Source organism: Lissotriton helveticus, chromosome 2_1, assembly GCF_964261635.1.
Source record: "Lissotriton helveticus chromosome 2_1, aLisHel1.1, whole genome shotgun sequence".
Lineage (NCBI taxonomy): Eukaryota > Metazoa > Chordata > Amphibia > Caudata > Salamandridae > Lissotriton > Lissotriton helveticus.
The window spans coordinates 261,455,274-261,527,083 of record NC_136059.1 but is presented as its reverse complement, the minus strand read 5'-3'; the positions used below and the strand labels follow the sequence as shown (position 1 = coordinate 261,527,083).

At 46.2% G+C, this 71,810-nt stretch overlaps 1 protein-coding gene, 5 non-coding genes and 1 pseudogene across 7 annotated transcripts; all 7 read left to right on the top strand.

Moving 5' to 3' along the window:
* The first annotated feature begins 30,445 nt into the window (after positions 1-30,445).
* On the top strand, positions 30,446-30,511 carry LOC144820578 (small nucleolar RNA SNORD58). Its single transcript, XR_013607862.1, has one exon. It is a non-coding gene; the product is annotated as a small nucleolar RNA SNORD58 (small nucleolar RNA).
* Positions 30,512-32,706: 2,195 nt separating this feature from the next.
* LOC144820103 (ubiquitin-conjugating enzyme E2Q-like protein 1 pseudogene) lies at positions 32,707-33,131 on the top strand (annotated as a pseudogene).
* Positions 33,132-41,550: 8,419 nt separating this feature from the next.
* RPL17 (ribosomal protein L17) lies at positions 41,551-57,445 on the top strand. Of its 2 annotated transcripts, none has more exons than XM_078674791.1 (7): positions 41,551-41,568; positions 42,605-42,657; positions 42,875-42,915; positions 43,725-43,859; positions 49,089-49,187; positions 56,925-57,116; positions 57,352-57,445. In XM_078674791.1, exons 2-7 carry the CDS (start codon positions 42,618-42,620, stop codon positions 57,397-57,399), a joined length of 555 nt encoding a protein of 184 aa, XP_078530917.1. In that variant the 5' UTR covers positions 41,551-41,568; positions 42,605-42,617; the 3' UTR covers positions 57,400-57,445. The 2 variants fall into 2 exon arrangements, with proteins under 2 accessions (XP_078530917.1, XP_078530916.1); XM_078674790.1 differs by lacking the exon at positions 41,551-41,568 and adding an exon at positions 41,571-41,853.
* Positions 42,458-42,523, top strand: LOC144820575 (small nucleolar RNA SNORD58). The gene has a single exon (XR_013607859.1). It is a non-coding gene; the product is annotated as a small nucleolar RNA SNORD58 (small nucleolar RNA).
* LOC144820577 (small nucleolar RNA SNORD58) lies at positions 43,578-43,643 on the top strand. The gene has a single exon (XR_013607861.1). It is a non-coding gene; the product is annotated as a small nucleolar RNA SNORD58 (small nucleolar RNA).
* LOC144820574 (small nucleolar RNA SNORD58) lies at positions 48,943-49,007 on the top strand. The gene has a single exon (XR_013607858.1). It is a non-coding gene; the product is annotated as a small nucleolar RNA SNORD58 (small nucleolar RNA).
* On the top strand, positions 57,180-57,243 carry LOC144820576 (small nucleolar RNA SNORD58). The gene has a single exon (XR_013607860.1). It is a non-coding gene; the product is annotated as a small nucleolar RNA SNORD58 (small nucleolar RNA).
* Positions 57,446-71,810: the final 14,365 nt, after the last annotated feature.

Genomic DNA, 71,810 nt, shown 5'->3' with positions numbered 1-71,810 from the left:
CTTTTGTTTTTCTTTTTCTCTTGCTTTTTCTGAAATTGTATTATGGTTTTCTGTTAAATTTTTGATTGGTTACCATTTGCCAGTTGCAGGGTCACGTAGGAGTACCAACGGTTCAGTTTGTGACCTGAGTAGTGGCAATAGGTCTGCAGGACTTGCGGTGTCCCTACGACCTGCTAATAATCACAGCTGAAGTACTCTGTCAAGATTGCGTGAGCAACATTAGAAAACGAAGATTGTATTGAGGAATGACGATAAAAGGCAAGAGATGAAAAACCGATATTATAGAATGTTGTTCTCCAAGTGTGGTATAGCTTTATCTATTTTAATACTTTTATGTATTCTATTAGCTACTATATTCTGGATTGTTCCTTCTACACAATTGACGTCTGCACCATCTTCTCAACCTATGCTTTCCTTTACTACTGTTTCTTCGCACCAATTTCATACTTTGCCTGAACACGAACAGATAAGGAGATCAGAGTTTTTCAACAATTCGTTTATTCAGCTGTTGCATCAGTATCAGTTAGTAGTCAATACCACTAATTGTTGGGTGTGTGGTCTTATGCCTCATACAACAGATAGAGACATGCCATATTTGGTTTTGCCCTTTAGTTTTAATGGTTCTGCATGGTCTCTCCAGACTATGTTCATCTATGCCAATGAGGTATATCCTTTACGTTCCATGAAAGACAATCCGAGCAATAGTGCCTTGATAAAGGGAATAGCCGATATGATCAGAGATATTGATGCGTACAAGGCTATCCCTAAGGATGAGGTGCTGCCTTATATTGGTTGGAATGTGACTGGATACAGTGCTAAGTTGACAGAGAAGGAGAGACGAAAAAGGTCTCCTCCTATTTGAATTGTGCCACATCGAGGTCAATTTTGCTTACAGGGTAATGGTCGGAATCCGAGAGCTCAGTTAGGTAAAAGTGTTTGTGATCACACCTACGTTTATGCATCCAGAACTTCTCCACCGTTTGTGCCAGCTAAAGGTACATATTTTGTTTGTCACGACAGAGCCTACACTTGGTTGCCACCTGATTTTTCAGGAACGTGTTATGTGGCGTTTCTGCTTCCCCCGACATATACTGCCTCCTCAGACTATCATAGAACAAGATATTGTAGAGGTGTCTTTGATCAGGAAGATACTGCTGCACAGGAAGTAGGAGACTTCTTTAAGGGTTTCCTGCCCTTTTGGGGTCCTATGATGAATAGTAGGCATATTCAACAGCTTGTCCGCGTAGTTGAAGCTACCATTAACGAAACAGCTGGAGCGTTGAGTAATATTACAGCGGAGCTTCAAGCGGACCGCCTTATGACTTTGCAGAACCGTATGGTTTTAGATATTATACTTGCAGATTGAGGAGGAGTATGCAAATTGATCGGATCCATTTGCTGTATATACATACCAGATAATGCCCCGACAGTGTACCAGGCCATCTCTAGATTGCACAAGATCTCTGAGTCTATTCACGTAGACGATGGAGATTGGTCATTGACAGGATGGTTTTGGGGACTACTGTCCACATGGGGATGGAAGATCTTGACGTTCCTTGGTATGGCTTTGGCTATTCTCTTCTCTTGTTGCCTTTGCATCCAGTGTGGTCCCGCCATTTGTAGTCTTTGTGCTACAATCTGTGTGAGAAGACGAGTCCCGAGAGAAGTGAAGGATAATAAGATGATGTTACAGCAACACCTTGATGACCTGATGAGAATAGATATAGACCTAGATTCAGATTGACATGAGTTTAGGTTATTGCCTACGTAATGGCAAAAGGAGGGTCTGTGGTTCTGTAATTCTCAAACCTGACTCCATTTTAGTCTTGCCCTCACGTAGGCCTGCGAAGTAGGCCCAACGAACAAGTGGTCTGTCCTTCTGAGTTCGTGCATATATTAACTTGGGTTTTTCTGACTCTGAATGAACTGCAGAGAGAGTAACCCTTTTCACCTGAAACTGACCTTTTGCAAAAACCAGTTTCACTAGCTGATCGTTGTCTGAGTTTTTCAATCACTGTTCAGGACCTCGTTAACCTTTAGTTTTCTTGCACATATCTTATCCTAAACGATATCTAAATTGTTTCTTTCCTTACGACTTTCTTTTCTAAACATGGGTTTTTGCTATGTGTCGTGACTGCCATCTGGTGTTGCCTTTTACTAGGCCTCAGAAGTTAGTCTGCGAGCAAAGCAGTCTGACCTTTTTTGGGTCATATATACATTAACTAAGGTTTTGTTCGTGCACTGGAGTTAATTTCAGAAGCTGGCCTTTCACCTAGAAATTGACCCTGCCAAGCCAATTTCCCTGCAAGATCGTTATCCACTTTTCCCAAACACCATTCAAGACATTTGTTAACTTTTAAGTTTCTTTACGTTTCTGTTATCTTGCACATTATCTGAAACTACTTTTCTTTACTGTTTCTTCATTTCATGGGTTACGCTTTCAATTAAGGGTTTGTTCGGCCCTTCCAGATTATTATTTAGATATGCCTAAATATTAACTTGTGGGTTGGGACACTGTAAAATGAGCTTTACTGTATGATGATGTGTGAGGTCATGTAGTTTCTATTGGTTGAATTTTGGTGCAGGGGCGTGCATTTTAAATGTACCTTTTTGTGTATAAATAGGGATGTCTCGCCTTAGTAAAATTGAGCAGTTTCTAGAGTTTTACACCGTGTTGTATTACTGGGATTTCTGCTACTGGCTGCAGCTAATAAATTTGATCTCTGACGCCACCTAGAAGTATTCAGTGTCTCTGTATACCAAGGCAAGGGAACCCAGAGGACTTTGGGCGTGTCCCTGGCGCCGCTGGGTACTTGAAATCCCAGTTCTTCAGGCCTCAGAACACTGCCTGTCTTCAAAATGGCCCCTTGCATCCCAAGCACATGGCCAGGTCCTGCCTGTACCAGCACTCAAAATGGCCACCACCCACATGACCAGTCCCCATCAACAGTACACCCCAAAAAAAAAAAACACACAAAAATCACCACAATCGAATGCCATTCATGATGTTTACATTAGAGAGACCCCACAGACAGACTCAGTCCATGCACCACTCACTACCCCTGGGCAAGAGGCCCCAACAGCAGCCCAAAAAATCGAAATAAACCACAAAATTCAGCACAATCCCAGGCCACCCATGCCCTCAATGGTGTTTAAATTCAAGAAGACACCCCACAGAAAGACTAGGCCCATGCACCACTCACTACCCCTGGGCATAATGGATGAAAGCTAGGCAAAATGGGTGCAGGCCTCAGAACACTGCTTGTGTTCAAAATGGCCCCTGGCACTCCAAGCACATGGCCAGGGCCTGCCTGTACCAGCACTCAAAATGGCCCCACAGACAGACTCAGTCCATGCACCACTCACTACCTCTGGGTAAAAGGCCCTAACAACAGCCCAAAAAATCAAAAACAACCACAAAATTCAGCACAATCCCAGGCCATCCATGCCCTCAATGATGTTTAAATTCAACAAAACAGTTGTATCATGAAAAAGTTCCAAAATTGTAGTTGCAGCAACTGTAATGCCCCAAACAAACTTACTTGTGAAAGTTGATTTCTAATGCAAAAGTGATCCAAAGAAAGTCAAAAAGGCCTCAAATCCAAATATCCAGCAGCATCCACAAAAAGTAATCCTTCCAGGTCAAGATCCAAATGAAAGTGACCAGCACATGAAGAAAGCACTGGGAGGAGCCTGCTGGACAGGAACAGGAACTTGGAGACTGTGGGGCACTTCCTTCCTCCCACCCCCCCCCACCCCCCAAAATGGACTCCTTGCATAAAAAAGTGCAGGCTAATGTCAACCATAGGAGTTATTCTGATAAAAATCATCATTTTCAGAAGGTTTATGCTGCTTGCTGGTGGATTTCTTGTGCAGAATTGCAAATTTTGCAATTTCGCGAGTGCGAGATTGTTGCTGCCCGCCGCATCTACGTGTTCGCAATTGTTTACTCCCGCGATGCGTGATCACGAGCCTTTATGACGTACTCGCGTTGACAAACTCTCACTGTGCAAGGAGGTGGGCGCGATGACGTAATCGCGGTCGACAAACTCCCGCGGGATCACGCAGCAAGATCCAAAATGGCGCAGCACACGCAAACATGGAGAAAAACAACTCTTCAAACGCTGAATGACGGTAAGTGAACGCCGCGCTCCGCAATATTGTATTTGTCAAGTGCGACCAAGCAAAAAAAATCCGCTGCGTGCGAATTTACGAATTTTCGGCAAATTCGCGAGAGTTCGCGGATCGCGAATTTGCCGAAAATCCGCAAATTCCGCAAGCGGAACGGATTTTACGCCCATGCTTACCCGCAACTGATCCAAAAGGACAGAGGTGAGAGGAAGAGGGTATTGGTCTTTTACCGTCACCTTGTTGAGGGCTCTATAGTCCAAACAAGCCCTCAAGCCCCCTTCTTGTTTACGTATGGAAAAAGATGGGAGATGACACGGGTGATATAGAGTGTCTAATAAACTCTTTCTGTAACATGTCCTGTATATACTCCTGTAGATATTTAAGCCTCCAGTTCGGTTAGGGCAGGGGTACTCATAGTACGGCCCACGGGCCGGGTGCGGCCCGGCAAGACTTCCCTGGCGGCCCGCGGACCCCCGAGACATCATACCTGTGCTTTACGAGTTTTTTTTTTTAAGTGCCAGCAGCAGAGCGAGAGACTCTTCTGCTTTGTGGGGCTGCCGGCCGGGCGATCCTAGCAATGGCCAGAGTAAAGCTGCAGGGGCCTAAGAAGAGGGGAAATACAAAGGCCTCATTAATATGCAAATGGTCTTTTAAAGACCTTTGAAGTGCTCGGGTGCGGCTGTGAGTGTGTGTGTGCCCCAGCTGGCACACAGGCAGGGTGAGATGACAGAGGGTGACAGAGGGAGTGGGAGGGAAATGGAGGGGGAGGGGGACGGAGAGGGAGGGAGTGAGAGGGAGGGAGTAGTGAGAGGGAGTGAGAGGGAGGGAGTGAGTGAGAGGGAGGGAGGGAGTGAGAGGGAGGGAGTGAGTGAGTGGGAGTGAGAGGGAGTGAGTGAGTGAGATTGAGTGAGAGGGAGGGAGTGAGAAGGAGTGAGTGAGAGGGAGGGAGTGAGAGGGAGGGAGTGAGAGGGAGGCAGTGAGAGGAAGGGAGTGAGAGGGAGTGAGTGAGTGAGAGGGAGTGAGTGAGAGTGAGTGAGTGAGAGGGATGAGAGGGAGTGAGTCAGAGGGAGGGAGTGGGAGGGAGTGAGTGAGTGTGATTGAGTGAGAGAGAGGGATGGAGTGTGTGAGAGGGATGGAGTGAGTGAGTGGGAGGGAGTGAGAGGGAGTGAGTGAGAGTGAGAGGGAGTGACTGAGAGGGAGGGAGTGAGAGGGGGTGGGAGGGAGGGAGGGAGGGAGGGAGTGAGTGGGAGGGAGTGAGAGGGTGGGAGTAAGTGAGAGGGAGGGAGTGAGTGAGTGGGAGTGAGAGGGAGGGAGTGAGTGAGAGGGAGGGAGTGAGTGAGTGAGATTGAGTGAGAGGGAGGGAGTGAGAAGGAGTGAGTGAGAGGGAGGGAGTGAGAGGGAGGGAGTGAGAGGGAGGCAGTGAGAGGAAGGGAGTGAGAGGGAGTGAGTGAGTGAGAGGGAGTGAGTGAGAGTGAGTGAGTGAGAGGGATGAGAGGGAGTGAGTCAGAGGGAGGGAGTGGGAGGGAGTGAGTGAGTGTGATTGAGTGAGAGAGAGGGATGGAGTGTGTGAGAGGGATGGAGTGAGTGAGTGGGAGGGAGTGAGAGGGAGTGAGTGAGAGTGAGAGGGAGTGACTGAGAGGGAGGGAGTGAGTGAGAGGGTGGGATTGAGAGGGTGGGAGTGAGAGGGAGGGAGTGAGAGGGAGGGAGGGAGTGAGAGGGAGTGAGTGAGAGGGAGTGAGTGAGAAGGGGTGAGTGAGGGAGAGGGAGGGAGTGAGTGAGAGGGAGGGAATGAGAGGGAGGGAGCGAGGTGGGCGCGATGACGTAATCGCGGTCGACAAACTCCCGCGGGATCACGCAGCAAGATCCAAAATGGCGCAGCACACGCAAACATGGAGAAAAACAACTCTTCAAACGCTGAATGACGGTAAGTGAACGCCGCGCTCCGCAATATTGTATTTGTCAAGCGCGACCAAGCAAAAAAAAATCCGCTGCGTGCGAATTTACGAATTTTCGGCAAATTCGCGAGAGTTCGCGAATCGCGAATTTGCCGAAAATCCGCAAATTCCGCAAAGCGGAACGGATTTTACGCCCATGCTTACCCGCAACTGATCCAAAAGGACAGAGGTGAGAGGAAGAGGGTATTGGTCTTTTACCGTCACCTTGTTGAGGGCTCTATAGTCCAAACAAGCCCTCAAGCCCCCTTCTTGTTTACGTATGAAAAAGATGGGAGATGACACGAGTGATATAGAGTGTCTAATAAACTCTTTCTGTAACATGTCCTGTATATACTCCTGTAGATATTTAAGCCTCCAGTTCCGTTAGGGCAGGGGTACTCATAGTACGGCCCGCGGGCCGGGTGCGGCCCGGCAAGACTTCCCTGGCGGCCCGCGGACCCCCGAGACATCATACCTGTGCTTTACGAGTTTTTTTTTTTAAGTGCCAGCAGCAGAGCGAGAGACTCTTCTGCTCTGTGGGGCTGCCGGCCGGGCGATCCTAGCAATGGCCAGAGTAAAGCTGCAGGGGCCTAAGAAGAGGGGAAATACAAAGGCCTCATTAATATGCAAATGGTCTTTTAAAGACCTTTGAAGTGCTCGGGTGCGGCTGTGAGTGTGTGTGTGCCCCAGCTGGCACACAGGCAGGGTGAGATGACAGAGGGTGACAGAGGGAGTGGGAGGGAAAGGGAGGGGGAGGGGGACGGAGAGGGAGGGAGTGAGAGGGAGGGAGTAAGTGAGAGGGAGTGAGAGGGAGGGAGTGAGTGAGAGGGAGGGAGGGAGTGAGAGGGAGGGAGTGAGTGAGTGGGAGTGAGAGGGAGGGAGTGAGTGAGAGGGAGGGAGTGAGTGAGTGAGATTGAGTGAGAGGGAGGGAGTGAGAAGGAGTGAGTGAGAGGGAGGGAGTGAGAGGGAGGGAGTGAGAGGGAGGCAGTGAGAGAAAGGGAGTGAGAGGGAGTGAGTGAGTGAGAGGGAGTGAGTGAGAGTGAGTGAGTGAGAGGGATGAGAGGGAGTGAGTCAGAGGGAGGGAGTGGGAGGGAGTGAGTGAGTGTGATTGAGTGAGAGAGAGGGATGGAGTGTGTGAGAGGGATGGAGTGAGTGAGTGGGAGGGAGTGAGAGGGAGTGAGTGAGAGTGAGAGGGAGTGACTGAGAGGGAGGGAGTGAGAGGGGGTGGGAGGGAGGGAGGGAGTGAGTGGGAGGGAGTGAGAGGGTGGGAGTAAGTGAGAGGGAGGGAGTGAGTGAGTGGGAGTGAGAGGGAGGGAGTGAGTGAGAGGGAGGGAGTGAGTGAGTGAGATTGAGTGAGAGGGAGGGAGTGAGAAGGAGTGAGTGAGAGGGAGTGAGTGAGAGGGAGGGAGTGAGAGGGAGGCAGTGAGAGGAAGGGAGTGAGAGGGAGTGAGTGAGTGAGAGGGAGTGAGTGAGAGTGAGTGAGTGGGAGGGATGAGAGGGAGTGAGTCAGAGGGAGGGAGTGGGAGGGAGTGAGTGAGTGTGATTGAGTGAGAGAGAGGGATGGAGTGTGTGAGAGGGATGGAGTGAGTGAGTGGGAGGGAGTGAGAGGGAGTGAGTGAGAGTGAGAGGGAGTGACTGAGAGGGAGGGAGTGAGTGAGAGGGTGGGATTGAGAGGGTGGGAGTGAGAGGGAGGGAGTGAGAGGGAGGGAGGGAGTGAGAGGGAGTGAGTGAGTGAGAGGGAGTGAGTGAGAAGGAGTGAGTGAGGGAGAGGGAGGGAGTGAGTGAGAGGGAGGGAATGAGAGGGAGGGAGTGAGAGGGAGGGAGTGAGAGGGAGTGAGTGAGTGAGAGGGAGTGAGTGAGAGTGAGTGAGTGAGAGGGAGTGAGTGAGTGAGAGGGAGTGAGTGAGAGGGAGGGAGTGGGAGTGAGTGAGTGAGTGTGATTGAGTGAAAGAGAGGGATGGAGTGTGTGAGAGGGATGGAGTGAGTGAGAGGGATGGAGTGAGTGAGAGGGATGGAGGGAGTGAGAGGGAGGGAGGGAGGGAGTGAGAGGGAGTAAGTGAGAGGGAGAGGGAGGGACTGAGAGTGAGTGAGAGAGAGGAAGTGAGTGAGAGGGAGGGAGTGAGTGAGAGGGAGTGAGTGAGAGAGAGGGGGTGAGTGAGAGAGAGGGAGTGAGAGAGAGGGAGTGAGAGAGAGGGAGTGAGTGGGAGTGAGTGAGTGAGTGAGTGAGTGGGAGTGAAGGAGAGGGAGTGAGTGAGAGGGAGAGGGAGTGAGTGAGAGTAAGAGGGAGTGAGTGAGGGAGTGAGAGTGAGGGAGTGAGAGGGAGTGAGTGAGTGAGTGAGTGAGAGGGAGTGAGAGGGAGTAAGTGAGTGAGAGTGAGCGAGTGAGTGAGTGAGTGAGTGAGTGAGTGAGAGGGAGTGAGTGAGTGTGAGTGAATGGGAGAGGGAGTGAGTGGGAGAGGGAGGGAGAGGGAGTGAGTGAGAAGGACAGGGAGTGAGACAGACAGGGAGGGAGAGAGAGTGAGACGGAGACGGAGACAGGGAGGGAAAGGGAGGGATAGGGAGGGAGACGGAGAGGGAGGGAAAGGGAAGGAGAGGGAGGGAGAGGGAGGGAGACGGAAAGGGAGTGAGTGAGAGGGAGGGAAAGGGAGGGAAAGGGAGGGAGACTGATGGGGAGTGAGATGGAGGGAAAGGGAGGGAGACTGATGGGGAGTGAGATGGAGGGAAAGGGAGGGAGACTGATGGGGATTGAGATGGAGGGAAAGGGAGGGAAATGGAGGGAGAGGGAGGGAAAGGGAGGGAAATGGAGGGAGAGGGAGGGAAAGGGAGGGAGAGGGAGGGAAAGGGAGGGAGACGGAGAGGGAGTGAGAGGGAGGGAAAGGGAGGGAGACGGTGAGGGAGTGAAAGGGAGGAAGAGGGAGTGAGAGGGAGGGAGAGGGAGGGAGACGGAGAGGGAGTGAGAGGGAGTGAGAGGGAGGGAGACTGATAGGGAGTGAGAGGGAGGGAGACTGATAGGGAGTGAGAGGGAGGGAGAGGGAGGGAGACTGATAACAAGTGAGAGGGAGGGAGAGGGAGGGAAAGGAAGCGAAATGGAGGGAGAGGGAGGGAAAGGGAGTGAAAGGGAGTGAGGCGGAAAGTGAGTGAGAGGGAGGGAAAGCGAGGGAGATGGAGAGAGAGGGAGGGAGAGAGATAGAGAGAGGGAGTGAGAGTGAGGGAGTGAGACAGTCAGAGTGAGACAGAGGAAGACAGGAGAGAGGGAGGGAGAGAGGGAAAGAGAGCTAGAGAGAGGGGGAGAGAGCTAGAGAGAGGGAGGGAGATCGAGAGAAAAAGAGAGAGAGAGATGTGTGTATGCCGGCACGGCTCAGTGGACGAAGGTGTCCGCTGCAGGGACCTATGATCAACCTCATGGTCAGTTTTATGCTGTTGCTCTAGCCCCTCCCCCTCTCCCACTGACCCCGCCCCCCACCGATGCGGCCCTCGGACACAAACCAAACTGTAAATTTGGCCCCCCGAGAGAAAGTTTGTGAGTACCCATGGGTTAGGGCATAAATCCTACTAATCGGTAGGTCTGCTCCGGGGATTAAGTCTATCCGACAATCAAAGGTTCGATGTGGCGGCAATGCAACCACTTTCGCTTCATCAAATACTTCCAAGTATTCTATATATTCTTCGGACAATTTGAATGTGACTAACGGTTCAGATATAGCACAGCACACAGGTGTTTGCCATTGCACAGCTTCTTGATAACAATGCAACATTTAATAATGTGACCGTAATGTGACTTTTCTTGTGACCCAGTCTATATGGGGATTGTGTAGTTGTAACCAGGCAACCCCCAATATGGCTCCAAAATTGGATGTATCAATCAAATCTAATCTGATGATTTCCGAATGTCCATTGTCACAAAACATTGTGACATCCACTGTTTGATATGTAAGCAGCCCTGATGAGAGCGCCATACCGTCTACGGCTCTTACGCTCTCAGGTTGGGATTCATGGACGAATTGTACACCAAGGGATTTGGCAAATGTAATGTCCAGGAAATTTCCTGTGGCCCAAGAATCTAACAAAATTGCCAATGCCTTTCTGTGCTGCTACGGTAGTATCAAGGTAACAGACATGGTGAAATGTTTGGGTACATGAGCTATTGTGTTGACTACGTACTGAGAGATCTGAGAGAGTAGCAAACTTGAAGGATCGATCTCCATTTCCGTCAAGCCAGTAGTTTTCCGACTATGTAGCATAACCAGTCTTCACATTAGGGGAATTAAGAAAGGGTTTTGGTTTTGCTGGGCAGTCCTTAGCATAATGTTCCCCTTTACCACAATGGAGACAGAGGTTAAGCTTACTGCATTTGTCTCTATCTTCTACTGACAATGTTCCACGAATATTACCGATTTGCATGGGTTCACTAGTATCTTTCACCTCTTTCTTATCTCCTCGAAATATTACAAGACAATAGAAATCACCTCTAGATTTCTCTCCTTTTTCTCTCACTTAAACAGTGATCCAGTTTCACCACCAAGTCAATAAAAGAGAGACAATCCTCAGGAGGTCTACTATTTGCGACAATATGTCTTTTAACTCATCTTTTAACCCCCTGTAGAACAAAGAAGCCCTTTTGTCATCAGGCAATTGCCTCTCTGTGACTAAACAATTAAAGGTGGTAATATAGGTAACCAAGTCTTTAGACCCCTGCTTTAAACCTGCTGTTGAATTGTCGTGGGTGGCTGTGAAAGCCTGAAACTCTCCTTGTTCTCCCGTGGCCGGGCTTGGCTCCGCCCTCCCCCACCCCTTGCTGTTTCTCTTACCGGGGACATTCGAGGATACTGACCGGCCGGGCTTGGCTGCGCCGGTCAGGCCGCTCCTGCCTACAACCCCCAGGATTCCACGGGGCGCGAAGACCATCAGTGCGCGCCAGGAGGCGCATAACGCCCCACCTGGTACCGAGTCCCCTGCTGCTGTTGAATCGTCGTGGGTGGCTGTGAAAGCCTGAAACTCTCCTTGTTCTCCCTGTGGCCGGGCTTGGCTCCGCCCCCTCGCCCCTTGCTGTTTCTCTTACCGGGGACTTTCGAGGATACTGACCCGCCGGGCTTGGCTCTGCCGGTCAGGCTGCTACTGGCTACAACCCCCAGGATTCCACGGGGCGCGAAGACCATCAGTGCGCGCCAGGAGGCGCATAAAGCCCCGCCTGGGGCCGAGTCCCCTGCTGCTGTTGAATGGTCGTGGGTGCCTGTGAAAGCCTGAAACTCTCCTTGTTCTCCCCGTGGCCGGGCTTGGCTCCGCCCCCCCCCCCCCCCCACCCCCTGCTGTTTCTCTTACCGGGGACTTTCGAGGATACTGACCGGTCGGGCTTGGCTCCGCCGGTCAGGCCGCTCCTGCCTACAACCCCCAGGATTCCAAGGGGCGCGAAGACCATCAGTGCGCGCCAGGAGGCGCATAAAGCCCCACCTGGTCCCTCATCCCGTGAGGACACGCGCGGGACGCGCCGGGAGAAGCCCGGGACAAGGGCGGGACCGTCTGTGACCATCCGGGGCTGGAAGAGGCCGGGCTGGGCCACCCCTCTTGGACTTTGTTTACAGGTTCTTAATATCTTTTAAGTTGTACTGCACTAAATAGTAAATAGTGTCTTTTAGTCTAAAAAGCAATTACTCTACTGGGGTTTCATTTGTGTCTTATTAAGAGATCGTTTTAAGTGCTCCTTTTATTTGTTTCTTAATGTGTTAATTTCTCTGGCGTATGGTTATATTGATTGATTCACTATTGTATTTTATTCACACTCAGTGCTAAATAATGGGGAAGAATATTCCTATTCAACCTGCCCCAAAAGCAAAACAAAGGGTAGTTTCTAATCCACCCCTACCTAGTCTGACAGCTATCGACAGAATGCTGCAGAAGACTATCCCCACAATATTTACTAGTGATGTAACTCTCGATCCTCTTCCTTTGAATGAGGATTCTCTAGAAAAGGTGGGGTGTGGCACACCTTTAAGCCCAATTTCTGTCTCTATTTTAACCGATAACAGTGACAGTCCGTGTGTCAGGACCAGAGGGCAGAAGGCAAGACGTAAATCAAAGCACACCATTAAGGAAGGTCAAGCTGCAAAAACCGGTAAAGGGAACACTAGTAACAAACAAAGAAAGGTTGTTGAAAAGCCTAATGGGAATAGAGGAAATAAGGTGAATAACCAGCAAGAAATTGTATTTCCATCAACTAGTGCTAGGGACCCAATAGCAGAGGACTCCTTCTGGGAAAGAATGGAGACCCTTTTAACAACGCTTTTAGAACCTATTTGCTTAAAGGTTAGGAATATTGATACTAGGTTGACCAACATTGAGGGAAAGCTTGATATGAATCAGAAGCCATCCCAGGACACATCAATTTCTATACTACCCCAACCTACTGTTATTTGCTCAAATGTAAATCCCAATACTATTTTACTGGTCCCAGTAACCCAAATTCCAGATCAAACTAAAAATTCCAACGTCAATGGTCGATTAGAGCATAAAAAACCAAGGGAGGATACTGGAACTTATACTCCTGGGTTATCTGTCTCAACCCCAGCAGTCTTCAATGTACCATCTAACCAAACTAGAAGAGCTGAGGATAAAATTGAGACAAGTGCAATTTTAAGCTTACCCATTCAAAATTTGCCCCCAGAAGCGACACCATATACCGTGGTGTTAGCAAATGTACCTCCATTACCCCTAAAGCCTTTGAACATTGGTCGACTTTAAGGAATAAATCTCTTCACTTTCTATCTACCAAGTTTGGGTTTAAAAACTACTTGTTTTCAGAATTTAAGATGGCCAGAAGAGCGAGCTGGTTGGGCACCTTAGATAAAACACTGAGGGGTGACTGTGTAAATCTATCATTCCGGTCACCACAATTGGTACGTACTCTAATCGAGAGAGGTTGTACTGGGATACTTGACCCAGACTTTGTTAACATTCTTCCCCTCGGTTACTTTTACTGTCCACCTCGACCAATTAGGTGTTTAGCTCCCCCCTATCCACCTTTAAACCTTGATGGACCATCGGGTAGAAGATATGGCGTCCCAACATTTAATCCATTTGACACTCTTAGTGGCTTAGAAAACAATGACTGACTACAGGTAGATACCACTACCCTCAATCCTCTAGACGTAGAAGTTGACCCTGTACCCTATTTTGGTAACAGGGAAAACATAAGGGCAAATGGGGGGAAAGTGTTTAGTATAGTCCCGACCACGTCTGGGGCTCCGGGACATATAGGGGGCTCCGTGACTATAGACGGGGGATCAGAGGTGGGAAATGACCATATGGACTCTTCTTTACCAGCTGGTTCCACCTCTGCCGTCTCGGTTATCCTCCTGTTAGTCCCATCGGTGTTTAAAATTTCCTCTTGGAATATTGCCGGTATTAGATCTAAAATCGCTAACCCAATCTGGTGGGATTTCATTCAGACACAAGATATGCTCTGTTTTCAAGAAACCTGGAGTCTTGATCTGGTCCATTTAAATGGTTTTAGGACCTTTCACACTCCAGCTGTCGCCGTTTTACATGGAAGAGCAAAGGGTGGTCTGAGTATTTACTTGTCTAACAAATTGGACCTTATAAGAGTAATTAAGCCTATTACAGACATTTATTTTCAATTTGTAGTACTTGTCCTGGCTTTTGATACTCCGATTGCTCTTGTTAACCTATATAACAATATTCCTTCTGGTGATGTACCTATTGTTTTAAGTAAACTGACTAAAGCACTGTTTTTACAGGAAAATATTTACAGACATAATTGATAGGTGTGGTATGACACAGGAAGACGGTCTGGGACATTTACATTTTAATCACTCCTCCTTAGGGGAACAATTTAATAGTTTGTTAGCTAAATTTGATTTAGGATTTGCAAATGAATTTTGTACTTTACCATCTGTCCCATCCTCAACATTTAACGGAAGGGGTTGCAATACAACCATCGATTATGCTATTGTTTCTAATAACTGCAGTGGTAGAATCTATTCCTTTAATGTCTCTGACATTGCATTAAGTGACCACTTCCCGCTCTGTGTGGCCATCCAGCTGCCAACAACGTCCACTCTGATTAATCATAAAGAAAGGGACAGCGTGGACGTGAATCTAGCTATTGGTAGCGTTAATGGATGCACGTTAAAATGGGCCATGGTGAACCAGGCAGAAATAATTAAATTAGTGGTTGGTAAATGCCTACATGAAATAATGACTTGCTTAAGGGTAGATTCTCCCCCTGAAATGCTTCTTGCTTCCTTCTCGACAATTTCGAATGAAATTAAGACCTCCCTTGTGAGACAATTTAAAAACCCTAAGCAGGAGGGAGGTTGGTTCGATTCTAAGTGTACTAGGGCTTACGCTCTCCTAAAGAAGGAATTGCATAAGAAACCTAGGTGTGTCGGGGAGGTTGGCAGACGTAGGAAGGAATATAAAATAGCAATTAAAGATAGGAAGAATATGCTGAGAACTGAAGCCTGGGAATGATAGTGCGGGCTTCTGGAAACTAATTAGAAATCCCTTTCTTAGGGAAGAGGCTGGTCCGAAGTTGGAAATAGTAATTCCTGAATCTGATTGGATTAGGCATTTTTCTAGAGTGTATGAGGGCGAGGGACAAGTGGGATCTGTGATATCTCCCTCTGAATATCTCACCTCTAGAAATTTGTGTTTTACCCTGGAGGAAGTTGAAAAAGCCCTGTGTGTAAGCCAGTGTGGTAAGGCCCAGGGCCCAGATGGTGTCCCCATAGATATTTTTAAGACTACCCCTTCTTTGTGGGGCCCTCTTCTGGTCCAGGTGCTTAACGCCAGTTGTGTTGCAGACTTTCTGCCCACTTGGGTGGAATCTGTAATAGTTCCTATCTATAAAAAGGGGGACAGACAAGATCCGGGTTGTTACAGGCCCATTTCCCTCTTAGATTCCTATACCAAAATAGCGGGTCGAATAATTCTGGACCGGCTTTTGGTGTGGGCAGAAGAAAACTCTATTTTATCTGATCTCCAGTATGGCTTCCGCTCTGGTTTAGGGACAGTGGAACAGGGTTTAAACATACTAATGCTGGTCGTGAAGTACACAAGGGCCAAGAAGGGTAACCTGTTCTTGGCCTTCGTTGACCTCTCGGCCGCATTTGATTGCGTGATCCATTCCACACTATGGATCTTACTGGGACAACTTGGGGTTGAAGAAAATAATATTTATTATCTGAAAAGCTTTTATAGCGACGCTTAAGCCCGCGTTCGCTTTGGTCTAAAGGGGGAACGCACCGATTAAATTCCAATTAGGAGTTGGGTCAGACAGGACTGTGTCCTGGCCCCTTTCCTTTTTAACTTGTACATAAATGGATTGGAAAAAGCTCTGTGCAATAATAGTTTGGATCCTCATATGTAGCCGGCCGCCCAATCCCAGCGCTTTTGTACGCTGACGGCGCTGTTCTTATGTCACGTACTCAAGTGGGATTACAGCGTGTGGTAGATAGCTTTTTCCACTTCATGAATGAGCTGGGTCTAAAAGTTAATACAACCAAAACTTTTACTATGTCTTGCGGCAGGCACTGTAAACCTAAGAGGGCCATATTTAAAGCAGGACAGAAGCTTGAACCTACCAAGCAGTTTTCCTATCTTGGGATACTCTTCACTCAGAGTGAGTCGTGGTTGCAGGCTGTGTCAGCTAAAAAACTTGCGATGATTCAATCGACGGCCGCTCTCAAGACCTTTTCAAAGAAATTAGGCACTAGATCACCTGTGGAGCTAATTAAGATCTATAAAGCTAAATGTGTGGCTGGTGCTACTTATGGCAGCGGGGTATGGGGTTTGCCGACCCCACACCTATCCAGGTGGTGGAAAATTCCTTCTTAAAGTTTATCCTTGCGGTTCCCAAGAGCACCCCTTATTACAACTGTCATGCAGAATTGGGTCTTGCTTTCATATCTAATCTAAATAAGCTGGAGCCTGTACTACTATGGCACAGGCTGTGGACACAAGAAGCAACACAGCTTAATAGAGATATTTTGATAGATATCCTAAAATTAGAGGAAGCCATGAGGATACCATGGCTGAGCTATGTCTGTACCTTTTTAAAAGACATTGGAAAAGTGGATTATTTTTTAAATCCTACTAATATCTCAGCTATCTCGCATAAAGACTTGAAGAAGGAGGGTTTAGCTTTCCTGGATTCTCTAAGAGTCGCAACTGAGGTCTTAAAACCCTCTGTTCTGCAACATCAAATGATATTAACGTCTTTTAATATTCAGCCCTATTTAATCTACGTGCTAGATAATTACGAAAGATTTTTATTGTCTTGCTTTAGATTTGGTACTTTCCATAGATTGGTTAGTTTCCCTACAGTAAATAACTGGATGCACGATTTACCTCCCTGTCCCTGTGATGACATTTCACCTCAGAGTACTATTCATGTTTTTCTCTTTTGTAAATTTTATGATGTGATAAGACATAACGTTTTACTACCATTCTTTTTTTTTTTTTTTTTTAAAACCTTTATTGAAAGACACGTAGAAGTACAAGCGCAGGCCTACAACCACAGGGGCCGGCCGCAAAAGCAGGAGAGTAAAAAAAAAGGGCAACATCAATGCGTACAATAGAATGAATACAGGATAGACGTGAAATAAAGACGTTAAACAGTCAGCGCCAGGATAAGAAAGGTTTCGTTTTACATTTTATAGAGGAGGCAGCAACCATATCTACCGGGCGTCACGCAACATATACAGAAAAAGAGGGGGGGCGGGAGGGAGACAGCCCCCCACGCAATCAAATAACCCTAGTAGGGCGAAGCCCAAAGACATCCCACGCCCAGCAAAGGTTCAAAAATAAAGGACAAATGTCAGCGAACAAATAACGTGGACGCCACATGTACAGCCCTCCCGCCCCGGAAAAGGAGAAAGTGCGGACACGTACGAAACAAAGGAGTGAAGACAAAGGGACATAGCCCACCCCCTGAAAAAGCAAAAAGGGACCATAGAATAAAACAAACTAAAATAACAAACACCCCCCCCCACCCTACATCACTGTAATGGCTACGGCCTACCCCACTAAACAGCGTGCCTGTCGCCCAGAGTCACCCGAAATATAGAAGAAAGAGAAAGGGAATAATAACAAAGAAAGAGAGAGAAGGAGAGGAAAAAGAAGGATAGGAGAGGAGAGGAGCCAGCGATCGAAACATGGAATACTACCCCACCCGCAACAACGGATCACCAATCGAGGTCGGAAAGGACATTGAAAAAGGCCCACACAAGGATGAAAAACAAGAACTAACCAAAATAATGAGGCCTGGAGATGCCATTTAAAAGGGTCCCACAGGTACTCCGGCACAATCACCCCTGTCCACTTCTATGAAGAGTCGAGCTTCCAGACCCCGTCACGGCCGAAAAGCAGAATGATACCGTGGGTCCATACCAGTCCAGGAAGGCCAGTGGGATCTCCGCAAAACACCGTCCCGGCCAACAAGAAGCAACCAGGAGAACTCGGCAGCAGTCAGAATGCAAACCTCAACGATCCACGTGGCCAAGCACAATATCTGGGCTGTCCAGCACGAAGCAGAGAAATCAGGATGTAGGAAACACTGCAGCATCGGCACCGGGTCCACATGATCCCATAGAATCAAACACCCAGCTGGAGATCCCAGCACAGCAGCCGGAGAAGTTTCAACCATTACAATTCGGGAAGACGACACCGCGTCACAAAATGGCGGAGCAGCCATGGCGGAGATCCGCGACTCCAAGTCTCGGCATTTCAAGGACAGGTCGATCCCCAGAGCAGCCAGGGCAGACAAGACAGCACTCCGAGTAGGGGCCGCCCGAATCAAACGAGGGCTGGAGAGAACAAATGCATCAATTTCCCTGTCTCCAGGAGAAAGACTCTCCGAGGGGCCATCCGCCATCTTAAGCACAGCGCCCGCCGCCATCATCGTGGGCGCCTCCAAGTCCACCAGGAGCACCGGCGGCCCCAGGGCACACAACCGATCCGCGGCGGATGGCGCTCGGCGGAGAAAGGAGAGTCACCAGAAGAACGGGCGTGCTCCCCACAACACTCGGGGGGAGCCCAGCACCGGACCCCGGGCGGGACAAGCAACAGGAGTGGGCTACCCACTTGAGGGGTGCCGGACAGCGCGGCTTCTCTTCTTCGGGCCGGCAGGCAATCGGACATACGGGGTGGCCCACCCGCGGGGGTGGGTCCGCTCCAGGGCTTCCGGCCCGCGGCTCTCAGGCTCCCAGCATCGGGTCTCTCCACCGGTTCCGGACCGCCGGCACTCCGAGCATCTCCGGGCAAGCACAGCACTCGAGGCCCCGGCTTCAGGGCCGGGAAGGCCAGCAAGGCAACAGGGGCAGAACGCCGAAATGACTGCACGCCAGAGCCCCGGAAAAGGATGGTAAGTGAAGGCTCTTCCTTGGTGACCAAATTCGGAACACCCCGAACAGGATGAAATACAGGATAGGTGGCGGGGAGGAAGAAATCACGGAGCGAGGCGGTTATGCGACTGTTCCGATCGCCATCTTGGCTCCTCTTTACTACCATTCTTAAGAGAAATCGGCCACCGTCAATGCAATGTGGCCATGCTTAATATTCAATGTCTTGATAATCATCTGTGTGTCGCAACAACAACATTATATTTGAAAAGTGTGATGCGCAGTAGGAAAAGTATGATTATCTAAATGCACTTTAAAATTTATGATATCATGGACTTTGAATCCCCTGCAATTGATGAATTTTTTGTACGCCAAAGATAAATTGTAAAATGTATTTTTCTTAAAGATTTTAATGAACTGTTTTTATCCATACTTTTATGATTGCTTTCTAACATTCGAATAAAGTTATATTTGACTTTGAACCTAATAATTAATTATCACTGGCCTGCATATAGGTTTGTCTAGCAAATAGGCTCCGCATTCTTTCTTTGAACTGAGGAAAATCATATAAAATAGGATCATCGTTTTCCACCAAAGTACAGCCCAATATAAATATGTAATTACAAAAGTGACCTTAGCTGCATTATTTGGGAAAGAGGGTGATCTACAGAGGAATTGCAGATGACAATAATTCACAAAAAAGCTAAATTTGGCACTATCCCCATTAAATCTCTCCGGCATAACTAAAGGTACTTGGGTAGGTGTTACTTCTGTTACACTAACAGGTTGAGTACAGCTCCCCCCAGGTATTGATGATTGAGAAGCGAAAGGAGGGACATGAAAATGTGGCGGCTGTATATAGCTTTTTTGTGTCTAGGATGGATATCAGCTACACATGCGTCAACCTGTCTATGTGTTTTAACGTGTTCTAATTCTTGCATTAAACGCTGATTTTCTATTCTAAGCTTTGAGAGGTCTTTCTGTAAATTCACCACTGCAGAAACTAGTTTAATCATGGTGGGATTGTGGGAATCAGTAGAAAGGGAGCCATCCATCATTGGAACAAATGCGGCACCCTTTTCCATCTCTGCTCAGGTGAATGAAAATACGTGGGCTTGGCTTTCTGTCAAGACTTAACTCAGGCTTGCAGAAGAGCGTGTATCCATAGGAGCAAAGATTTACCCACACTCTCCCCCAAGGTAGTGCCCAACTGAGTATCTTGTAGTCACTCAAGTAACGGCTACTCCCACTAGGGAGAGAAGAGACAACAGAATAGACCACCAGAGGATGAGGACAAGTAGAGCTTGTTAGATACAACAAAGGTTCCTCAATACTGTGACTCAAGCACTGCATAAACAAACAATAACAAAGAAGAGAGAAAGAAAATTGAATATTAATTTGTCTCCGAAGAAAATCTAACAAGTAGTAATTAGGTGTCTATCTGGCTCCCTTAAACATTGTTTGCGCACAACCACCTACTCGCAACAATACAGGAAAGTAGAGATTCACACCGCTCTTTTATGAGCGCGTAAACGATGTTACAATCCAGAAATAAAAAAGTCTCTTCTGTAATATCGAAATTAAAGTAATTTTGTGTCCATGTACCCGAAAATAGCAGAAAATATTTTTTCCTCGAATAAACTGTAGAATATGTCTGCCACAGTCAAGCTATCAGAGTGAGGGTTTACGATCCAAACAAACGAGGAAACAAAGTATCCAAGAATAATGAAGGAGAGAGAGACACGGGAAACTGACAAACAGCTGTCATGGCTCCGTGCGTCTACTGTTAATGGGACAGGTGGAGGCAGGCAGCCTCTGGCTTCCGCGCACTTGAACGCGATGAAGCAAACAGGTTTCCTGGAACCACCAAGAAGAATGCACAAGAGAATCCTCCAGCGGGACGAGAAGTGTACTGATTCCAAGGACGCTGGATGTTCCCCAGAAATGTAGGGAGACCACTAGTTCACAACAAGGTCAGGATCGCGAGAGAGAGAAGTCAATGCAAGGGGCGTGGTCCAATACTTCGAGTGAGTAAGCCAAGCACAGTGAATTGTGAGAGGCCTTCTTTTATCTCTGGCCAATCACGCGAGAACTGGAGTCTTGTGCGATTGTGTGGTGATACACAAACAAGGCCAAATGGATTTCTAGAAAGGATGCTTTGTTGTATTCGTAGTTAGGTGTGAGTTACACCAAGCCAGGGCACAAAAAGCTTGAAGTGAACATTTTATATTTGTTCTGCGCAATAACTTCCATCTCCCGCCCTGGAAAGCCTCAGAGCACTTTGGGTGTAGGTACATATCAGAGGGAGTGGTGGGTTGCATTCGTGTTTGTTTGCAATCAGTCACTGGTGAAGAAGCAGACAATTCTCATGTAGGTTTTAAATAAGCCTGCCGGAACTCACCATCAAGTAAATCCTAACAGTGATGGCAAATCCTTCAAAAAGAGTGACAGACCTGAAAGTCTGGATGTTATACTATGTTATGTCATGCCATGTCTTATTATGCTATGCTTCAGGCTCTTAGATTTTTACTAATTTTTACATTTAAAAAAGACACTGAAAACAAATTGTCTCTGTCTGTATTTATTTAAAAAAAAAAAGAAAAATACAGAAGCAAGGTCATTCAGTAACTTTATAGATTGTTAGTCATGACTACTGTGCCAAAGGCTGTGCAAATTCACAAAGAATCAAATTTCCTTAAATAACAGTAGATATGCACATGTGTACTACAATTCTAGTATTTAAATGCATTCATTCCTGTTTATAATTCTTAAAACCTGACAGTCATCCAAGTGTTAATACACATTTATCAACAAAAGAAATACGGCAAAAGAGTGGGCACTGCTTTATTTTGTCAATGAATATAAACTTGGGGGCACATTTACTGTTATCTCCTTGCTGCGCTGCGCTCCATTGGTGAAAGGGAGAGAGAGCAGAAATACTCCACATTTACTAAGATATGGACCATTTCTTTTCTCATCTTACTCTTGTTGCCTTTGCGCTGCCTTTGGCCAATGCAGGCACCCTTGCACCATTGTAGGTGCCTGTGTTACGGGGAGGATCGTTTTTGTGCAGAAAGGGACACCTTCCTGCAATGAAAAAAATCCTCAGATGCATTTTCCTCTTTTTATGTGTGCTGGAGAGTGCAGCACAGATGGAAAGAGGAAGTGATGATGAGAAATAAAGATATTTCTTCTTGTTACGCCTCTGTGGGTTAGGTGCACCATTTTGGAACAAACCCAGGTTTACAAGTATTTCTAAATCTGGGTTTGCATCAAAATACATGGGTGGATGCATGTGAATGCCCATGCTCCACCCATGTAACGTCTACCCAACGTAGACTAGAGCTAGGCAGTGCTATGCGTTGGTCACTTGTGTGACTCTCTTACTTGGGATCAGCTGGTAAGATGTACGAACAATCCTTGAAGACAAGAAAAACTTTTAGCCAGCAATGGCAACCCTTAAGAAGCTAATAGCATAGCCAAGGTAAATAACACACAACGGTTTTTGTCAGAAAGAGGAAGATTCCATCCGAACAACCAGTGGCATAGCTAGAACTACTGCCACCCGGGGCAAACCTTAAGTTTGCCGCCCGGTGCAGGTAAGAGCGGGAGGATGGGTCGGGGGTTGGCGGCCGACAGATGACTTGTTTGGAGGGGTCTGGCGACCGACAGACGACTTGCTCGCCATGGCGGTAGTCGACAGACACGAGTTGCTCACTTCCACCACCCCCAAAAGCAGAGCCCCCCAGCTACGCCACTGCAAACAACCTGTGTGTAAGGTAAAATAGATTTTTTTAAAAGAGACAATATCGCTGTGTTACAGCAGCAGGTTGTGCACATCACTTGACGTTTAAACCTTCAGGAGTAAGACAGTACCACCTGGAATAAATGAAGAGTAACCGGTGACAAGAACTCTCTTTTCTAGAACGTCATAGTCATTGAACCATTGAGGGGTTGTAGAGTTATAAAAAGCAAATTGTACTGCAACTTTGCTACCAGTGGCTTTTTCACATAAGTAGTAGGAGTTTTTTAACAATCTGTCCATGGTTCATACATGCCTTGTCTCCAATTTCACAACGTTCTGTTATGTTATGCTATGTTTAAAGCTCCCATATTTCCTTTCTTACTGATAAATGCAGTCTGAAAGCAAATGGTTAACTGTTTTTTATTTATTTTGAAATACAGAAATAAATGAAAATTTGACTTTTTTCACTAGTAAAGAGATAAAAACGGACAGGGTTTGCTAATGAAGTTTTTTCTGCTACTGTTATGCATGTATGTTTGTATTGCAATGCTCATACTTCATATGTGGGCAATGAAGCAACATATATATATGCTTCCTTTAAAGAGCTCAAATCCATCGGGTACCTCGGTTCGAGTTTACTTTCTTGATCGAAAAATGTGGAAATGTACCAGTTACAGCTTCATTCTTCTCAAATAAATATGGATAAATACCCATAAAACGATCAAAACCGTAAATATAGAATACAGGAGAAAATGTAATGAAGAAATCCCATAAAACCAACAGCCCAAATTGTATTATGTTATAAGATCAGAATTTGTGTGTAAGGGTAGCTGTGTCACACTATGCATTGATCATAACGCCTAGCCCCATCCTGGAGTAAGGCTGGACTTATCAAAACAGCAATCACTGGAAACTGAGGGGTTTGCATAGTTTACATGGTTAACCAACTGCAGACAATAGTATTCAAAGCCCTAAATCATAGCACCAGTAACTAATGCCTAGCACTACATTACCCCTCAGTGGTGCTGGAACAATTTTGTGGGGGTACTGTCATCAATGTTACATCAATAAAGTCACAGGGATTGTGAAAAATCCAATGTCATACAAAAACAAGCATTGGCATAGCCAATAGGTCTCGCCTTTGGGAATTTATAAGAGATGACCTTGTCTGTTCCTAAAGGTGTTATTTAAGCGTTAACACATTTAATATAGAGTCCTTAGTTTTAAACCTAAATAAATAATGAAGTCATACTATTACAAAATGTGCTGCATTATGCTGCATAATTTGCCGTTCTTGATGTATAAGTTACTCAATCCTGCTACGTAATTTGGCTCTTTTTGGCCGCATAATTCCAGTTGCCCAAAAAACCCCTGCAAGGAGCCGCTTTCACTGGAGCTATGTAGCGTTGTTGTAATTGCATTTATATAGCACTTTCTACGTTTGACGAGGCGTGAAAGTGCTTTTCGGCGAGTAGCAAGGTACTCTGTAACCGAAAAAGGATTAGTCGTGAATTAGTATATGGAAATATGAAATACATTTGCCTGGTGGACGTGTGACTTAAATATTAGGATTGAAAAAGGATATTGGAGGAATAGAAGAGGAAAGCTTTTTTATTTATATGGCACTTGCTACCCCCGATGAGGCGATGAAGTGCTTTTTGGTAGGTAGCACGCTACTCCGGAACCCAAACAGGATTAGTGGAGAATTAGTATGAGGAAATATGAAATTAATTTGAGTAGTGGGCATGTGGGTTTTTTATTTTTATAGAATAGGATAGTGGAGTGATAGGAAAGAGAAGGGTCTAGAAAGTGTTTTTGGAGTTCATAGCAGTAAAAGGAAGAGGTTTGGGATCAGTAAAGGGTAGGTGGGGGATAATCTCGTTAGAATGAGTTCACTGTAAAAATCACAGATGCACTTGAAATGTGGATGTCCCGGCAAAGATCTGTTTACAGAACCAAGGTGTGTGGTTGGGTCAAGTTTGTGCTACGTAAATAAGCCAAAAAAAGTTTAGGTCCATGTAGCTTTGCTATTGTGTCCTGACTTGAGGTCCTTTTTAGGTCTCGTGACCTATCAATGCGCATGCGCATTGAGAGAAGCGAGACTATAGGGCTTTAAACAAAGTTTAACTAACTGTGGCGATTTGGTGCTGTGCCCGTGGCTTTTAGGTCAATGCGCAAGCGCATTGACCTAAAATGCGCGTGCACATCATCAAATCGCCGTCTGTTCCCTCAGGCGCACTCCTCCCACACCTTTGAAGTGAAGCTTAGCTTCACTTCAAAGGCCCCTGCTGCTTAACACCCTCTCCCCACTCCGCCCCCTCCCCTGCCCGCCATGTCGCATTTCTCCTCCCCCCCTTCTCTGCCTTCAATCCGTCTTGTTTCTCTTTGTAATTCCGCACGGCTTGCCCAACTCTGTTAACATCTCTTTTTATTTTTGGAAACTCTGGCGCCGCACTTAGGGTGCACCACTGCGCTCGCTTTTCCACTATTTGCTCCTCGTTGTACTGCATTGTAACTTTAAGTATTAACTACATGGGCGCCGCGCTTAATATTTTAGCAGGCGCCCGGTTGTATATATTTTATTTGCTGCTTAACACCCTCTCCCCACTCCGCCCCCTCCCCTGCCCGCCATGTCGCATTTCTCCTCCCCCCCTTCTCTGCCTTCAATCCATCTTGTTTCTCATTGTAATTCCGCACGGCTTGCCCAACTCTGTTAACATCTCTTTTTATTTTTGGAAACTCTGGCGCCGCACTTAGGGTGCACCACTGTGCTCGCTTTTCCACTATTTGCTCCTCGTTGTACTGCATTGTAACTTTAAGTATTAACTACATGGGCGCCGCGCTTAATATTTTAGCAGGCGCCCGGTTGTATATATTTTATTTGCTGCTTAACACCCTCTCCCCACTCCGCCCCCTCCCCTGCCCGTGTCATGAAGTCTGCACCAATGGCTAGCACTAGGAGCTTCACCTACTCCTGCATTCTTCCTGCTTGGGGTTTGCCAACCTAGGCGTCCGCAGGCTACAGCACCAATGCCCCGTTGGGCGCTTGGCCTGCCTTCTCAGCCTTCCATGGAGCGCGACGTCCAGGCCACCCCTGCAGCACGGTCATTGGTACTGAAAGCTCAGACAGGATACACGCGTGCTGCCCAACCTCCCACGCCGCAGGCATCGATCCGCTCATGTGATCCATTCTCGCCATGGCTGCGTCAGGCAGTGGTGCCGCTGCGGCTCTCGCGCTACTTTTATTTGCGCTATGTTTGAGAAGTAACGATGCTCTGCATACCAAGGGAGCAGTGCCTCTGGACACAGTCACCTTCGCAAAGGTAAACGCTCCGATTTGATTCCTTATTTGGTCTGCCCTTCTCACGTACAGCTTTTAATTTCAACGCTATCGGTTTTGTCTTGTGTTCCACCTCACCCCGTTACAAAATACAAATTTAAAATTACTAATTTGTCACGTGGCCGGCTTTGCTGTATTCCGTAGGTTCTCTGTGACGGTTGCGCTCCGGAAATAACACAAAATAACTGAAATTACTTTAAATTCTACCGCTCATGCTTCACAGACGTACGAGGCCGGTTCCCTATAAAAAAATATTGGTCCTTGGGGCTGCACCGCTGCAGTTATTTCTCCTCTTTAAAACGCTTATTTCGCTAGACACTGTTTTGCTATAATTAATTATCGTTTTCATATAAACAAACACCTGCCCTGGCTGGGAAACAACCAATGCGGAAGGGACAGGTTAGCGTTTGTGCTGATTTAGAACAATCGCGTGAAGACAAGTTTTCGGGTTTCAGGAAGCGTGACTGGCTCGGCAGCGCCAGCATTTCCATCTATTGGCTTAGGGAAGGGCGAGTGCCAGTGTTTGCATATGTAAATTCACAAAGCCTATGGGCGTGTGCACGAGAGAATGACTGTGACCGAGAGCTCATCAGCCCGCCAGCTAACATTCAACAGTTATACAAATGGGCCGGTTCTGTGGTCCGGCACTTTTTTTTTATTTGAGAGGGAGAGTACCGGCTCTTCTCAAGGGAGACGTAATACTTTTAATTAGAGTGTACAGGCACTTCTCAGAAATAAGCATTTCAAGCGCATTGGCGAGAATTATAGTAAGTGGTAAAGAAAAGTCTACCAAAACATCTGCGGACCCCATATCATGCACATCCACTGCCACATCCACTGCCACATCCACCACCACATCCACCACACTCACCACCACCACCACATCCACCACACCCACCACCACTACATCCACCACCACATCCACCACAACATCCACCACAACCACCACCCCATCCACCACTACCACCACCACTGCATCCACCACCACCACCGCATCCTCCACCACCACATCCACCACCACATCCACCATCACCACCATCACATCCACCACCACCACCACATCCACCATCACCTCCACATCCACCATGACATCCACCGCCACATCCACCATGACATCCACCGCCACATCCACCACCACATCCACCACATCCACCACCACCACATCCACCACCGCCACATCCACCACCACCACCACCACATCCACCACCACCACTTCCACTTCCACCCCTCCCCTTTCTATCTTCCACCACCACCACATCCACCACCACCACCACCACATCCACCACCACCACTTCCACCAGCACAGCATCCACCACCACCGCATCCACCACCACCACCACATCCACTACATCCACCACCACCACCACATCCACCACCACCACCACATCCACCACCGCATCCACCACCACCACATCCACCACCACATCCACCACCTCATCCACCACCTCATCCACCACCACACCCACCACCATCACTTCCACCACCACATCCACCACATCCACCACCACTTTCACCACATCCACCACATCCACCACATCACCACCACATCCACCACCTCCACCACCACCACCAACACCACATCCACCACCACATCCACCCCCACATCCACCATCACCACCACATCCACCATCACCACCACCACCACATTCACCACCACATCCACCACCACCATATCCCCCAGATCCACCACCACCACATCTATATGTGTGTGGCTCTGTGTGTGTGTAGGTGCAAATTGCAATGTTCTTGGATTTTCGTCACAATAAAATACACTGAACATAATCTTCACAAAAGTTATTTACAAACGTTTAAGCTATTGCCATTATAAATTACAATAACTTTTATTTAAGTATTAATTATTTACAAAATTAAAAGCCATTGTTATTTGTAATATCAATACATCTAAGTCACGTAAATACAACACACATTGCATTACAAATGCTATAGGTGTCACATTTGCAAAAGTTAAAACTATTGACATTGTAACTGACAAAGCTATTAATGTTGCTACTTTCAAAACCAACACATAAATAAAAAAAGTGTCCTTTACAATACCAATAGCTCAAACTTTCCTAATGCGAGACCTATTGCATTTCCAATGCTTGTTGTAGTGGAGAGCGAGTGGACATTCCCATACAGTTGTAGGATGTTTCTCTAATGGTTGTTGACGTGCCTGGTGACTACTGCATGACCCTGGACCAAGAGTCCTGGCTTCTAGTCCACTGTGGCACTTGTTGTAACGTGTCGCTGACTTAAAATCGAAAGACAAATATGACAGGTTGTGATTTGAAAGACGTACAAGTACCAGAATGGGCCGGAGAGTAAAAAAAGGAATGTTGCCAATGCTGACGATCTCTTGTCTGAAAACAGCCACACCTCAACTTCAAGCTTGCACATTTGACCAAAAACTGTAGTGTGCTTTCAAATACTGTGCTAGTTGCTTTTTCAACCAATGGCATTAAAGCGCTACATGGGTGCCAGAATATATGTGCATGGTCTGGTAAATTTTTTTCATTATATACATAAACGTGAAGATTAAGTGATTTGCACATAATCACATGATGTTACAGCGCCGTCAGGACACTTGTCCCACTTCAAAAGTTGACAGCTCTGGCAGGCCACCTTGCTGATCGGACTTAGGGCTGAGGAGGCGCTCCTTGTTGTGGTAAAGTACTTTGTAATAAATTACTTACATTTAATTTAACAAAGTTTCTTGAGTAATGACTAAGTGAATCATTACAATAGGTTTCCCATGTATGCGAGTTTAAGCTACTGCCACTGTAATTGACAATGCCTTTTTTTATGTTTTAAAAACCAAAACATAAATGAAAGGCATTGTTATTTATAATGCCAATAGCATTACACTCAATGAGCAGGATTTGATCAAGTCTGATTATCCTAAATAATCACGCTCCATCAGGAGCTAAAACTTTAGTGCGGTAATGGAGCCCCGCACTAAAATGCGGTAGAATAACACCCAATCTGTAGCACTTGCTGCTAAGGATATTCCTGAATATGGAACTCTAGCAGTCTCAGTTCAATAAATCATCTTTCAATATGGAACCAGCTGCAATAACCGCTGTATCATTTCCTGCAACGGTGACTACCTGGGAAGTGATTTTCAGATGGAAAGCTGTAGTGTCATCGATATACGAATTTCGTTTTTAGGTTTCGCCTGGCGTTCACTGCGCAGCAGTGTCGCACAGGCGAAATTTTTTGATCTCCAGTATGGGGCTTTAACCCGCCTCTCTCTTCCATTGGCTAGCTCCATAAATGGAGGCTAGCCATTGGAAGAAAGATGTGGCAATCATTCTCTGAGCAGATTCGTGGGCGTTTCTGTGTTTCTTAGCCCCGCCCCCTTTTCTCCGTCATGCAGCGGAGGGCGTTTGTTTATTTTTTTTTTTCCAAGGTTTGATTTTGTCATTCCACGAAGATGGCGCCCGGGCAGTAGCTTACTTGTGAAGCTCTGCAGTGCCGTCTTGAACCAGCGGACGTGGCCGCTACGTTTTGGACAGTTTATTAACATTTACAAATGTGAGATTGGGTGGTCAGTCTATCTCTGTCCAAGCAGCTCGGTCTTGGAATGCCCTGCCGCTCTCTCTGCGATCTTCAGCCACACTGGCGGAATTCAAGAAGGGGCTAAAAACCCACCTTTTTAATCTCAGTATCTAGTTGCTTTTTTTTTTCTCCATTTGGTTCGGCTCTGTCTAAAGGTTACATATCGCGCCAGGATACTCTGTAGTAGCAGAGCGCGTAATAAAATATTTTATACATACATACATTATACATACAATTGAACAAAAATACTATCGCATTTTTATATTTTGTAATATAAACGTATTATTTTGGCAGTAATAACGTAAATTACATCCGAGGTAACAATCACGAAATCATATTCAATGTACTTATTCGACTTAGATAGATTGCTTTCAAAACGTGAATGCTTATCAGATGGTTCTTTTACATAAGGTGTAAATAATAGTTTTGTTTGCGGCTGATCGAGATCTCGCGATATTTTGAAGTCGTCATGCCGCTCCCGGCGTGCTCCGCTTTCTCTTCCTGCGCGGCCTGACTGAGGTGAGTGAGACATGGTATCCAGAGCTGAGAGAAGGAGACTAACTTCAATCCGGGGGGAATCTTCGCCATCCTGTCTTGAAACCCTTCGGTTTAGTGCTTGGAGAGCAGGATCGTTCTTCCACACAGAACCCTCCATGTTACTAGCCCTGTTGTGTTTTGGTTTTGCGGGAGTTTGAAGTATAACCGGGCTATCTATGGCTGTCCGCGTTGAAATGGCCTCACTGTGGCTCTACTGTGTAATGAGGCGCTGGGCACAAATAGAACAGCAGCGTGTGTCCCTCCCGGTATGTATACTGTCCGTTTTACGCTGTCTGGCCATTTTAATGGATCACCTGGACACTGGTAGCAAATGCCTTTCTATTCCTTCTCTGCCGGGATGACTTGAGGATTGCACCCCCCTTTGTAAACTAAAGTAAATTGTAATAGGCCTGTTATCACTGATTTGTATGTTAGACTACGTAATTGGGTCTAAGAAAGGCACGGTAACGCTTTGCATACACTCCCTGCATACGTGTCTGCATTGCTAAATGTTTGTACCGACTAGAAGTTTGGCAGCGCTAACTAATGACTCCATCTTAGCCAGTGTATTTTTGTTTGTAATTGCATTAGGGATATCTAACAGGAAAGGACAGTTATGTGATTATCAAAAACATCGTTGTATGACCCACTCCCGTCACATCTTTAAAAAGAATTTGACCATTTCTCTTTGAGTTTTTGTTTGATAAATAGCAGCGTACATTTTCGGGAAATGCTTTATCGTATTCGTTCCACAGGTTTTGAGAGGGACTTAAAAGGCTACTAACTAGTTGTGGCACTCTTTCCTGACGTCATATCCAATGAAGCGAAAATGGGCTGGGCATGTTGCTGCGATAATGATGTTCTTAGGACACCTTTGAATTGATTATGAAACTAATTTGATTTCTTAGCAGCGAAAAGTTAGTTGTAAACCTATTTAAAAGGACGCATCGTTGCCTGTGTGTGTGTGTGGCTCTCTGTGTGACTCTGTGTGTGTGTGTGTGGGGGGGAGGCTCTGTGTGTGTGTGGGGAGGCTCTGTGTGTGTGTGTGTGGGGAGGCACTGTGTGTGTGGGGAGGCTCTGTGTGTGTGGGGGGGCTCTATGTGAATGACTGTGGCTGGCCATGTATGTGTGTGTGGGTGGCTTTGTGTGGGTGGCTCTGTGTGTGGGTGCAAATGCAAATGGTCTTGCATTTGCAAGAGATTAAGCTATTGGCATTGTAAATGACAGTGCCATTTATTTATATGTTTTAAAAACAAAAACTGTGTGTGGGGCTCTGTGTGTGGGGGGGCTCTGTGTGTGGGGGGGCTCTGTGTGTGTGGGGGGGCTCTGTGTGTGTGTGGGGGGCCCTGTGTGTGTGGGGGGGCTCTGTGTGTGTGGGGGGGCTCTGTGTGTGTGGGGGGCTCTGTGTGTGTGTGGGGGGGCTATGTGTGTGTGGGGGGGCTTTGTGTGTGTGTGTGTGGCTCTGTGTGTGTGGCTCTGTGTGTAGCTCTGTGTGTGTGTGTGTGGTTCTGGGTGTGTGTGTGTGGCTCTGGGTGTGTGTGTGTGTGTGTGTGTGTGTGTGTGTGTGTGTGGCGCTGTGTGTGTGTGTGTGTGGGGCTCTGCGTGTGTGTGTGTGTGTGTGTGGCTGTGTGTGTGTGTGTGTGTGTGTGTGTGCAAATGCAATAGGTCTCACATTTGCGAGAGATTAAGATATTGGCAATGTAAATGTCAATGCCATTTATTTATCTGTTTTCAAAACCAACACATAAATAAAAAATTTGTCATTTACAATGTTATTAGCTCTAACTTTTGCAAAGGCCCGACCATTGCATTGTAAATGCTTGTTTGCAACTTTACCTCTTTTCGGTCTTAGAATGTTGGCGGGTATGACACGTGGATTATAACAGTTTTGTATGGCTAGGGTTGAAAACTGTAGAAAGGGTACATGCGCCTACTTTTTTAGGTCTCGTGGTGATTACAGCGTGAAGCGCTGTCTCGCCAGAGACCTATTGTGAGCGACGCAGCTTTCCAGGAGACAGCACCTGGCCGCGCGCATTTCCTCTCCGAGAAGGCGATCGGGGCGGGCCACGCGCACGCGATTGCGCTCGCTGTGCCCAGCTGCTGTCTCCTGAGAAGCTCAAACACGACACACGCATGCGCATACACAGAGACACACACACACACGAGCGCCCATGCACGCACGCACACATACATACAGAGAACCCGCCATCGCATACACACACGTGCGCACACACACATACACAAGTGCACCGAGACCCCCCCCCCCACAAGTAAGGCCCAGTTACTGCCACTCCGGGCTTCAGCCGCCACCGCAGGACTCTCCCTCGGGCATGGGAGCCCCGCGTCACCAGCACTGCTTCTCTCCGTGGCACTCCGTGGGCGCATGCACGGGCTTCCGAAGACGGAAGTCCCGCCCCACGGAAGGTTTCGGTTTCGCTCACATCTGAATCGCTGGGGCGTGTGGTGAGTACCCTTTATTAAGAACCTGCCCTTCGCCAGGGATATCATTGCTCTTATCAAAGCTTGTTTATTTTATGTTCTAGGGTCTGTCTGTACAGTGTTATATCTTGTAGTCTTAGCACAGACCATTAAAGAAAATATTTCAACCCTTACCTCCCAGCTGACACCATGTCTCCAGGGAACATGCAGCCACTCTTCACTCTACTCTGCATGCTGGATATTGTAGTTTCTCTTTTTAGGGCTCGGACTCCACCCCCTGAAAGGGGAGGAGTTAGAGAACTAATGTTAAAGGAGAAAAAAAAGAAGAAGAGGGCCTTGGAGAGAGAAATTCCAGACATTCCTTAGCGTTTTCTGTCATCTGGTCAGTGATTCGTCTTCCTTGTGTTTTCTTTTTAATAGGCTTGAAGTGATAGGGTAAATGTAGTTTTGTTCCGCCATTTTGAGGCATATTTCGTGCGTGCTCGCGCAAAGAAGTACATTAATTATATTTAGGAGCTGTCAGGGTGGCCGTGTAATGCATTGCAGATGGTGCGCGCGCGTTCACCATCTAGCAGTGTGTTTGTCGGGCGCGCGTCCTCCTCCTTACGTGCACACAGGCATATACGCCGTGTGCGGCTCCTTCCTGCCGGGTGCGCAGCCGGCGGCTGATGAAGGAGCTGCAGGACATCCGCAAGCTGAGCGAGCGCTTCATCACGGTGGAGCTGGTGGAGGACAGCCTCTTCGACTGGAACGTCAAGCTGCACCAGCTGGACAAGGACTCCACCCTGTGGCAGGACATGAAGGAGACGGGCACCGAGTTCATCCTGCTCAACCTCACCTTCCCGGACAACTTCCCCTTCTCGCCGCCCTTCATGCGGGTGCTGAGCCCGCGCCTGGAGAACGGCTACGTGCTGGACGGGGGCGCCATCTGCATGGAGCTGCTCACCCCCGCGGCTGGTCCAGCGCCTACACCGTGGAGGCCGTCATGAGGCAGTTCGCCGCCAGCCTGGTGAAAGGGCAGGTAAGCTTTTATCTTAAGAGGGAGAGTACCGGCACTTCGCAGAAACAAGCCGGTACTCTGATATTTGCGTAGTGACACAAACTTTAGCCACACAGGAGAATTTGCACCCGTGCCACCCGCCGAGCAAGCACCTCGTAGAATCTTATCCTTTCCGAGGCAGAGGTCTCGATGATCTGCTGTAAGGGTAACATTTGAGAGAAATAGTATTTTAACTGGACAGGCGAGTGTTTGTAAATAGCAACACCGCCGCTGAGCCCCCTTCCATCAACGCAGTGTTTTTCCAGTTTCCTCCTCGCTCCGCCCGCGGTATTGCCCAAGATAGTTCGTTCATTCATAACGAGGCGGGACTTCTGCGAACTGTGCTCGTGAGTCGCTGACCTTTGAGCTATTTCCCTCGAGCGTGGCCCCTCCACCCGTGTCCTGTTACCGTGGTCTTAAATGACATGGGCTTCAAGGGCCCGAGGCAGCCCCCCGGTATGCCACCTGCTCCTGGCATCAGAATGGAGTGACTTCTGGGTCGCGGAGTAAGAAGGGAGGGTATGTATGGTAGACGTTTCCATACTTGTGTTGTATAGTAGGCACGGCGCTGTTTTCTGCGATTCATTTTCAACAGGGAATGTCATTCAGTGGAATGCGGCTTCAGAGCTCGCTTACATCGAGGCAGATACATCGAATGACCACGAGTTAGCTGAAGTCCTATCAGTGCACTTCGAGGCAGTTCAAATGCAACCCTCCCAAAAAGGATTCAGAAAATACGGATGATGGATTGTGTTTAGCCCAGTAGCTAGGAAGGATGCCACGGGCCCTGGACCAAGCAAGGAAAACGCACCCGTTCACTGCTGTAGGGATAGTAAAATGATCAGGCTTCAACGTGCCCCTTGGGCCTCTAGGCCCCAGTGCCACTGCACTTGCTGCACTTGCTGCACCAGTGGCACGCGCCTGGTTTATTCTTCACATACAGACACATCTGGGCCTCTGAAGACATGGTGACAACACACACACAAGTGTTTGGGCACATCACGGCTTGCTGGAAAGACACAGTAAATACTTTGAAACCACCATTGCCACTGGGGTCAGAGACGGTGCTGCCGTCTTACCACCCTTATTTTCGATTCACCCGTGGAAGGGGGATCTCTAAAGTGTTCTCCAAAGTTGGGGGGTAGGCACACTGCTAGACTGCTCAAGGTCAAGAAACAGAGATGGTACCTAGGATCTGAAAATTTGAAGGTTGTCTTTTACTATACCAGTAGGGGGCTCCAGTATATCTTTGATTTCAGCGTCATTGTTTTTTATTTTATAAAAACATACGATTAACACAATCAAGACTGAAATACATTGCTATCAAGTCACGATCAAGTTGGCCATTAAATCATCACCACATTAGGATTGATAAAATGACCGACATTAGCGGTTTTAGGATATTAAACCTAGAAATGCTGTAAAATAAAATGACAACAAACAGGGCAAGATTTTCTTCATTATCGCATATGAAAGCACTTTCAAATATGTGAGTTCAGGATACCAGTTGTACAAACACCGATTGTGTTCAATAGACTATAATGTTCATCTATAATAATCTGGGCCATTACAGGGTTTACATGACAACTGTCCTGCCTTTTAGTTCACTAATGGTTCATGTTTAAAAACGATCACTTGTACAAAGTACTTCTCAGTGCAGAGCTATAAAGTGACGTATTAATATCAAAGTTTCCACATGTTAAGGAAATGCACATTTTGTTTTATAATATTTTACGTGAAGTTTGTTGTATGTTTTACATAGCAAACATTTTAAGGGCTCGGCTCGTGCACAGGCTCTAAGAGCCAAACCAAACCCTTGACTGGGCTTGGCTCTCACTGTTAATTTGTTGGCTCGATCATCTCTACTACAAATTAAAATGTTCAATTCATGAAGGTGGTCTGCATTCTAAATAGAGCTAGGTCATGACGGGTCTCCAACCTAATGACTTTCTGATTATGTCTCCATGTGTGTGGCAGCGTCATACATAAACTTAAACTTTACAATCTACACCTCTGGAGTTTTGAGGCAGTTTACCGCGGCCCACATATGATCCGATTTACATTCTCAACCTTTACGAATGAGCGGATAACTCCGATATTCTGTGACAGACAGTCACACCTATGATTAGATGTTTCACATTGAACTCAAAACCTAAGTCGCCTGATCTTGGGAGGCCATCCTGTGATGCGTGTTCCCTATACAGAGCAAACTGGGTATCCATAGCTTTTGGGGTGCATAGTCTAAAAGGACTAACTGCTTCACCTGCATTAAGGTGTGATTCTCTCACCAGCTCAACTCAGATCATCCCTCCGTCTTACCAACTAAAGGTGTCTGCACTCTTGCAGTGTGCTAATGTGGCCAGATAACATTACTGGGCCTACTAGCTGGTGTTTACTCACACACCTATTCAATCAACCATGCGACCTTCACGCTGTTGCACCCATGCTAAGATAAAAGACCATCAGTTAACAGCATCGGATCCCATAAGACACAGTAGGGTGATTCACCATTAATCTTACAAAGATAAACCCCAGGCAATAATCTTCACCTGTATAATGCATGAAACTCTGGATCCGTACAGCGTTCCTCCTCACCCTTCTCTTTCGGACTACAACATCAGCATCAACACACTAAAATGTCTCAGATCTGACATCCAGTCAGCGTGCAACTGTTAAAAATAGTGGAGCAGCAGCAATCTGCCATTGAATACTAACTACTTCAGCTAAAGGCACATTTATTGCAAAAAGAGCAACCTCCACTTTGAAAATGCAGCACTATACACATTAACAAACAGCACAGATGATTCAGGGCAATGTAAGTCAATACCACAATAAGGAAAAAAAAGTGCAGGTAGGTCTCTTTCCAGGCACATTGACTACATGCACTACGTGCCCTGGATCTCTGTTACAAAAAAAACATGTAATACTGCTATGAGTTTTAGGAGAACTGACGCAGTCTATGATGTTTTAACGGAATACGTATTTGAATTTTATTATCATTATAGATGTCGAACTTTTCTAATTGTTCTTTTATGTAATGTGATTACATATTGTGCTATTATGGTTGTTTGTTTCAACCGAATAAAGCTGGGAGGAGTTTGAGAACTAATGTTAAAGGAGAAAAAAAAGAAGAAGAGGGCCTTGGAGAGAGAAATTCCAGACATTCCTTAGCGTTTTCTGTCATCTGGTCAGTGATTCGTCTTCCTTGTGTTTTCTTTTTAATAGGCTTGAAGTGATAGGGTAAATGTAGTTTTGTTCCGCCATTTTAAGGCATATTTCGTGCGTGCTCGCGCAAAGAAGTACATTAATTAGGAGCTGTCAGGGTGGCCGTGTAATGCATTGCAGATGGTGCGCGCGCGTTCACCATCTAGCAGTGTGTTTGTCGGGCGCGCGTCCTCCTCCTTACGTGCACACAGGCATATACGCCGTGTGCGGCTCCTTCCTGCCGGCCCGGGGAGCTGCTCTGCCGCTCTCTGCAGAGTACGGGCGACCGAGCGGGGAGCAGCATTCCCAAAAGAGGGAGCCCCAGAACCGAGGCCCACATCCGCAGGCCCATGAACGCCTTCATGGTGTGGGCCAAGGACGAGCGCAAGCGGCTGGCTCTACGGTTCCCGGATGTGCAGAACGCCGAGCTCAGCAAACTGCTAGGTAAGGCCCAGCGCCCAGAAGCTAAAATAGGCAACACTTAATAATAATGATTAATAAGACGAATTTCCAATCCTTTGCATAGCACTCAAGTTTTGTTTTAACTTTTTATGTACTCCATGTTGCCCTATAAGTATTGTCGGATTCCGTGAGATAGGTTGATTTGCCCAGGACCGCGAGGTTTGAACAGAAGCCTCCTTGCCCAGAGCCAGATAGCCCACTTCAGAAGAAATGCCTCCTACACTATTTCCTTAAACAACACTTGTAGTTGACTGTGCATAGTGTCCACACACTAGAGGCATCAGATCATTCCTACTATACATATATTGTTCCTAAAGAACCCGAGGTTAAAGCGAACGGGGCCCGATTGCCACTGCTGTATGTTACTGCTAAAACTGTTTATACATATTTTCATATTACTGATGCTTTCAGCGCTTAATTTGAGCCGGTGGTTTTCGGTGCTCGGCACTAGCACTTAAATGTCCGCACCGGCTTCAGTGACAGTCCACCACATGGTGGCGCGGTCTTTAATTTTGACATGTGCACAACAAACTTATTTATTAAGACAATATAGATTAAAAATGAATTCCAGCCTTCCACGCCATTATTGTAGCTTAGTGTGGCCTAAAACAGTTTGAATTGTCACACTTTTAGGAGTGAGATGGTTAGGTGGTTTGTTGGTAATGGTATTGGCAAAAAAAAAAAAGGGAGGGGCAATATGTGGTGCAAGCTGCAGTGGTCTTCCGTGATGGGCCCTGGCACTTTTTTTTCTCCAATTTTTGATTTATTCTGATTTCGATATTGCATTTGAAGCTAATTATGTTACTAACGCTGGCGGTGAGTTTCGAGGCTTCTGTTAAGTATGATGCATTTCGACCTCGTCTCCTCCTCAGACGGCAGCATCACCCCCGTTCGTCCCCACTCACAGTTACGCTACTACGCATGTGTTCTACTGAGGGGTGTTCTATATCACATTAATGTCAAGCCCTGGCCCTATGAGGTGACGTCCCCACTCTTGTGTGATTGAGGGCGGGTCGCGCATTCTTCTTGGGCCTCTCTGGACGTGTACGGAGGCCGGGCGGTGTGCAACAAGTCACTTCTGGTTACAACCGACCCGAGCCAGTCTCGGACTGTAGATGACCCCCACTCCCCTTGTTTAACCATAGCGCTCCGACGCACTGAGAGGCTAATCAAGGAATTATTGCTTTTATGGACTCTTTCCCTGTTTTTTTCTTAGTTTAAATCGGACTGTGCGTGTGTGCTGAATATTTGCAGATTGCTTTTTAGAAACTAAGTAGACACTCGCACAGAGCGACTTTTATGGGAAGCCCCGTCGCTATGTAGGCTTAAAAACTCCTAAATGGCGCGCAGATAATAGTTGATAAAAAGACACTTGCGTGTTCTGATTTTACGGTACATTTTTCCGTAGAAAATTCAATGTAAATGAAAAGTATGTACTGGCAGCTTTCTAGCTCGCTGCTTGTCTTTTGCCACCTCTGGAATTATAGTGGTTTCAGTGGGGTAACATTAGCACCTGCTTTACCGTGCACAGGCTCAAGTTTCGATACCTCACAGGGTGGTTGATCACGTATTTAACACACGATACAGTTTGAATGGATGAGTGAATCAACTAGTGAGCACCTGAAAATAAATAAATGCTTGAAGGAGTGAACAAAGCAGTGTCTAAACGAATGCATACTTTGTGCTTAACGCACCCAGTTAGGGCTTCGAGCGCTTTGGTGATCATGGTTAGAACAACGGAGGGACCGATTTAGAATTTAGACACTTGAGTTAAAGATGCTTTTTCAGGAACCCTTTGAATTGCATGAAAGGCACTTTTCAGAATGAGTATTTAGTTGGAGCAAAGTACACACTTTTAAAATGTTCAACTCTGCTGTGTACGAAAGTTTATGGATTTGCGTTTGCGTGCAGCTTCATGTGCACGCGCGCAAAATTAAAATAGTCTTGGAAATACAGGAAGGACATCACAGGCAGTAACGGTGCAATATTCTCACACTCACAAGGAGATCACTGGCAGTACACACCACATGAACACATTCCATAACACATAGCAACAATACATTGGCATTTACAATGGCATTAGCTCAAACTCAAATAAATCCGAGCCCGATTGCATTTCTAATGCTTGTTCCAATATTACCGTGGGACTATACGAGCAAACATGCAGAGTGCTGTTGGTTGAAAACTCAGGACAAGTTGGACAGGCCTCTGTGGGGCGTGCGTTAGGTTGACAGGATTGGTACCTATAAACGGACCCGTAGGGCTGGACAGGGTCAGTCGTCTGTCAAAACTAGAGGCTGTAAGTGTAGAATGCAAAAACTAAAATCGGACTGCGACTTGCTTCACTTTTAAGCTCTGATGTACACACGAGCGCCCACGCACACATACATACAGAGAACCCCCCCACCCCCGCCGTCGCACACATACACACACACACACCGCACACACACAGAGACACACACGAGTGCACCGAGACACCCCCCCCGCCGTCGCACACATACACACACGCGAGTTGGCTGAACTCCATATCCGGCGCCGCGTGCTCGGGCAGACACCTATTTACGTGTGGCAGGTTCGTACTCCTTCTATGTCACTGTTTGTAATGTGACTCGCATGTGCAGCGCACACTGAGGGCGGAGTCGAAGTGTAACGCGTTAGTTGTGGTTGACCCTCTGAATCCATTGGATTTGTGGAATAAAGCTCCCTTTTTGCACTTTCTGTCGTTTGTGGACCTTCCACGTCATTGCCTGTGGCGACAGATTTCCTTCTTTTCCACCGTCGCACCCACATTTTGTACATTGTCGGTTCTCTGTTTTTCTGCTGGCACTCACTCCAATGCTACCTCTGCGCTTCAGTCAAGTCGCAGGATTCCTTCCCAGGGGGTGACCTGCGCTGCCATTGCTCCCAGCAGCCACCACTGGACTCTTTCTCCAAGTGCCGCAGGATCGGACTCGCCATCCATGCCCTCACCGATTACACGGTCTCTATAGTAGGCAGTGGGCCCTGACATGGATTACCGTGTGGGGAATCCTAGTGTGACATGGCAGCAGCAGCCGGGAGCCCCCAGGCCTCCCTGAAGCAGCTCACATGCGGCTGCCACTTCAGCTGCTTTCAATTTGGAAATGGTACATTAGCAGCTAGCCTCAGACTTGACAGCTGAGGAGGCGCTATAATGTGCGGTGACTTTGCGGTGAGTGATCTTGCATATTCCGAGGGCCCTTGCCTTTTAGACATTTAGTGATTCAAGTAGATATGTTAAAGCAGATCAGATGTTTACTCTATCATATATATATTTTTTTCCGAGTTTTATATAGCGCCAACTTGCCCCGAATCGGGTATCAGAGCGCTTTACACAGCACCACCAGCTGCATTACATGAGGACACTTTAATTTTTTGGTTAAACACGGGGAGATTCAGTGATTTTCCCATATTCGCAGGATATTCAGTAATATATATATATGACGCATCTATTATGTGTAGGACGGCCCCTTGGCAGCTGCAGAGTGCCCCCCCCCCCCCCTGTGCTCTCGTGAGGCAGGCGGCCAGTCTTGTTTTTATAGTGCATTAGTGCAAGACAGATCCCTAGAGGGCACCGTTTTCTGCAACATTTGCAGCATTTCAGCTGCTTTGGCAGAAACTCGCTTAAAAGTGCAGGCGTTGTACTCTATTTTATCAAGATCTCTTCGTAGCTTAAAAAACAGTGACCACGTGCCATGTCTAGTGAAGATTTTAGGAAAATGTATTACACCTACAATCTGTCAACCATGAAAGGCCTGCCTTGTCAGAAAGGGAGTGCACATGTACTCTCCAGTTTTGTGCCGGTCTCAACCTACATGATGGCTCTGCTTATGTTTGTAAGAGTTTGTTCAGCACATTGCTGCCTTCTGTCTGACCCCATGCCGCCCTCAGAAATCCCGGAGTGCCTCTCCACACAGTATGGTTTGTCCAATGTTGTGGTTCGTGGTGGTGCAGTTAATAAGTACAGGGACCCAAAGATATATGGCATTGCAGAATAAGAATGGACGTGGTACAGGTAGGCTTTTATTATTTATTTATTCGTTTTCACTTTTATATAGCACAAACTTTACCCGCAGGTATAAGAGCGCTTTAAATCAGCATGCTTATAACAAGCAAAACTAGCACTCTATATTACTGCCAACTTTGCTTAGCATAAGCAACAGCTAACCATTCACAATGTTTATATACCAATTGCAAAAAAAATAATGCAAAGCATTGTCATTTACAATGTCAGTAACTCAAACTTTAATGCTGCAAGACCTATTTCATTGTAAATGCTTGTTATATTAAATTTCACAAATATATAAATCAGACAAAAACTGCCGTAGTTTCAGTCTTTCTAGTGTCTGTCAAACAGGTGGCAGCATAAGTGAAGTAGGGGCCGTGTCGGTAAAGGACACGTATTGTACTCATTCTTTACAAATGCGGCGGCCATCTTAGAAGTTGGGTTGAACGTTGAATTCGGAGTGAAATTGTTGTAGTAACTCTTTTTTTAACTACATTTTGGACATTTTATTAGCATTTACAATTGAACAATAATATTATTACATTTTTATGTTTTGTAATATAAACTTATTATTTTAGCACTACTAACGTAAATTACATCCGAGGTAACAATAACGAATTCATATTCAATTAATGTATTTGATTTAGATTTATTGCTTTTAAAACGATATTGCTTTTCAGATGGTTATTTTACTTAGGGTGTAAATATATTTTTGTTTGCGGCTGATCGAGATCTCGCGATATTTTGAAGTCGTCATGCCGCTCCCGGCGTGCTCCGCTTTCTCTTCCTGCGCGGCCTGAGGTGAGTGAGACATGTTATCCAGAGCGGAGAGAAGGAGACTAACTTCAATCCGGGGGGAATCTTCGCCATCCTGTTTTGAAACTCTTCGGTTTAGTGCTTGGATAACAGGATCGTTCTCACAGACAGAACCCTCCACGTTCCTAGCCCTGTTGTGTTTTGGTTTTCCGGGAGTTTGAAGTATAACAGGGCTATCTATGGCTGTCCGCATTTGGAATGGCCTCTGTGTGGCTCTACTGTGTCATGAGACACTGGGTACAATTAGAGCAGCAGCTTGTGTCCCTCCCGGTATGTATACTGTACGTTTTACGCCGCCTGGTCATTTTAATGGATCACCTGGAGACTGGTAGCAAATGCCTTTCTGATCCTTCTCTGCCGAGATGACTCGAGGATTGCACCACCCTTTGTACACTCAAGTAAATTGTAATAGTGTTGTTGTTCCTGATTTGTATGTTAGACTACGTAATTATGTCTAAGAAATGCACGGTAACGCTTGGAATACACTTCGTGCATACGTGTCTGCATTGCTAAATGTTTGTACCGACTAGAAGTTTGGCAGCGCTAACTAATGATACCGTCTTATCCAGTGTACTCTTCGTTTGTAATTGCATTGGGATATCTAACCGGAAAAGATAGTTACGTGATTATCAAACCCATCGTTGTATGACCACTCCCGTCACATCTTTAAAAAGAATGTGACCATTTCTCTTTTGGGTTTTTTGTTTAATAGAGTTACATACACTTTATCTAGAAATGCTTTATCGTATTCGTCGCGCCGGTTTCGAGAAAGATGTAAAAGGCTACTAACTAGATGCGGCACTCTTTCCTGACGTCATTTCACATGCGCCTTACTGAGTGTATTCAATGATGCGAAAATGGTCTGGGCATGTTGCTGCGACGATGATCATCTTAGGACACCTTTGAATTGATTATGAAACTAATTTTATTTCTGAGCAGCGAACATTTTGAGTTTTAAACCTACATAAAAGGACGCATCGTTGCATCGCATTTTTTTCATGCATTTTCTTTGCTTCCACAGTTAATCTCTGAAAATGGTGCGCTATTCGCTCGACCCAGAAAACCCGACTAAATGTAAGTCAGATTCGCGTATGTCTCGTATTTGAATTTCAGTCATCTGTCGATGATTGAACATTTATATTCATTGTATGTGCTTGACGTGTTAATTCAGCTGGTCTTATTAGGCTACTTTACTTCTCAGGTCAATACAATGAAGACGATTAAGTGCTTTGAGCGAAGACGAATCTTAATGTGCCTTACATAGGATTAATATTATATTTTTGTTTTGCAGCATGCAAGGCACGGGGTTCCAACCTGCGGGTCCATTTCAAGGTACGCGTCCTTTAAACCACCAATCCTTCATGATTCACCTGAGGCTTTAACCATACATTGAACACCAGGGGCTGTAGTAAATCCTATCACCCGATGTTTGGGACAGTGTTTAGTTCAGTAGACCCTTGGATTCAATTCAAAGTTTCCCCCAATCCTCTGCAGCTGAAACCTGTTGTCTGCCAGTTAATAATACCACTTTATGGAGATGTGTAAGAGGATATGGAGTGGTTAGTCTTGCATGTGAAAAGCCTTCATTATTCAGGCCAGCGCCCTTTTGGAAGTGCTTTGAGCGTAGCTTGTTTGACAGGGAAGCCAGTCGAAAAACGCGTATGAACTTGTAAAATGTAACCGTTTAATGCTACCTATGATGGCCTTATTATCTAATGATACATGTCAAAGTAAGACTGGTGAAAATTGGCAGGTCTAATAACATTTTACTAAGCTGTTGCACAAATGAAAATTATGATTTCTCAGAGGCATTGTTTTTTAGTAGCTTTTATTTTTTACTCCTGCCAATTTTTTTTACAATGGGCCACCTATGTAAAGTTTGTGAAAAACTGAGCATTGCATGAAGTTGCTGTCCAGTTCATTCTCTTTAGAAAGAGTGAACCCACTCGGTGTCATTCAATTTGTGTTCTTAATAGTTCACATAATTTGTGTAGCTGTGATGATGACTTGCTTAGGACACCTTTGAGTTTTTCATGAAAATGCTTTGCATTCTGAGCAGCTACTAATTATGCCTTGTGTACAATACTCGTCCTAATTCTTTATTTCTAGAGTAAATATGCCCCATTACATTTTTTTTCTAGAACACCCGTGAGACTGCTCAAGCCATCAAGGGTATGCATATCCGTAAAGCCACCAAATACCTGAAGGATGTCACTCTTCAGAAGCAATGTGTTCCTTTCCGTCGTTACAATGGTGGAGTTGGAAGATGTGCTCAGGTTAGATGGATAAGAATTAAGTGGTTAATAGTACATGCCATTACTTGTGTGAATGTTGGCTGCGCTCTAAAACAGTACTCGAGGTTAATCTTTTATAAAATAATTTTCATGCACTTCACAGCCATTGCGTGTTTCATCCTATGGACTTTGTCAGGTTTCATCTTAGCTTTATCTGAGACCCAGTAGACTACTTCTAACAAGCAACAGTTCCCTTCGATTGCTGCTTGTACATGTGACTAATCGGGCGATATAGAGGTGTGCCTTGCCATCCAAAAGTAATGTGGAATATGGTTACATCCAGGTCTTTAGAGACTGCTCAGTATGTTTTCTCCGTGACCATAACAAAAAACTGGCCCCTGTATCCCTTGCCCAACCTCTGGGCTTTCACACCTTGCTATGTAGGTATTCTCTCACCTAAAATGTATACCGATTGGCCACTATATTCGTCCAATATTATGGATTTACACAGATGTGCAAAACAATTATCCGCTGGTCCCCTCCCGAAATCGAAGAGTTTGTCATCTGCCATCCCACGTTTGCCAAAGAATCATCTAGTGGCGAACAAGCCGTTATTCGGGGCTAAAGGTTCGTCATTAGAAGGAAACCAAGGGATAGTAGTCCAATAAAAATGCTCTAGTCTTTGGTGGAGGAGGGGTGGTTTAAAAAGAGAAAAAATGGGACAATAACAGCCATATTATGGTGCTGATTATCCACTATTGGTCAGGTCATTTTCTCCGTGGCCCAGATGGCCATAGAAGCAGTAGACTAGCTGTAAGACATGCCAGGATACTGGGTGAAATGAACTGGGGTCGTTCCTGGTGTGACCCGTCTCTGCCCTTGCTACTTGTGTTTACCAGAACGCATCTGCGCTCCATTAATATGCAATAAAAAGGGTCCTACCTTTGTATAATGCATTACTGTTAAGTTGCTTTTATTTCTGCTGCTGGTGTAATGGCCAAAAAAAACAAAGTGAAAATTAGCTTGAACAGATCCTCTGCACACGTGTAGAATTTGAGCATAAAATAGCATTTGTATGCCACAATACGGCATGTCTTGTATTTTTTATGGTCATTCTGGGCCGTCTGTGCGAAGTAGTTTCTGTACTTCATTCGGTTCGTTTCTTAGCCAACACATGTTTCGTCGCTGGTACATGGGGTTACCCTGCGACTTCTTCAGGGCTAATGTCTGTGTCCTGAGTATTCTTATTTTCTGTGATAATACCAACCCGAAAAGGGTGTCTTTTAAGTAGAGTGCCAATCATGGAGAAGTGGTCGCCATGGTTAAACTTTTTCTTTGTCTATATTTTCAGTAAAGCGGATAAGGTTGTAAATTAACAACCAGCTGCCAAATGGGGCAAAGTTGTGTAGGTTGGATAGCCAAGCGAACAACGCACACCCCAGAGCTGTGATATCCAACCTCCACAACTTTGACTGATTTGGCAGCTGGCTGTATTGGAGCGATTTACTGCATGCCCTGCCCAAGGAGCCTGTCCTCCGGTTAGGTGAGATGTGCTGCTCTGCTTACCTGCTGGGGTCTGGGCAAGACCGCTGGCATCACTCAAGGGTGTCCCTTCTGCACAGGCATATGGACTGCACATTTGCAGTTGGCTGCTCCAGGACTGAGCGGATACACCTAAAGATGTTCTTCCTAAGCCTAGCCAGGAGTGTGGAGGAGCAAGTGTGTGCCACTGAGGCAAAAGGGTGGGCACTGAACGTGAGTCACCCTCAGGCTTTTTTTTAACACACGGCTTTTTTTTAACGCACTTACATGTGGCCAGGTGTCTACTTCCATCATCCCCTTTTGTATCTCTTTGTTCGCCCTAAGTTTGGCAGGGTATGCTCAGGCATGAGTCCCTTGTTCACTTGGCCACTGGATTCAAGATAGCCTGGCTGATGAGTATTATGAATCTGAAACTGGTCCCATGATGCTTGTTTCCGGTCCAGGGAAGACATGGCTTGGCAGTTCGGGCTGCACTGTTCCCATGAGGCGCAGGGTCAGACTGATTTGCATATAGCCATGTCTGAACTGGGGTGGCTGAGTGAACTAAAGAATGGTGATGGATTAAACCCAGATCAGTTGACTGGGGGTGAGTTTGATTTGTTCAAACGCTCCGTCCATCATCCCCTTTTGTATCGCTGTCTACTTTGTCCGGGCAAGGGGCATCTTTACCTCTGTTACCCAATGAACATGGGTCAGGTGCCACAACCTCTTTGGTTCAGTTATAGTCAATGGGATTTATTTTGTGTTTTGTAGTTTACCAGACCCTAATTTGAGTGTTTTAGTTGGTCACCACTGTAATGAGGTGGGCCCTTGACCCCTAATTTTAATACCCTCCACACGCAAGAGAAACTTGTACTCTGCCTGAACAGCTTCCCATGTCCATTAAAACAGCAGTGGAGCTTCCGAAGTTCCCCTTCATGTGCAGTGGGAGGATGGGCCTACGCTGCTGTCGCCAAGGCCCACTTTCTAGATGCAAAACAACAGTTGATGGACAGAATGCAGAACAATATCATACATTCACCCCAGTACAGAGATCTGGGCCTAAATCCATCGGTTTTTTGCACTCCACACCACCCCAGTTCAGACATGGCCGTATGCAAATCAGCCTTGATCCTATGCCTCATGGGAACAGTCCAGCCCAAACTGCCAAGCCATGTCTTTCCTGGACCGGAATCAAGCATCCTAAGTCATCACCTGTTGTTTTTGCCTTTGTCGCCCCGAGTGGGATGGGTATGCTCAGACGGGAGTCCCATGCTCTCCACACCACTGGAGTCAAGCTATCCAGGCTGATGACGGCTGATAGCCAGAAACCGGTCCTTGGATGCTTGATTCCGGTCCAGGAAAGACATGGCTTGGCAGTTCAGGCTGGACTGTTCCCATGAGGCACAGGGTCAAGGCTGATTTGCATATGGCCATGTCTGACCTGGGGTGGTGTGGAGTGCAAAAAACGATGGATTTAGGCCCCGATCTCTGTACTGTGGTGAATGTATGACAATATTCTGCATTCTGTCCATCACCTGTTGTTTTTGCCACTTTCTAGATGCAGCATAAAACTAGTATGGTCGGGCTTACAACACTGCATGCCGCTCACTTATTCATTCATCAACAGTATTGCACGCAAACTAGCCAGTCAAGAGCTGTTCTGCTATAGACTGGGCTCCATGGCTTTGCTGGTTGTTGGAGTCCTCTTCCGGTAGCGTGCCTCGTGATCTGGAGGTTGAGATTGGTCTCCTTTGCAGTCTGACATATTATTGCTTCAACTATTGTGTGTCTGGGTGCAGTAATTGGAGACTTAGTATTTTAAGAGTGTTATAATGCTTCCAGTTAGTGCTCCAGGCTGCTAGTCTGTGTTGCGAGTGTTGTATCTACCAGATGTCTCCTACCAGTAGCTCACAGAAACCTTCAGAGTAGCTCCCAGTCTTGAGTTCATTTTTAACTAAATAAGTGTTTTTCCTTTTCAAGTTAAGAAAAGACTGGTTTTACGTTGTCAGGCTACAGATAGCAGAGACTGATAATGAGCAGTGCTCCAATTTAAATAGATGACAGCAGGAAAGCAGTCACCATGTCTACAGGCCACTAGAAGTAGAATTACTGTAAAGACACTTAAAATGAGTTTTATGTATCGGATCAATTTCATTTTCTCCAATCTCAGCGTTTGACATTTCCAAACAGCAGGCCTCTTGCTCCCAGTGGCTGGTAGAACTGCTGCCATATTTAGAACTTTTTATGGGAGCAATTTGAAGTGCAGAAAAGTTATTAGGAACATTCTTGCAGAATATTTTTCAGCTCTTAACATTTTCTTATTTAAAAAAAAATGGCTGTTCATGAAACGGTGCTGCATATGGCGAAAGGTAGGTCATTTGCCACAACTACATACAACACATACTCTCAGTCACCCATACATCTCCTTCATACACATGTTCATACATCTCCACAGAACATGTACTCATCGACGCACACACAGCTCTATCATACTATAGTCACAATATTTTGTTCAAGCCATAGTATCCGGGGCAATTGACTTCAGGTTTAAAGTCCATGAAGGGGGGGGGTTTAGTAACCATGCACAAGTTACTTGGCCATCAGTAGCGCATGATTTTCACTGATCAGAAGTTGCTCTAATTGCAGAAAAGGTTGGAACCTCCCCCCGATTAGCTGTTTTGCTAATCAACCATAAGAGCTTTAATAGTTCTCCTTTGTTTTGCTGAGGCCAGGTCTGGAGATATGCTGTCTACTGACCTCGCATAGAGATACTTGTGGTTACTGGGATTAGTGGATACCAGTGGAACCGTCTCAGCATACTCCTCAGAGACCCCTTAGTGGTCAGATACTCGCTGTGTACTGTAGAACCATGGCCTCGGATTAACAGCTCCGTTCGTGTTTCTGCTTTTAAAAAGTACTTTAATCCTCACAGTTATTACCATAAATTTAAGAATGAGCGAAATGAAAAGCAGTCAACATTGACTCATTGACTAGTCTGTGTGTCTCAAACTGTGCAAGACCCCTTCCTAGAGTGTTTTTAACACCTGAGAACTAGTGTCTCGATTAGTATTATCAAGACACGGTGGACCTTTGTACCATGCTGTTGAGCCACATTTTCGGTGCTCAATTGGTTGCTCATTTCAAGCTGATCTATAGTTGGACTTGGCCTCTTTTGCAACAGGTTGGATTAGGAAGACTTCATTTTTAACTAAAAGGTGATGGGTCCGCTGTCCGCCCAGCTGGTAAAGCTCCCATTCCTGATGGGTTGCCAAATGACATTTTGAAATGCAGCTTAGATCTGTGGGTGCCACTGCTGACCTGTTTTTAAAACATTCTGATTTGCCATTGCATGTCTAAAAACCTTACTTATTGTATTTAGTAAGAGGTATTAGAGTAAAAAATCTTCACCTCGCAATGCTTTTGTAATTTCTAAAGAATCGGATGAATGAGTGTTTGACAGTATCGTGGTGGCCAGGTTTACTTGAATGCGGTATTGGTTCTAAAGATACTGTATTATAAGTTTTGAAGGGGATTTTGTTTTTGTTTCCCCCCCCACTTAATGTATTGTGAAGAGCATTTGGATTTTTGATCTTGCATATGGTTGCTATGATGACTACTTAGGACACCTTTGTATTAAAGATGAAACCAATTTATATTCTGAGCAACCGTTGCTGATTACAGCTGTTGGATGTTTTCACCTCACATGACCTTCCCTTCCTCCTAACCTCAGTATTTTTTATTTTGCAGGCCAAGCAGTGGGCTTGGACCCAGGGGCGATGGCCTAAAAAGAGTGCCGACTTCTTGCTTCACATGCTGAAAAACGCGGAAAGTAACGCGGAACTCAAGGTTTGTATACAAGCTTGTGTTCATTCTTTAGGAGCTAGCAATTGACTCCTTTAGACGTTCATCCCTTCATTTTTTCCCCCCACATTTGAGGCCGGTTTTTGAAATATCTTGTGTAATTGTAGAATTACGTTGGTGCGTGGAGTTGGTACAGGAGACTTACTGACTCACGATTTGAAGAAAAAAAGTGAACTGGGGACGAAAGCCGTGTGGTTTCCTGTGAATTTGCTTGCAGACAGTGTGCCATGAGTGAAGTTTACAATCAGTGGAACTCCTTTACTTCAAGTCAGCAAGTCGGCAAGCACACATACAGAATCAACTACCCACCCGCACTCACCAAAAAAGCAGCTAAGCGCTTTAAACGCAACTTACTGAGGTCCCACCCTGAAATACCCTTTGCAGACACCTACTACTCACCGGTCAATGGTGCCGTAAACATTGATATCATCTTCCACACCGCACGCAGAGCTCAATGGAGAAAAACGTTCCTCTCTTTACTCACCATATCCAATTCCAGGAAATCCGCTCATGGCCAAACACTCCATCACACCGTCCCAACTCTTCCCAGGCAGAACCTCCATCACTATCTATAACAACGGGATTGTCCTAATCCAATCCCCAGAAAGGAACCTGGAACTACTAGACAACCTGTTCCCCACTTTCGTACAGCACCTCTCCAATCCGCGGACCCCACTCAGTCCGATCACCCTTGCCCTCACAGCCCCCAACCATAACAATGCTAACCCAACTCAGTCCCTAAACGACACGCACCTCTCCTCCACCACCGGCGCCGTCGTCATCCACCCACCTACTGCAACCACTTCACACTCCTCAATCACAGACTTAGATCTCTCCCCGACATACACCAGCCTCACCCCCTCCCGTCCCACCAACACACTGACCTCCATTCATACCACTCCCATTCCTCTCTCCCCTGACAACACAGCCCCCAACCACAACGCCTCTAACCTACCTCAGCCCCAAATGAACACGCACCTCTCCTCTACCACCGGCACCTTAGTCATACACCCACCTACGGTTGATACCTCACACCCCTCAATCACACACATTTATGTCACCCACATACACCAACCGTACCCCTCCCCCTTTCACCAGCCCACATTCCCATTCTTTTCACCCATGACACCACAGCTCCCACCCACAATCCGCCCAACCGAGTTCAGCACCAGACCGACACGCACACAGACAAACCCCATCCCTCCCCCCCAACCACACTGAGCACGCCTCTCTCAATTCAACTCCGACTCCACAAAAAAGAACCACATACAATCACACTTCCCCTCCCATCCTCACCCCCCATTACCCTACACGCGCCCCCATCACCACTAACACACGCCCATCCTCCACCATGCACTCTCCACCCACCACCAATACCCTCCTCCATACTATGTCATCCTCCCACAACCTTCCAATACCCACCACCAACACAAATCCCACACTAGACTACGTTATGGCCTCCCTCCTCCAGCTCAAAGAAGACATTCACATCATCAAACAACTACTCTGCACGCAGTCCAGTCACTCCTCACCCACCACCCTCCTCCAGCTCAAACAAGACATTCACATCATCAAACAATTACTCTGCACACATCCCAGACACCCCGCACCCGCCTTCACCAGCACCACCCTTCCTAACAGGACCTCCACTTGGTCGGCTGACTCGCGCACTCAACGCCCCCCGCACTGGACCTCAATCCCTGTTCGCAATCGGGGAAAACCGTCCCCATCGCTCCTGCAACACACTATCGGACCTCGACACAGTTACCCTCCTCCGCTCCTACGACCCAGCTCCCCTTAACAACATACCCTCCACACTCCGTGCCATTCCAACGATTCATCCAAATCCCCTTAGACCCCCCCACGCAAAACAACAATTTCTATCCTTAGTAACCTGAGAAAAGTCCCCCTCTCTCTAGAACCCCCTTCCACCCTCGACACACCCCGTCTCAAATGCACCCTCCTCAACTGCAGATCGGCCTCTAGGCACTCCTCTGCAATCGCTGATCTCATCTTATCACTGGACCTTGACCTAATCATCATGACTGAAACCTGGCTAACTGAATCTTCTACACCCATATTGGATATACTGGTTCCCCCCAACTACCACATCACCAGACTAGACAGGGTTGGTCAAAAAGGTGGGGGAATCGCATGTATACACAGGAGTAACCTCTCTGTCTTGAAAGTAACCTCTCCCTCCCTACCCTCCCCAACCTCCTGTGAATACATTTGCCTCGATATTATCAGTGAGGGCAAACCGATATGCTCTCTTCACGGCATTTACCACCCACCAGGGGACAACTTTACCTTCTCGCAACAAATCATGGATTTTATCACAACCAATTCAGGGCGACCACTCACACAAATATACCTTGGTGACTTCAACCTTCACTGGAACGATCATAAGGACGCGGTGGTAAATAGTCTTAAACTTCCTCGACGCCCTTGACCTCACCCAAATATGCAACAGCCCGACCCACGAGAAAGGCTCTATCATCGACCTTATCTCCAAAGAGGACTCTATCCAACTCTAATCTATCCAACCCTGTGACTGGTCAGATCATCACATTGTCACGTTCTTCAACGAAAAAGTCAAATTTAAAACAGTTCAATCCTTCAAGCCCAAAGTCTGGAAAAGAGACCTGAAAAAACTCAACCCAAACTCTCTACCCCCCAACAGCTGCAATATATTACTTCCTCCCACTGGCGTTACGGATGTCCAATCCTTGACGGATCACTATCTCAACGCTATGACCTCCATAGTTAACGAAGCTGCACCTATGCAGCTAAAAAGAGCATCCACAAAAATGTCCAATCCTTGGTACGACGGGAGTCTCAATGACGATAGACGGGCCATGCGAATGGCAGAGCACACTTGGAGATCAGCTCCCTCCGCACTGCACTTAAAAACGCTGAAGAAAAAGAGAAATGCCTACTTCAGGAAAATAAAACGCTCAAAATCAGATTTCTTCAGCCGTCAGCTCGACCAAGCCAAAAATCGTCCGAGAAAGCTGTTTGAGCTAATCAGAACACAATCCAAGGAACAACCCCAACCACTCAGCACTCTGGGCGAAGCACCCTCCTGCGAAGACTTCGCTTCTTTCTTTATCCAAAAAACAGACAACATAAAGAACGATCTCCTCATTGACGTAAGCCTCTACCCCAAACCCCTCTGCACAGCACCCACTGAACCAAAAAACAATGCTACATGGTCATCCTTTGCCACCTCCTCGGAAGAAGAAATTGGTAGACTGCTCAGCACTGAAACCAGCCAACCACCTCACGGACCCCCTGCCTGCCAACGCTGTCAAAGACCTTACCCCGTCGCTCCTCCCACTCTGGACTAAAATTATCAACAGCTCACTTCAACAAGGGACCATCCCCGACTCCCTCAAAGTTGGACAAGTCACACCTCCTGAAGAAACCTACAGCCGACCCCTCTGATCTAAATAATTACCGTCCCATTACCAATATTCCGACTCTTGCCAAATTGCTGGAAAAATGCGCACAAACTCAATTGACTAGACACATTAATCAGTTTGATCTACTCAACCCTAATCAATCAGGCTTCAGAGCGGACCACAGTACAGAAACTGCTATGATTCACATAATTGACGCCCTCCAAATCCTGGATCAAAACGATACCTGCCTACTTATCCTTCTTGATCTCTTCTGCATTTGACACCGTCAAACATGAAAACTTACTCGAGCTCTTAAACACAAGAATGGGTATATCTGGAACTGTGCTCAAATGGTTCACGTCCTTTCTACACAACAGAACGCAGAAATTCAAGAGTAACAACTTGATGTCTTCTCCAATACCGGTATCGCTAGGCGTCCCACAAGGATCCTCCCTATCCCCAACTTTGTTTAACCTAGTGATGGAACCTCTCACCACCTTGCTACAAGCATCCAATGTTCAATTCCACATGTACGCCGATGACACCCAACTTTATCTCAAATTACAATCACCCAAAGACATTATGCTCTTGAATTCAACGATCAGAAGCACCCAATCATGGCTGGCCGCTAATCATCTCAAACTCAATGCTCTTAAAACAGAGTTCCTCTTGATCTCACCTCCTGCGAAGATCACTACCACTCAAATCTGGCTTAAACACCTAACCGCACTCGATGTTCATCCCACCATCGTGGACTCAGCAAAATCTCTAGGCATAACACTTGACACCAACCTCAACATGCAGGAACACATCAACAAAGCAACTAAGGGGGCGAACTACCAGATTAATACCTTAAGGTAACTCAAACCCTTCCTTCCAGCCAAAGATTTCCAAACTGCGGTACAAGCTCTAGTCATCCCTCGAATAGATTACGGCAGCATCGCCCTTTGCGGTCTCCCCCTAACTACCACGGCACCCATAAGAGCTTCTCTAAACGCCGCAGCGAGACTCATCACCGGATCAAAAAAACACTCACACATTTCTCCTGACCCGAGAGCCCTGAACTGGCTGCCTTTTGAAGCCAGAATACATCTGAAAATCGCCTGCATCACGCACAAGGCTGTCCACCTGAGCTCACCCGGATATCTCGCCCAGAAACTGACTATTTCCGGAGGCTCTAGAAACACTAGAGGCACAAACAATCTCCTGCTAAAGCCCCAAAGATTCCGCAAGGAAAAAACGTATAAACGCTCCTTCTCAGGAATGGCACCCAGGATCTGGAACTCACTCCCCCCTGAAATCAGGCTCATCTCCTCTACCATACTTTTTAAGAAAGAAGTAAAAGCTATCCTCATGGCTAAATACACTTGGATGATTTTACAGACGCTGCACCATTCAGTTCTACTGATCTTTTCTGCATTTTTGTATGACTCGTGTTATTGACCTGCCTGCGTGTTTACGCTATCAATTATTTGTACTTGTTTCATTATTGATGTATCTGGCTGACTATGCTCCCACATGTACCTTCCCCGCCCCTATTGTTATTTACTCACACGCTGTTCCTTTCGTCTATAAAGCGCTCTGATATCTGCAAAGATCTTGTTCGCGCTATATAAAACTTTCAAAATAAATAAATAAATCACTAGAATGCTCAGTGGTTTCCTAATATGATCTCTTTGAAATGCGCGAACCGCAATAGTTTCTCCTCTTCTGGCGCAAGAAGTGTGTGGTGGTAAAATATTTCTTTATGGAATTAGCTCTGGGGACGCGGTATGTAGGTTCCTTCATTTAAACACAAAAAATGGCTGTTATGCTGACTGCATAGTTTGTTAGCTGTCCTGCACATTTTGGTCCTTATGTAACGTTTTGCGTGCTCATGATGGTTTTTTCACAATATGTAATGGCTGACTATCTTTTCTAAGGAGTTAGTGCCACTCATTTCTGGTAATTTTCTTGAATTGTGGTATGAATTTTTATTTTAAATAGGCACGCTTGCTATCCAAATGATTGGTTCTAGGCACAGGTGATGTTGCAGGCTTTAAGTTTATCCCATTTTATTGACCTGTGAATCATTTTATGCTAAACTCACTATAAAATTCTCCAATCTCTTTGGAATTCAGAAACCACTTTGTGGCATTTGCACAATGAACCACTCTTGAAACATAGGGGCTTTCCTGTGTAAACTGGGGCGAAGAGGCTGTTATTCATTTGTCAGTTGCACTCCCTCTTGGGCTTTCAGTCACATTTTTGTTTACTCTCTCCAACCACAGCTAAGTCTGCAGTTTGGGATTGGGAAGTGTCAAGGTTTTTTTGAGGCCAGCAACCTGCCCATGGTACTTTACTGGTGCCTCTGTACATTTTCCTTCACTAATACAAATAGACCAACTTGCTCGCAGAAGATAACCGACTTGTTATGAACCCAAACGTGGCTCTTAAACTTAACAGAAGCGAATGAGCCTATAAACGGTGTCGAACTTTATAGGCGTTTTGCTTTTTGATATGTTACCTGTACCTTTGCCGGAAAGTAAATGTACAAGAAGACCACAATTGTTTTTTTTAAGCCTATATTCAGGTTACATTGTCCACATTTCTTTTTGTGAAGCTTTAGCTAATAGAAACGTTGGCCCTAAAAGTCTACCATTCTACCATGGTTTAATAGTTGGATGTCTCAGATATGAACTTGGAGGGTAGGTGTGGCCACGATGGCAGACGTGAGACATGTTTCCAGATGTCTTCAATGCAATCCATTGCGCATGCCTTGCTGCACGCAGGTTAATTCACCCTGATCGGTAAGCTTTGGTCTGAAGAAGCTGCAGAGCACCAGCGGAGCGAGTACAGAGGCCAGCTGACCTATGCTTCTGCCCCTGCCAATGAGTGCTGGAAGAGTGCGGACTTTGCTCCACCTAAGAGGTGGACTCACCAACCAATATAACAGTGTTTTTCCTGTTGTCTTTACTTGCTTTGCATCAACTTTAAAAAGACTATTCCTCTTTCACTGAGAAATCAATGAGGAAACCATCTTGAAAGAACTTCTCGAGACAAACTATCTGATCTAAACAGTCACTATGCAGCGAACGTGACCATCTTCAGCGCAGGGGGGCCAGATGGGTAGCCATATGCGTTCTAAATGCCTAGAAAAAAGCTCACAAATAAACGGACTCTGCAGATTTGCAGCTTTTGGATTGCATCATCATAACCTTTATACTCATGCAAAGTTGTAGGGTATTAAGGATTTATCCACGGCCATGCAAATGTATGTTCAAGGGATGCTTGTTAAAGGTAAACTAGCAGTAGGTTTAACTGTTGTACTCTGGCTAGGGAACAATTTCGTTGGCTGATGCACATCATTATTTGACAGTGAGTGTGGGGTACATTGAACATCCCTCATTTCTCCTGAAGGCTTTTACTATATTCTTTGAAGCATGGCTTTGCCTCGCGTGCATAGGCTTGGCAGACTATACTCTAAACTATGTTTGCAATTTCTCAGTTTGTGAAAAGTCTATTTTAGAGCCAGGAGCAAGTGCCATGAATGGCATCCAGGACAGGCTTAAAGTATTTTTTAATCCTCCTAGAAAAATAAAAGGACAACCCTGCGAACTGCTGGTGTAAAAAATTAACAGTTGTAGCATGCCAGAAGCTGGAGCCCGTGTGTACGATTGTCTAGAATGGTATCCTTCTGCAATTCCGGGTGGTGAGATTTTGGTATATTGAAATGATACTTCACAAAACTAAATTTCTCCTACATGCTAAGGCAGTTTTGTTCTCTATATATTCCTTTTAATTTTACTCTTTACTGGTCCCAAAGTGTGTATCTCTGAACGGGGATAAAGCATTTGACAGTGTAACAAATGACATTGGAGGAACATTACATCTGTCAATGTGCTACCTCTCCCGTTACTTCCTCCGCCCCACCCCCATTTTCATTCCTCAAATCTACAGCTGAGCCAGGTATAATCTGCTAAATATGCAGACTCCCAAATTGCTCATTTATCACTTTTTATAGGACATTTGATTATGGCTCAATTTGAGTTAATTCTGTTGTGTGCAATGGAAGTCTATTAATACTGTGTATGAATATTGCAGCAAGAATACAACGTTGAAGCCTGAATTAATAATGCATGTCGACTCTACTAAAAAAAAAATTGGAAATCCATTTTATTAAGCCATCAAATGTACACTTGGTATCAGTGCTGACTGTCTTGAGACTCTTTAGTGACTTTTCTAATCTGTTTGCATAAGCTACCAATACTTGTAATGTCCTGTATGGTATTGAAAAATGGATTGAATGTAATTGCATTTTTTTTAAACTATATTTTAGGGACTGGATGTTGATTCACTGGTCATCGAGCACATCCAAGTGAACAAGGCGCCCAAAATGCGCAGACGTACCTACCGAGCTCATGGCCGAATCAACCCATACATGAGCTCTCCCTGCCATATTGAGATGATTCTCACTGAAAAGGAGCAGATTGTCCCTAAACCAGAGGAGGAAGTTGCTATAAAGAAAAAGGTAACTCTTTAAAACAACTTTGTATGAGTGGGTTTATGTATGGCAGCATTAGAAGTGTTTGGGTTGCTGTGATGATGATCTTAGGACACCTTTGAAGTATCTGAAAATAACTATTGTTCTGAGCACCCATTGATACGTTTTTTTTAAATCGGAATTTGGTGTTTAAGTAGTTTTTTATGCAATGTGTTTGTGCTTTGCTGCTGGGTATAAATCAAATTTTGTTTTTCCTTTGCAGATCTCTCAAAAGAAACTAAAAAAGCAGAAGCTCATGGCTCGGGAATAAATCTCAGCGGTTGTAAATAAAGATTTGAAATCTGGATTGTGTATTTCTATCGCTTTCTTGGGTATTTATTACTATGTGGATGAGACCAATTTGACGTGTTATCACTTTGTGGCAGAGGTTTGAAGCTTAATTTAAAAAAACTGGGTCAGATTTATTAAGCCCATCAGTTTGTATTGTGTCTGGCAAGACAATGCCAGGGCTTGATTCAGATTTACCAAGTACCATAATCGAACCTTGTGTGGCCCTGCATGGCTTGGTAATGCCAGATTAATGCAAGGCAGCACAAGTTGCTGCCTTGCGTTACTCTGCGCTGCGAAGTGGTTACATAGAGAAGTGGGTGTTACAATTCATCCAACCATGCTTTTTTGCTGCAGTCCAATATTTACTAAGATTAGTACACCTGGGAATGTGTCATTATCCTATGCCTTCCGATTGGTGACACAGGTGTCTTTATTTCTCCTGATTTTTACTTTTTCCAAGTGTGCTACATTTTGTAGCACACATGGAGTAAAAAGCCTCCAAGGATTATCTTTGTGCATGAAGGACTCCCTTCCTGCACAATAACAATTCAGCATGTAACACTGGCACACTTCTGCAACAGTGCCTGCGTTGGCACTAGGCTGCAGCACGCAAGGGCATAGAGCAGGAATGCCCACATATTGGTAAATATACTCATTCCTTCCCTCTTTTGCACAAGTTAAGTAAAAGGTTGTAAATCTGCGACACTAGAATGATGCTAACCTATATTTGTGCAACTCCAATTGTCTTGTATACAGAATGATGGCGCTTAATGAACTGCTTTTGCTGAATGACACATGGGTGTGATTTAAAGCATTCCCAGGTTAGGATGATCCTTTTAAAGGAAGACGTTATTTAAGTTGTAGTTATATAATTTCACCTGAAAGTGCAGCTATATAACTGCACAGCAAACAGAATTGGTGAGTCTTATTCTTTACATCTGCTGTGCTCCTGTAACATCAGACACGCTTCCTCCTCTTTCTAGACATTAATAATCTGTCCCTAACCGAAACCCGGCTCGAGTTTCCACAAAGATATCCCTAAGGCATACACCATGTTTCAACGATACTGGATAGATTAGAGGAGGGTTATCATTCGTCTGATAGCAACTGCTGGCCAACACAATTCACTGATCTTGATCCAAAATGCCAATCTCCACCAAACACATCCACTAGACAAACCTAAACAACTGGGGCATTTATGCATCCCACCTTTAATGCACCTACTTTTCTATTCCTTCTCCACTGCTGTAGTTTTCATCTTACACTCTTCTCAACATTCCCATTCCCTCAATCACTGTTCTCCACCACCTCTGCCCTTCCTTCCCACAACTTCACTTCGACAGTTAATTTCTACCCCCAATAACGCCTGTTACACTTTCTCTGGAGTTGCTCTTAGTATCTATTCCGTGTATCCCTTATTTCTAACTCTATTCAAAACACGGAAACCACACATTACCAGCTTCCCTTCCAGCTGCTTGTCTTCACATGTAAATAACCTTTTCAGCTTTCTCTTACTACAACTACTGTTACTCCTACCTTGCCCCACTAATGTAATGTGCTGTAGGCCATCAGTCATACACACTGTAGCACCATCCCATTCCTACATTTAGCTCCTTTTCCTTTCGCATCCTAGTTATTTGCTACATGACTGCCTCCCAACATGCCATATGATGTAAAATACTTGCTAAAATCTTTTCTGACACTTCTAGGAGCCATCGGGTCTGTTGAGAGTGGCCTATATATGGGGCCTTGTTGCTGTTGGGCGGAGGAGTGCCTCACTCCCCAAAAATATTGGGGCTAGTGGCCTGGTTGTAATTGCCTCTTCTAGAGTCAAAAAACAAGGGTCCCCTGCTACTACTGTGGGTTTCTAGAGCTGGGAAATTACTGTAATTGAGAGAGAACCCCTTAGGCAACTATGGGTCTATGTAATATGACCTGGCAAAACACAAACCTGATATTAAGGGCTCTGTGTGTAGATCAAATCATTAATACAACATTGTTAATCATCTTGGTCGATTTTGCACTAATTACAAAAACATGCATAAAGTGACCTCTCCAAAACTTGCCAAAAATAAATACAAAAATTAGTCAAAAGCTGGACATATTTCCAAAAAGTAGGGATGAGTTATTAGAATTGCAGGTTCGATGGTTAAAAAAACATAGTAAATCTAATTCATAAACAATTTGGTAAAGTGGCTAAACGATCGAGCTTAATGTCTACGTGCATTTCAGCGTATTAGATGCCTTAATCAAGAAAGCTACAATGGTTCCTAAGTTTAAGAACAAGAAAATATACCCTGAATCCTTATAAGAGTAACATCTATTCCAATATTAAAAACACCATCTACTCCCCGTGCTAAAATATAAAATCTAGTTTTGCATACAGGGTAAGCTGAAAAAACGTCCATCACCTGGAACCATGTTCAGTGCATGGTGTGTGCAAGACAGATACCCTAAAGTAAGGGAGATACTTCATCGGGAAAGAAGCGGATTGCCGAAAAAAGTTAAATTGCGGCAACCTACCCGATAATTGTAGCAGGGCGGCGTATCCGGCAGTCATAAAACTATACCTATGGTGGCTCAATGGTATTTAAACGTGAGCACGCAACTTATTGTGTGCATGGTGTACGTGTGACTTATGGAAATAGACGCCCTACTAGAATGCTAACTTGGACTCAGCGTTCTAGAGTAGAGAAAAGACTATACAAGGGGGTACTAATGATGGGATCGTGTAATGGAGCAGGTATCAATCTGTGATTCTAAACTCGCTACTTTAGCATAATGGGAAGGCTGGTGCTGAATATTTAGTATCGCTCGGGAATAAGGCTTCAGGGCTGATATTTGTGTATACAAATGATCGAAATTGAATATGAATATCTTGATTTTTAAGCACAAAGGCTGGGCAGCAAAATTATCTGATCAGAGTATGATATAGAAAATAAAACGTGATGGGGAAAGAAAATGTGAGGGGGATGAAAGGAGGAATGTTGTCCATAATTATAAGAAAACGGTAAAGTCTGCGACCAAATAGATGGCTAACAAGACAGTATATAAATTTAGAGTCCTCTAAGGTCTTGCCAAATTCGAATGTGTTCTCTGTAAGGTCAATTTAAGACATTCAAGGAGCAAGGATTTCGGACATGTGATAGTCTACATCTTGACGAACCAATTGACAGCCTCTATAGCGTCCTTCTGGGGTATGTTGGTTTAGAACGATTCAATATTTAGGGTGACCAAAGTGTTGATTTCCTGATCGAGCGGTTCTCAACTTTGATGATTTTGATGGAACTTTGGCAATGTGGGGCCGGAGTAAAGTGTCTGGGTATTTTGACAAAGGTTCCATGAACTACCCAATAGTGGATACAATGAGACTGTGAGGTGGGTCCTTTGAATTTTTATTGATCTTAGGGACGCCATAAATTAATGGCATCTTGGAATCTGTATTGGCCAGATAATTGAACTCTTTACTACAGATATCTCCAGCATGCGATGCCCATAACGTGAGCTGTTGGATTTTGGATGCAACTCTTTTGGTGGGATCTAAGGTGATTTTGGTAATAAAATTCCGATCATTCAGTAAGCTCTTAAATTCTTGTTCATATTGGGCGGGGGGGTCCATGATGACCATGCCTCCCCCTTTGTTACAGCTCTTAATGGTAAGTGATTTCTCATGTGCGATAGTTTGAAGTGATATAAATTCTTCCCTATTTAGATCATAGATAGGTTTAGGAATGTGTTGTGTGGTTTTATCTAGACAGTTCAGTACTGCGTGTTCAAATACAGCAACTTCTAGGCCCAGCTGGTCTAATGTGGGTGTAACTGTCGAAGGTTTAGATAGTCCTGATGTATTCTGGGGCATGGATGATTGTGTTTTGTTACTCAAAGCATTTTTTAACCCACATCTTACTGATGAAAGACTTAATGTCTTGATAAAAAGTTCAAAAACATTGGCATGTGTGTGTGCTACATATGAAAGGCCTTTAGATAGTTATCCAGGGATATGGAAGATAGGTTGAAAATAGGTATGTTTCCTGTCTCCAATGATTTAGTCCATTGCGAGTGTCCAGCATATGTTGGTTGTTCGGTTGGTAGTATTGGTTCTGATAATTACCCTTGAACCGCGGCTGAAAACGACCTTTTAGTCTGCCCCTTCGGATGCCACGCTAAAAAAGGTTGCATCATGCTTCGATTAGGGTCAAACTAATTGTGGTGTCCCTGTAGTTCATAGTGATGTGAGCTACTTTCACCTTCAGAATATGAAGTATCGGAGAAGGTAAGGGCTTTTTGTTTCCTTGAGTTGTCTTAATTTTGGTACTGGTTTTGTTTATAGTAGTTCTCGGCGAAGTATGGATTTTTTATTTTTTTTTTCTGAGAATTGAAGCGCATGTCCTTTTTAAGTTTATCGGTCTTATGTTTCACTAGATATTCAGTAAATAAAGACCATTATTTGTCTGCATCTTCTTGAGTGTGGATACTAGCTCTTTGGCAGTCTCCACAATGAGCATTATTGGGTCTCAGGAACATCTATTGGCTATCCTAGTCCATTTTTCAAGAAACTAGCCACCTCAAGTGCAGGTCATAATGTAGAATTGGACTACTTGACTATGCAAATTTAAGAGTGGAATGATATGAGGGCGTGGCCTGGCAAAATGGCCCACAGGAAATACATCCTGACACTCCCGACAAATACTAAGAAATCCTGCTGCCTTTGCCAATTTGTCTACCGAGGGTCACTTAACCTTCGTGGTTCCCTTGGTTGCTGCAGGAGGGAAAAGTGCCTCACCCCCCCAAAAGTATTGGGGCCGATGACCTGGTCTTAATTGCCTCTTCTGCCACAATCTTGTGGGGTCAGCGGCCAGGACACAGCGTGCTGGTGTGCATCGGCCATGATTCTGCAGCCTGGATCTGGCCTGCAGTGGATTGCACCAAACTTGAGGGGACAGAAGTGGAGCACTGGTTTAGCGCCCAGACTCTAGGTGTTACTTGCCATGATATTGCTCTTTAGTTGCAGCCTAAAGACTGGGAATACCTTGGACTTTTTTTGTGTGCTGGAGTATTAGGAGTCTGGCCTACAGCTACTCCTGCTTGTCTACTGATCTGGTGCAGGTTGGTGGGACCTGCCATATGTAGGACTGTCTAGGGTGAGGTCCAGGACCAGGGACGGTACTGGTGGTAAAGACCCTGGGAGAGACCTTCCAACATGGGCTGGTGCCCCGGGGAACTACTTGGTCATTAATTCTTAAGGACAGTTGGAGAACTTTAACTACACCTCATGGCCTATTGCTGATAATGCCAGGGGTTTGCCTGGACGGGGGTTGGTGCTGGTTTGGGCCTGGGTACTCTTGTCCTGCTGGTGGGGGACCCCCGAGTGATGGTGGGAGCTGGGGCACCTTTTTCCATCTACGATGGTAAAGATGGGCAGTAGAGGGCTGTGATTACCAACACCATGCCCCCATATACTACCACCAGCCCTCTCAGCGCCTTGTCCAGGGTGTAATCGGCTGCGGCCTCCCCAGAGAGTGAAGGGAAGCAGTCTTAAGCTGATTTTCTAGTGGCTGTCCAGAGGGTCATTTGTCACCCTTGAGCATCCGAGACCGTGTCTGTTGATAACCTGCGCCAGGCAGACCGCCATATTGTAACGGAGAAGGTACAACTGCTGAGGGAAATATTAAAACTCTCAGGGGTGAGGTGGTGACTCTAGAACTGCAGATTGCCAGAATGGCTGCAGTCAATGGGGAACTGGATGCTAAGGTTGAGGACCTGGAGGTCTGCTCTCACTCCACTAACATTCGCCTCCTGGGTTTCATGGAGTAGGTGGAGGGCTACGCGGCCAAGGGCTTTCTGGTGCAGTGGGTGTGACAGAACCTAGACAACTGAGGCTATTGGACATCTTTGTGATGGAGCACATCTTGCTTTGGTGTTGCTCCTGCTTCCCAGGCCTTTGTTGCACAAATTCAGAACTACAGCGACTGCATTCTGAGTAGCTAGGGAGGGTGCCATACCGAAGTAGGTACTCTTATGGTTGCTATCTTCCTGACTATAATAGGGAGTGAAGCAGAATTTGTGAGCAGTGAACTGGAGTATGTTACTCTATCCCTCTAAAGTTAACATAGTCTCTAATGGGAAGGTGCATTTAGTTGCACCCCTGAAGGAAGTCTGGGACTGGGCGGAGTTGTGGGAGAAGGTCCAAGCCCTGGTTCTGTGTGGATGGGGGCCTCGTTCCAAGACCGGTGTGATCCTGTTCGAGGGACTTTTTCCTGGGCATCTACTTGCTGCGCCTTGAAGTGGCCTGTGTTTGTCTTATTGTTTCTCTTTAATGCAGGATGAGTGATAAGACATGTGTGAGGTGTGCTTGTGTCCCAGCAGTGGTACCAGTTATGGCATATAGCTTGGTCAGTGCTGGGTTGCGGTTCCAGTGGCATGTTGGGATTCATGTTTCCTGGCACATGTATGTTGGAATTGCTTACGGAAATAGTTGCACTTTGTCTGAGGGTGGGGGGAGGGGTGTTACTGTTTCTTGGCTATTTCATAGTTTTGTTTTAATTTTGTAGCATTGTCAGGCTGAATCATTACGCATTGCAGGAAGGCATGACACAGAACATTACTATCTGCAGATGGGTAGCACATTTAAGTTTTTGACCTGGACTGTCTGGGGGTTAGGTATGTATGTCGTTTTGGGTTTAATCCTTTCTGAGGTGCCACAAGTAATTGCATATCCCCAGAAGACGCACCTTAACAACACAGGTCAAGAGAGTCGAAATGAAATGGAAGGGCCAAGTGTGCAGCGCTTCCTATTTGACCTACACTAACTAGTACAGTGATGGTAGCTCCTGGGACTCACTTTCTGGTCCTTGCTGAATTTTATCTAGGTTTTTTCCGTGGATTTTACTGAGTGCTCGAGGTTTTTCTGGAGGCTGGTGCAATGGGTGTTCTACCTCAAAGTATATGAGAGGATCTTATCTGTGTAATGTAGAAGCTGGGAGGGGAGGTATCGGAGCTGGCGTCATACCGCTCCCTTATGATCAATTCTGATGTGGAGGTCCAATGTTAGATGTGGGCCAATAGGATGCGCCTTGTCATGACTAGCCTAGTGTATGTCGATCAGGGTGTTTTTATCCCTGGGCATACTACGACCATGAACTTGCAGGGACAGACCCGTATTCTGCATAGACCCATGTGCTACATAAGGTGGACAGGAAGTGGCATCTGTCTACTGACATTGAGAAGGATTTTGATCTGGATGTATTTCCTGTGCGTGATGCCGGCTATGGGGTTCAGTCCTCTGTATACTGGTCTGTGCAAGTCCAGCAGGGGCAGTATTCTTCACGATCGGAGATAAGCAAGATATCCGGCAGGGCTGTTCGTTGTCGCCCCTTTTGTTTGCTTTGGCAATGGAGCCGCTAGCTAGCCAGATTTGCATCAATCTGGGATTTGTGAAGCGCAGTACTCACCCCTAGGGTCTCAAAGTGCAGGGGGGGAGGGGGGGCTGCATGCTTCTTAGTCTCCTCCAAAGAGCCAGGTCTAGAGGCTCTTCCTGAAGCCTAGCGGTGTGGGGTTTGTCTGATGCGGAGTTACGAAAAACCCTTTAATATATAAGAAACTGAGTGAGAGTTCGTTCCAGGTCTTGGCTGCGATATAGGTGAAGGATCGTTGCTTTTGTGGAATTTTAGTTCGTGAACTGAACATCTGCGCCATCTTGCCCATTCCTCAGACTCACGTATGAACATACACGACAGCCATTTTAGGTACCATGGTCTCCCTGTTCACGATCGATCATCAGTGCACTTCCCTGACCCTGCAAGCATCCCCCATGCACCCTGGCTGCCCCCGCTCTCACATGCACAAGTCATGAACCCTCCCCTTCCGCATGACTGTCTCTGGGAATCACACCCGCGCCTGACCAACACCTCCTTTCCTTCCATGAATACCCTCTATTGATAAACCCTTCCTCTACGCTCGATTGTCCACACCGATCCTTCCTTTCATGAATATCTCTCCTTTGATGACCCCTTCCTCTGAGCCCGATTGTCTGCACGGACCGCTGGTCATCCCTTAGCCTGAGGATACAGTTTATTGCCCACTACTGTATGCACTCGCCCCTCTTCAAAGGAGCTACTATTGATCATGACCTCCCCACACCCTGAGATTCGATCAGGCGCACACATTCCAAAGGAATCGGCGGAACACTCAGCTGCGTGATAGCCCCCTCCTATTGTATGGGGGGTGAGGACCTCTACTGTAGCCACGTGTTGGAATGAGCCGGAACTGGGGGGGGGGGGTACCGGGGATGTCATTTTTCATTACTTCACAATGTCTTTATTGTAATAAAGAGCGGTCACATGTCGTAAACCAGTGTATAAAAGGCCAGGCCTCAGAGAGACTGCTAGAGAGCACCTCGAGACGATACCTTGTTGTCCGATCTGATGTGTTCTACTCCGTCGGAATAAAACTTGTTTCCTGTCTTCCGGTCTCCAGCGCCTGCCTCTTTATTTGATAAACTTCGTATGGTATTAGAGGTGTTTAACGCCGGGCAAAATTACTTAAACATCGACTAAATCGCCTGACCATTTTCCTGACTTTCCTCAATTGGCGTCCCAAGTGTGGGGCCCATCAGCGACACGTGGATCCAGTGGGAGAGGTCCCGACGACAGAGTGAACGACTGCAACGATCGGGAGAGCTCCTGTCCGATACTCTCGTCTGACAGCCGATCATCTGAACTTCACTGGTTCCAAGCAGACCTCTCCCGAGTGATCTACGGTCCTGACTGGGAACCATCAGGAGTGCCGCGGTAGCAGCAGAGAGTAGAGGACGATCGGGCGCTGGAAGCGGAAGACGAGAAACTGTCCATGCGGTCCGGGTAAGGTCGTGACACGACGAATTGCGAATTGATTGATTGTTTGATTGAAATACTAGTATTTGCATTGTCGCTCTTTGAGATATTCGCTGCCTGCAAACGGGGAGGAATAGGAATATTCTATCTCCCTTTGCGGATAGTGAAGGGTAGGTAACGCGGACTTTTGTCCCCCATTGTAATCTGCCGTACCTATTTTTCTCCCCACTGATTGATTGTCCGAACATAGATTGTTTGGAGTATAGTTCTTTTGAGGTTCTCTGCTTGCAAATAATGTAGAATAGCCATATTCTGTCTAGTCTTTGCAAACAGTGAGAGATAGGTAGTGCGGACCTTTGTCCCCCGTTGTAATCTGTCATGCCTGTCTTCTCCCCACTGATTGGTAGTTGGTACAACCCGGACCGCTTATTAGAGATGAACCATCCAGCTCCATTGGAAGGCACCCCTAATAAGGACATGTTCACTAAACAAGGACTAGTCGCTATAGCTTATAGTAAGTTATGGCATAAATATACAAAAAAGGACCCCGAAAGTCAGTGGCCACTGATAGGTTCCTTTGTTGATCATAAAATAAAAGTGCTAGAAGCAGCTGTTAGAATAAATAAGGCAACACCCACCATGCTCGATAGTATCGGCATGTGGCGCAAAGAAGCAGAGCAACGAAGGGAAAGAGAAGAAGCAAGAATAGGGAAAGAGTTACGAAAGGCAGCCCACCTGGCCGCTAAGGAACTAGACGAAGAAATAAGGAGAGAGGAAGTTAGACAAACGCAAGAATCAGGGTTGACAGGCCAATGCCCTGTTAGGACCCCCTCTACGCTCTACCCGGAGATGCCCTCCAAACAACGGGCAAACTACGAGTTACTGCTAGGTCCTCCGATTATCTACATGCCCCTTCCTTATGCCCCCTGCCAGCCTCTAGCACAGCACCTACCAGTTCTGAGTGCGGGCGAGGGTGACTCTAGCGCTAGTGCCCCGGCTCTTACGGCCTTCGCACCAGCCACATTGGTAACAACATCAGATGAACTCGAGACTAGCAAGCAGCTAACGGCCAGACCAAATAGGTTGAGCAAAGACGAGCGGGATGAGATTGACAAGATAGCAAAGACACTGGTAGAACGGAAAGAGAGCGAAGAATATACGATGGATATGCACAATTCACATGCCGGTAGCCACAGACGGCATTTCATTTTACGGTTCAGCTACCACACCCTGAACGCATATGAGGATAGGTATCAAACTAAGGGTCCTGCTAAGCTGACGGCTCTATATAGAAAGGTCGATGTTGGAGATGGGACTGAACGCGATGTGACGGACCTTTTCATGCAAACGCTTGAAGTCTTCCGCCACCTCACGGAACAGAAACCAGAGATTAAGATCACAGTCCCTGAAACGGCTGAGTCCCCATTAGAAGTAGCCAACACTATGATGCCTATCAGAGAAGCCGCCTCCTACTGGGTTCCCCCAAGAGGTCAGGGAACAAACGACAATATCAACCACGCAGATGCAAAAGGAAGGGTTGTGTACAATTGGGTTTACCAACCCTGGGATCGACAAGATATTTTGACCTTTAGGCAAACCCTGCCTGATTTAAGGAAGAACCCGACAGCATTTTCCACCGAATTAGGCACAGCCTTGGGCTTAACGATAATGACTCTAGCAGACATTGATTTGTTTTTCGGGTTATGTCTGCCGGCTGACGTGTGGAAGCAAATCCGGAAAGCCGAACACACAGATCTGTTCGGACATACCTGGAATCAACTCAGTGAGCTAGATAGACGACGAGAGCCCGGAAGGAAACCGATAAAAGACATACTGGAACTTCCAGACAAAATAGTTCAGAAGCTAAAAACCTTGATCCCAGAGAAAAAGGTAGATTGGTCAATAGTCACGGCTTGCCATCAGAAACCCCAGGAAGACGTATCAGAATACTTCTCCCGATTTGAAACGGTGTTCTCCGACTACAGTGGCCAAGACATGACCACCGCAACAGGACAACACCTATTTGTGCAAAACTACGTAAAGGGTCTGTCACGAGAGGTTTCCGAAAAGTTACGAGCGAGAGTAGTTGGGGGGCCTCCAAACCCGCCGCTATTCTCCAAATGGCTCAGTACTACGAACACCAAAAGAATGAGATTGATAGGGCAACCGAGAGAAAGAAGAAAGATTGGGTGATGATAGCCCAGATACAAGGGGTGGCAGTCGGGAAAGAACTACACAGGGGGAGCTACCAATCGATCGCCCCTAGAAATCCACCCCCAAAGGACCGCACACCCACTCCTCTGGACGAAGGGACATAGAAGATAATCAGTGTGCATTTTGCAAAGGATTCGGGCATTGGAAGTCTCAATGTCCGGCTCTTCTGGAACTAATTAAAAATAAAGAAACGAGGGACATGACGAATGGCCCCAGGACTAGAGGACAGGGGTACACAAACGACACCAACAGTGACAGACCAGGAAGATCGAACACATTTTACCGTCCCCGACAGAACCAGTACCAACTATCTGACAGTGAGAACACTCCCGACTTCGCATAGGACTGCCAGGGGCAAGGGAGGGATCCAGTCGAGCTCTGTGTTGACCAGCAAGGTCCTTACGTCACCGCTAAGGTCCTGGGTACAAAGTCTCCATTCTTGGTAGACACTGGAGCGACACGTAGTGTATTATCAAAGCGACTGATTCCAAGGGCACCCTTGTCTGCCTCACACATTACATCGATAGGTTTCGATGGAACGCCCTCCACTAATCCCCTGTCTGTACCTATCTCCTTTGACCTAGGAAACAACCCCACTGACACAACATTTCTGCTCTCCTCCAACTCTCCTGACGCCATTATGGGTATTGATTTACTAAAACATTTCCGAGCTACTATTAGGTGTTCCCCAGATGGAGTCCGAGTCATCCTGTACGACAACCCGAGCATGTCCAGATCCCGCCCCGCACGACATATGTACTCTATAACTGATGCTGACCTAACCTTGCTCGACACCCTACCCCTGTACCTATGGGCCAGAAACGACTCGGATGTAGGACGAATGATGATCGACCCTGTGCACATAACTGTTCGACCAGACGCAATACTCCCGAAACTCCCACAGTACCGGATATCGCCCGAAGGCGAGAAGGCATTGGTAGCAATTATTCAGTCCCTGGTAGATGCAGGAGTGGTAGAGGAAGTGGTTAGTAATGTCTGCAACAGCCCTATCCTACCCATTGTTAAGAAGCAAGGTGAGGGAGATGAGAAAGCGTACCGCTTAATCATCGACCTGCGAGAAGTCGTCAAAGTGGTGGTGCCACAGTACCCCGTAGTCTCAGACATCACCACCATTCTGACCCTCATCCCGTCCACTGCCACCACCTTCACCGTTATTGATCTCAAGTGCATTTTTCTCTATCCCCATCCATCCAGACAGCCGTTATCTCTTCGGCTTCACTTTAAAAAACCGTTTGTACCGATTTTGTAGAGCTCCCCAGGGCTACACTGAAAGTCCCAGCATTTACAGCCAGGCTCTCAAGACAGCTGGACGCCGTCCAGCTACCAGATGGAGTGGTGTTGATCCAATATGTCGATGATATCCTTTTGGCGGCCGACACCACTCCACTTGCAATCACGGCCACTATCCAACTCTTGCACTTTCTTGCAGAGAATGGCCACAAGGTCTCCAAAAAGAAACTGCAGTTCTGCCAGCCTCAAGTGACCTACCTAGGCCATCTCCTGTCCAAAGAAGGGAGGAAACTTACACCCAACCGAATCCAAACCATCCTAGACACCCCCATTACAAAGACACAGAAGCAAGTCCGTTCATTGGTGGGCCTTACCTCTTTTTGCCGACAATGGTTACCAAATTTCAGTCTCATTATAAAGCCCCTACTTTCCCTGTTGGCCAAAGATGTTTCCTTCCCACTCCCTTGGACCCCCGAATGCCAAGCGTCCTTTAAGGAGTTGCGGGATGCCCTTTGCCCAGCCCCCGTCCTAGGGACACCAGATTACTCCAAGCCCTTCTCCCTCTTCACTCACAAAAGGGAGGGATGCGCATTGTCTGTTCTAACTCAGCCCATCGGCTCCAAACAACGCCCTTGTGCCTACTTCTCTGCCACTCTTGACCCAGTCGCCAGATCTTTACCTGCCTGCCTTCGAGCAGTAGCCGCCGCTGCTGTCTCTATCCGTCAGAGTGAGGGAATTGTACTTTCGAACTCTCTCACGGTGTTAGTACCCCACGCAGTTGACACCCTTTTGAACCAGACCAAAACTCAACACCTGACTAGTGCACGACTGACGGGGTACGAATTGACCCTACTTGCACCCCACATCACTCTGAAGAGATGCACTACTTTGAATCCTGCTACACTGTTGCCCTTGCCTGAAAATGGCCCCGATGTGCCCCCTATACACGACTGTGTGACCCTCACCGACGAACAGACTAGGAGTAGAATTGACCTCCGAGACATTGCTTTTACAGACCCTGATGGAGAACTATGGGTAGACGGCTCGTATCAAACTCCCAGACGGCACCACTTCAGCTGCCTATGCGGTGACGACAGCCCGAACAGTAGTTGAAACAGCCCGCATCACGCAACGATCCGCACAGGCGGCAGAGCTAATTGCCCTCACACGAGCATGTATCATAGCAGCAGGAACCACGGCGAACATTTACACGGACAGCCAGTATGCCTTCGGGGTGGTTCATCATTTTGGGCTCTTGTGGAGGGAAAGGGGATTCCTGACGTCCCACGGCACGCCCATCCTTCACGGAGATCTAGTCTCCGCCCTGATTGAAGCAGTTCTCCTCCCCAAACGATTAGCAGTGATCAAATGCCAGGCACACAAGAAGGTGACGGACTTAGTTGGACAGGGAAACGCACTGGCCGACATCACTGCCCGAACCACAGCTGAGAATAGGACAATGACACGCATATATGTGACCAGGTCAGAAGCGGAAAAATGGACTGACGCTAGGGAAACGATTAGGGACATCCAGTCGGCCAGCACTGGATGGGCACGGGTGGGTCTGAAGGACGATGAAGGCTGCTGGCGGACAAAAGACACTAACAAATGGTTGCTGCCTGACTCATACTTGATTCCCATACTGACTATGGCACACTCCCCTGCACACATAGGTTCTGCACCCATGATTGAACTCATTTCCAAAGTCTGGCACAACAACAAAATCCCCGACTCAGCCAAACGCCTGGTCCAGCAGTGCCTTATCTGCCTACAACACAACCCCGGGAAAGGAACTGTGGTACCCCGGGGAGGGTTTGGGATCCCCGACCACCCCTTTGAGGTCCTCCAGATGGATTACATCCAGCTGGAGAGATGCCAAGGCCTGAAGTACGTATTAGTCATTGTATGCGCCTTCAGCAAATGGGTGGAAGCCTATCCAACCCGTGATAACACTGCCATGACTACTGCCAAAGTACTACTGAAAGAGTTTTTCCCTCGCTACGGCCTTTGTCGAATTTTATGGAGCGACAATGGCCCCCACTTCATAGCTGAAGTTATCCAAATAATCTTGAAGGGGCTGGGAGTAAAGCAGAGG

Excerpts from the sequence above, each read along its gene's own strand:
- RPL17 (XM_078674791.1), top strand. The coding sequence starts at position 42,618 with ATGGTGCGCTATTCGCTCGACCCAGAAAACCCGACTAAAT. Across the intron at positions 43,860-49,088 it reads GAGTTGGAAGATGTGCTCAG|GCCAAGCAGTGGGCTTGGAC; the intron begins GTTAGATGGATA and ends TTTATTTTGCAG. Across the intron at positions 57,117-57,351 it reads AAGTTGCTATAAAGAAAAAG|ATCTCTCAAAAGAAACTAAA; the intron begins GTAACTCTTTAA and ends TTTCCTTTGCAG.